General features: G+C 49.6%; 5 protein-coding genes across 5 annotated transcripts in view; 2 read left to right on the plus strand and 3 right to left on the minus strand.

The window, feature by feature from the left end:
* Positions 1–425: 425 nt before the first annotated feature.
* LOC131216259 (uncharacterized) lies at positions 426–2,122 on the minus strand. Its single transcript, XM_058210702.1, has 2 exons — positions 2,049–2,122; positions 426–1,987 (listed from the first exon to the last, which is right to left on the minus strand). Exons 1-2 carry the CDS (start codon positions 2,057–2,059, stop codon positions 706–708), a joined length of 1,293 nt encoding a protein of 430 aa, XP_058066685.1. The 5' UTR covers positions 2,060–2,122; the 3' UTR covers positions 426–705.
* Positions 2,123–5,631: 3,509 nt separating this feature from the next.
* On the minus strand, positions 5,632–6,622 carry LOC131215293 (trypsin-4-like). Its single transcript, XM_058209681.1, has 4 exons — positions 6,571–6,622; positions 6,316–6,496; positions 5,858–6,251; positions 5,632–5,778 (listed from the first exon to the last, which is right to left on the minus strand). Exons 1-4 carry the CDS (start codon positions 6,620–6,622, stop codon positions 5,632–5,634), a joined length of 774 nt encoding a protein of 257 aa, XP_058065664.1.
* Positions 6,623–13,768: 7,146 nt separating this feature from the next.
* Positions 13,769–19,003, minus strand: LOC131206374 (zinc finger CCCH domain-containing protein 18-like). Its single transcript, XM_058198912.1, has 6 exons — positions 18,892–19,003; positions 15,465–17,410; positions 14,871–15,396; positions 14,692–14,807; positions 14,389–14,608; positions 13,769–14,309 (listed from the first exon to the last, which is right to left on the minus strand). Exons 2-6 carry the CDS (start codon positions 17,358–17,360, stop codon positions 14,128–14,130), a joined length of 2,940 nt encoding a protein of 979 aa, XP_058054895.1. The 5' UTR covers positions 17,361–17,410; positions 18,892–19,003; the 3' UTR covers positions 13,769–14,127.
* Positions 19,004–19,533: 530 nt separating this feature from the next.
* LOC131206747 (phosphatidylinositol 4-kinase alpha) lies at positions 19,534–27,951 on the plus strand. The gene is made up of 13 exons (XM_058199421.1): positions 19,534–19,623; positions 19,728–19,941; positions 20,005–20,775; positions 20,842–21,048; positions 21,608–21,708; positions 21,780–21,942; positions 22,007–22,493; positions 23,134–23,362; positions 23,447–26,101; positions 26,180–26,300; positions 26,362–26,936; positions 27,005–27,251; positions 27,317–27,951. The coding sequence occupies exons 1-13, from the start codon at positions 19,534–19,536 to the stop codon at positions 27,700–27,702; spliced, it is 6,246 nt and encodes a 2,081-aa protein (XP_058055404.1). The 3' UTR covers positions 27,703–27,951.
* Positions 27,952–63,632: 35,681 nt separating this feature from the next.
* The window catches only part of LOC131206518 (uncharacterized), a 16,283-nt gene continuing 9,490 nt past the window's right edge, over positions 63,633–70,425 (plus strand). The window contains exon 1 of the mRNA XM_058199095.1: positions 63,633–63,750. Within this exon, the coding sequence (XP_058055078.1) occupies positions 63,633–63,750 (118 nt within the window). The remainder of the gene's footprint in view (positions 63,751–70,425) is intronic.

Genomic DNA, 70,425 nt, shown 5'->3' on the forward strand with positions numbered 1-70,425 from the left:
ACCTAAAATGCAAATACAACAACTAGACCCCGTAGTTATTGCTTTGTGCTTTCGCGGTGCGCTTTGTGCAATCACAATCGCGATCCTGCATTGGGCCGCTCTGGGCAGGGCAGGTCACCGGGAGAACAGAACACTGAAATTAGCATTTTTTTTGTATTTGATTGACGAGAAGGGATGGCGTTGGATGCGGTCCGCTTCATTGCCGCAGTTTCCATTACTTTTTCGTTTCGCGTCCCGCCACGTACGGAGATTGAATCTACCGGTAGACTGAGTTCAGTTACGTCGCGAACAGAAAAAAGCGCCAGTTCCTCCTGCGGCACGAACGATGAGTGATCTTGCAGGAAAACTGGAAACTGTTAGTTTCCGGTCGGACTTTTCGTGGTTGGTGTTAGTTCAAATTGGAATGAGGTAAATTTATTGCAGTAAACGATTTCTTAGCCGGTCAGGTTCGTCAATGACCTTCTATTTATAATAGTTAGTGCCTGCTTCGTGTCTACCTTCAGGCTTATGGCAATAATCGTTTTGGTAATAATCATTGAATGTAAGTAGTTAATAATGTACCCGACCCGAATGTATCGCCGTAATGATGTGCACGAAATAATACGGGAATCCCAGTACAGCATCAAAATGAAAGAGTTTTTAAATGCATTAAACGGTGACAGAATATGACCGCGACCGTCTAGATAACTCAAATACCTTAGAAATCTATGTGTAGCAAGATAGCACGCAAGGTAGCACTTCTACAAAATCGTGCAGATCATCCGATGGTGCCATCCTCATGCGTCTCCCGAAGAATAATTCTGCTGGCGATTTATTTCCCGGAATGTCCTGGTGCGGTGACGATCGGTACTGAACCAGCATATCTGTAACTGCTTTTTGCACATCTGCGAGGTCTACTGGGGCATCCATTACAGTTGTTCTAAGTTTGATTTTAAACTGTTCAATCCGGTTCGTTGACGGCCACATGTAGCACCGTCGATGTTTGATACCTTTTTCGGCGCAGTACGCTTTGAACATCTTGCTTTCAAACTGCGTACCATCGCAAGAGATTAGAACATCCGGCTGGCCAAGGCGTGCGAAAACCGTGTCCAAGCATTTAACAATAGAACCCGCCGTAAGATCGGATGTGTCCAACACCTCTGGCCAGAACGAGCACGAATCCATCAGGATGACGTGAAACAGGCCCTCAGTAACCGCAAAGGTTACATACACCTCCTGCCAGGGCGAAGTAGTCGCGGCCGTTTTGCGATGGGCGAATTTGTCGCTAAGGGTCACGAGATCCGTAACTGTGAGATTAAAGTTTGACTTATCAAGCTTTTCCGTCAACCACTTGCGTAACTCGGCATCCTCCTTCGATTGCAATCCGGACAGGAAAATCAGACACTTTAGCTGTTCCGTCGTAAGATCCGATGTTTCGGCATCGAAGCAAGCTCTGTTGATCCGCGCGAGGTAGCCATTGAGTGGTTCATCCTCCTTTTTGATCATTTGCAGAAATTGCAGACGCCGGGCGGTGCAGGACTTCGTCTTTCCGAACAGTGACATCAGCTTGCTGACCGTTTCCTTGAACGTAACTTCGACGAACAGCTTTGGTTCGATCGAATCCTTGTAGGTTTGGCAATTTGCCGCATTCAGTTTGCTAAGCAACAGCCGAACCTTGGCTCGGTCATCCAGATGGACCGCGTCCCCATCCTCGAAGACATCGCGGTTTTCGAAGAACCACTTATCGAAAGTGTCTTCCGAGGCGTCGTTGTACCTGAAGGAAGGTACGCTGTTTTCCAGCTTACTGAGGATGGAATTTTCGCGCCCTTTCTTCACGAACGGGGAAATGGTTAACTGTTCCAAGCACTTTGCCATCGTTTCCTGCTGATTCTGCATTGTCGCTAGTAACTTGGCAAGATCTTTGTTCCATTCTTTGTTATCCGGGCTAGTGACGGTATTGTTTGCACTCTTTGCGTCTTCAACCGGTTTTGTGGAGGTGGAGACGTACCTGCGGTTCAACGAATAAAACTATCAACGAGTTCTTAATCACAGTAAAGTTAGTTACTCACTTTGAGCCCATGATTAATGATAATTGTTTCCAGTGCGTTTCGTAAACAAAATGCTATGTGATCGTTTGATCATGTGAAAATTGACTTGGCGTCAGCGTTTCGCGCTCTTTTAAGCTGTCAAAATTGATTTACGTCAAACATCACGCCATAATGGACTTGCTATAAAATAAACGCAAAGCCAGTTCGAGGAAAGAAATGTGGAATCCATTTTATTAATAGAATAAAGGGCTTCCGGGTGACGAATCCAGCCGGCTTTCCTTCCCGCTTCTCGTTGGATACATATCGAAACTCGCACCAGCTGAATTTGGTTCGATTTTCTCCAAAACAGCCCGAATTATGCTCAATTTTTAGGTTACGTTTGTAAGGGAGCCCCCCCACAAAACTACGCTGCGAAAAATTTCACGCGTATTGGTTCAGTAGTTTTGGAGAACGCATTTTTGGCCCTGGGCGGAAAGATTGCATCAACAATACATAAGCGATATTTAAAAATAAGAATGAAAAAACAGATCGATTACCGAACGAACGAAACGAATTTATTGGAGAAATCAAATTTGGAAACATGATTAATTCATGGGAATGCTGCTCACTAAGCTGCTTAGTTCACGCTTAACTCCTAGGTCTCCGGTGTCGTTGTGCACTTATGTTCTCATTTGTCGCCCAAACATCAGTTCTGATGGTGTTTGATTGCCATGAGGCCTGGCCAACGGTGTCGATCTGTATGTTCGAACCAAATCAGCAACAGCTTTCTTGAGAAGTTCGTCGTAAACTTCGCTTTCGTCGGCACTTTGGGTACATTCACTGTCGCTTTCTTCGTCCGGTATCTGGTTCAGTATGGTGTTCTCTAAGCGATTGACGAAATTAACCATGAGCTTCGAACCCATCACTGTCCCATTTTCGCTATCGCATCGATGTTTAACACGATTGTGATGGCAGTACGATCTAAATGCGTTGCTCTGAAATTGCGTCATGCCGTTGGTGATCAGGACATCCGGATAGCCGAAGCGATCAACAATTTCCTCCAAAGCAAAAACTATGTCAACCGCTCTGATACCGTTGACTTTGATTACTTCTGGCCAATTGGAGTACGCATCCATCAAAACCACATAATATGAACCGTTAACTGCAGTGAATTGCAAATGCACCATGTGCCATGGCGCTCCTTCTTCGTTCTTCTTACGCTGCATGAAAGCATCGCACAAGCTCCCCATCTGGGCCAGATTGTTTACCTTGCGATCGAGCAAGTTCTTTTCCAACATCTGTCGCAGATCAGCATCAGCTTCCCATCGGAGTCCGGCAACAAACAAGAAGCACTTAAACTGCGCAGCGCTAAGCTCGGACATTTTGGCATCGTCAAAGGATTTGTCCACCCGGTTAAGGTAGCTCCTGACATCTTCCATTTCGCTTTTCCTCAGCTGCAGAACCTTCAGACGATTTTCATTCAGCGACATCATTGGGTTTCTCCGGGAAGCTAGAATCTTTGAGAAAATAGCAATAGTACAATATTTCTTCACACTTGTTTCAACTTTTTCAACTCACACGCTTATTTCAACCGCACCCGAAGCGTATGGTATCTACGATGTTCAGTTGGAAATGTTTCCTGGAACTACCTTTATTAGACAAAGCGTCAGCAAGTCAAAGTAACACAAAGGAATGAGCTATAAAATTGACAATTAGTTTCAATCAAAATTCAAAATTCCCGTTAGGTCTGATAGGTATTTGGTCTGTGTGTGAAATAAGTTCTTTCATTATTAATTCGATACAATATGTTAATCCGATATTAGATGATTGCTAATTACTGCATACCGTTGATACCGTTTTTATTTCATTATTCTTAAAAGAATGTATTGTTTATCAAAGCAGAGAAAATGAATTTAAACCTGATGAAACCATCATTCCAACGTTTTCCATACTTTCAAACTTTATTACCATGGAGTTAGGTACAGATAATTGTTGAATTTTTCTCGTACAATCAGATAATAACTTTGCATGGCTACAATCTTTTTCTGCGAGAGCGCCATTCACGTTAAAGCCTTTAACATAAAAACATTGTAGGTTAGAACTGAGTTCCACGGTGACCGCGGGTGTGAGAGAACAGATGCTTCTTTTCTCTTTGAATGCTTCCCGATGTGCCGATAACTTAAATAGAAATGTTGAACTCTTGCGTTTTTATTTTTGGTTCATCGAATCCTGCTTACGCTCGTGGCTCGAGGAAAAATTCTAGTTTCAGCACACAAAAGCCTTTTTGTGTTCGTCGTTTCGGGCGAGATTCAACATCGACAAACAAAAATTCTTCTGGCTTCCACCGAAACAGGTCCTGCGGCGGTCCAATGCTCACATTGGTAACTCCCAAACGTTTCGCTCTCCGCTGGCCCCTCTGCTAGTCCTGGTCGATCCATTTTTCAGGCTGGACATCGGCACGTGAAGGGGGTGGTCGGAGAATAGCTTTTTTCGTTTCTCCGGACTGCCAAAAGGCAACCAGAAAATTCCATACGACGTGCATTTGGAAAATCCCACCAGCTTTCCCACGCCGACCTGCAATCGGGACTATCGATACGCTTGGGAAACAGTGCTTTGAAATATTCAACGGAAACTGTTTTGGTACTCGGAACGGCATCAAACTCCCCCGAGGCACCACTGTTTGGTTCGGCCAGTGGACGGCTTCTTTTTAAAACCGTGTTTATGTTTTCTTATGTTATCCATGTTTTTTCCCTACACAACCGTTCTGCATTGCTTAGTGAATAAACGCTCGAGCTACGTGTGATTTTTTCGTTCATTTTTAAAACAAAGTTCGTAAATTGTTCGAAACTAAATTTTGTGTCTGTTTTTTCAACGGAAACCAACAGCTTTGGAGTTGATTCAATTAGCAAAATCCGGGTTGCCATTTCATTCTGACGTAAACCACAATGGTCTATGGCCAACTCCCGAGATGAATGAACGCGAACTGCAGAGCTGAAAACAACGCGATTCCATCCTGTTTTTCTATCCGGTGCCGTTGAAACGGTAACATTTCGAGTGAACGATGAATCGGATGTTATACTCCTCCAACAGCCATGTAGTCGGCCCACTCGAAATGGGAATTAGAAAACTTTAAAGTTAAGCTAAAGTTCACCGTACGAGGATGCTCCACAGCCAAACGTGGGTAAAAGAAAACTTGTGTGTTACTGAATGCTTTTGAGTACAGATAATGAGTGCTTCACCGTTTCATGAGTTGAAAATTAATTGGCCAGACTGCTGATTAGCAAAACAGCTAGAAACGGATCCGTGTTTTTCAAACATCATTCAAACCATGCTACTTACCTTTGTTCGTTTCCCTTTTCGCAAAATTGAAAACATTCTGTTTTATTATGGGCCAATTGAAAACACTATACGCATAATGGTAAATATGGAACTGTTTGTTTGTTTGTCTTCTGCACAATTATATACCCTTATTAAACTATGCAAATATATAATTACACTTGTTCCATTCTTATGCAGTCGATTTGCCACTGCACAATGCTGAGCTCGGTTTCTGATAGTTATCTCCGGTAGTATGTCATTGTTTATTCGTTCACCAGCTTCCGATTGTGGGGCCTTCAATTAAGTGCTAAACACCGGTCTGTCGTCGAATCCATTCACGACCCGCAGCAATGCTACTGTACACGCCGTACTTGTTCGGCTTGGCACATCCGATGGCCCACGATATGATGCCCGCCTGCTTACCACGACAGACGAGGGGACCTCCAGAATCTCCCTGAAAAAAGAATCAGTTGCTGCAGAAGTGTGCACACATTTTGCAGAATACCTTAAATCACTAACTACTGCAAGCTTACATCGCACGCATCTCTTAAGCCTTTCGCGTATCCGGCGCACATCATGCGGGCCGAAATCACATCGGTGGCAACGTACGCTTGACGGCAAAGTGGCTGCGAAACGATCGGCAGAACCACTCGGCGCAGCTGGGTCCTCGATTCCGGCCCCAGCGTGAGACCCCAGCCGAGCACCGTGCATTGTTCGGCGGGCGGAAACCGCTTCGTTCCGGCTGGCAATGGTAACACCACCGCCCGGTTGTACCTCTGTTTCAGCCGGAGCAATCCGAAGTCGTAGTCTCCGGTGTCGTAGGAGAAGTTTGCGTGCTTCACCAGCCGATCAACCCGATGCAGCTGGCCACCCCGCTGGTAGAACGACGAGTTGGCACGCACCATAGCGGTCTGTGGGGTTAGTTGGCTGTGGACGAAACCAGCAGATTAGAGATCCCTCTCGGAGTTCGCTACAGTGGCCGCAGCATTACTCCACACAGTGAGCGGCCGTCAGTACCCAGATGTCACTGATTAGCGTTCCGCCGCAGATATGGTTCTTCTCCAGCGTGGTCCACACCTGCACCGACACCATGTAAGGGTACCGAAAGATCTGTGTAGCCGTCCCGTTCACTATTCGGAACTCTAGCTCCGGAGTTGAAAAGCCTAGCGAACCTGCAGTGGCGGAAAGAATCCACGGGGTAGAGTGATGTGCTAGATCGTGTCACGAATGTTCGGGCGGACATTACGGAGCAGACATACGAAGCACACAATTACGGCAAATGTGTCTGCAACGGGCATGCTGGCGAGTAACTGAGAAATAAACTGATCCCTACAGCTAATCAGACCAGTGCTAATGGTCTCCAAAAATTGGTTACGTATCGCTCATTCAGTGCGCTACTGAGTGTGATTAATTTTTGATCGCATGAGCCAATTGGCACTCAACCGTAATCACTCTGTAGCAATTTAGATTAGTACAAGAAATATGTACCCCAAAGCTAAACCTGGACAGTGGCCCTGCGAAATGTTTGCAGTAGAATTGAAAAACTTTCGACCCAAAATTAAACTCCTAGAGTGGATAACAGATACGCTGTTGTTGTGTGACTCTGTTCTGCGTTTCTCACAGATACCTCGTTAGACTGGATTCGTAATATGTCTACAGTTCCGAAGAGTTTTATGAAAGCAACAGCAAACCGCACCGATTGATAATCGTTAGCAGACGAATGATGGCTAATGACGAAAAATACTGTGCATAGCTCCATAAAAGGCGTCTAAAGCAGTACAGCATATGACATATTTTAGCCCGAAAACCGATATAACACATCACACACGGAATACCGTACTTAATCTGTTTTCTCAACGCTCAACGACACTCAAAATAGTTTAGCAAAGGAGGCAATCGAAGCACGAATCCAAGCGTGCCTCGGCTCAAAACTCACGTAAAAACTCACGTAATTTGCCTTTCTAACACTGATTTTCATTTGCTAGCACCATGGACGACACCGTTACCTGTTCCCAGCTTGTTTTTGAAGCTTTCGGGACGCCCGAATCGGGAGTCATAAATTTTTCATCCCTTAGGGAACTCTTGCTAGCGATACTACGCAAAATAAATATCGAAAATGAATCCATCGAGGAAGTACTAAATGGACAGACTAAGGAAGTTAATCCAGATCCGGAGAGTCATCCGCAGGGAACCATACAGGAGGAACAACGTATAGAAGAGTCCGAAACATACCTGATCAATATCGAACAGGAATACGTGGAGGAAGTACCAAATGAGCAGCCTCACGAGGTTAATCCAGTTCCAGAGGGTAATCCGCAGGAACCCGTTCAGGAAGATCTTCATGAAACTCAACAGTGTTTTGAAGCGTCCGAAGCCTACCACCAAATCGTCGTAAAGTTGGGAGAACTCCAGGTCAAACTAGAAGAGTTAAACGATCAGCTGCAGAACCAACAACGGGTAAGCAACGCCATACTGCCCACGGCGTCACAGCTAGAGGAGTATCGCGGAAGTCGCACATCGTTGCTACATCCGGCCCACGAAAACGCCGTCGATTTTCTGACCCTCGTGGCACGAATGGACAAGATCGACGACACGGTCGGTAAGCTGACATCGTTTGCCACCGATACCGTGCTGGAATACGCGAGGATCGAAAAATCTGTTGTTCCGTTTCTGGAGGGTGGCGAGCTGGCCGTGATTCGGGCACAGCTGGATAATATGAACCAACAGCTGAAGGAACACATTCCCGACTTCCGTGTGCACTGCAAATCGTTGAGTAGTTTGCGAACACAGCGACCTTCGAAGCAGAGCGCCGAATCGGCCTCACCCATCGATTTCTATCAGCATTCGGTGCCGAGCTCGGTAAAGTCGCTGGTGCAACGGCGTAACACACTGCCACCTGATCCAGAACCGGCTGACCCGAACTCGGTGGAGAAGGAGCTAGAAACGATTCGATCGGTTCTGTTGAGTGTAATTAGCCGCCTTCCTCTGACGGAGACTAGTCAAATCTTACCACGACCGGATTCGAGCCCATCGCTAGAGACGGTAGCGGACAGCTTTCGAGTGCTGTGGCCGCGTGAGATCGAGGAACTACTCCAGTCGGACGGCGAGCGTATCGCAGCACTCGAAGCAAAGCAGGACGATCTCCGGAAGCAGCTGGAAGTGGTCACACAAAACAGTGACCTTCTGTCGGCGACACTCCAGGAGTTGAACGTGAAGCAGCAAACCCATCACGAGCTGGTGACTGATCAACATCAAAATTTACGTAAAGCACTACTTGAGAAGGGCCATCAAATTGAGGGTCGCTTGGCAGAGCTGCACGCGGAAGTGACCACCCATCTGGACCAGCTCGATCGGGAGGTGGAAAATCGAGTTGATTTTGAACATTTTCGCACACGCCTACCGCAGGAAACGTTCTTCGCCACCATCGGGCAGCTGCGCGGTCAGATCGACGGGCAGGTGGATCGGTTCTTTGCGGAACTGGCGGACCTCTGGACGCACCTGCACGAGCTCCACGCCAATCTGTTGGAGAGGTGCGAAAAAGACGAAGTGGAGCTGTTGGAAGCGTGCCTACGGAGGAAGATCACCTACACGCAGCTGATGGTGAACAAAATGAGGGCCGCCCTGAGGAGCACCGTTGAGGCGGCCGGAACGAAGCGCCAAATCCGACCGGGTACGATGGCTCACTGTGTATCCTGCAACCATGCGGCTGTGATGCAGACCCTGCAGGACTTGGTTCCGACGGGGAAAGACTTCTACACGGCGGACCTGCAACGAAACCGACGCATTAGGAAACTTAAGACACTGGCCAAGAATAGGCTCACACTTGATCGCACGGGAGTGCACTCGGCGATCCCCATAAAAGCAGGACCGGGCAATACGAAGAAGGCTAATATGGTCCAACCTAGTGAGCTGGTGTACCAAATTCACTGTACGTCCACGAGACCTTAGCTTTCGGAGAATCAAACTAAGCAGCGGAAGTTTAGCCCCTCTCGGCGTTTAATAGACATTGTTGGAAAATAAATTAACAATTGCGTTACGTCACTCCACACCGAAGTCGAAAGACTCAATCAAACTCAAGCGACGAACCCTCCGATCCGGTCCGAACGGTGCATCGCGGCTCGATTTCGGTTGCCAGACGCTTTGGGCTGGCACGTTTGTTGCGTTTGAAATTATGCAACTCTCCCAAAAGGTACCCCGGAGGTGCATTCGGATGCCCAAAACTGGTTTAACTGGTAGTCCTGGGATGTGCGTATATACGTTGTGGAAAAAAACATTTTTCTAGTTTTCTTCCATCGGGTGGTGGATCACGGTGGTCCGAGTGCTATCGGAAGAAATGTAAGAAATTCCTCGACCGCTTTTCTGTTGGCTAGTTGTCCGGTTTGCGCAGAAATGTCTCATGCTTCGGCCCGTTCGGTCCAGCGGCCCGTTCGGTCCAGCGGCCCGTTTAGGTCCGATGACAGTGATGAAATGCTGTTTACACTCCGTCCCACGGTCAACGTCTTTGGTCATTGCACAATTTGGCCATTGCAAGAGAATCGCTGGAGAAGGAGGGTAAATAATCGCCTCTAGAAATGGTTTGCCCACCACCACCAACGGATCATCGCGGATCCCTCTCCGAAGCTCCGCAGAGAGCCAGCTCCGTAGTGGCACGCCAGATCAGAAGACCGAAGACCTTGAATCGGCTTCGCGCCGAAGCCGATGGCGACGGTGTAAACATTTTTCCATTCCACGTGCGCCACGCGGTTTGACCTCCAGTAGGCCAGCCGAGGTGAACGTCTTGGCGGGGTGGTTGTTGTTGCTGGGTTTCGGCTTACCTTTCGAGCACCGTCTTGCATCACCGGTGCGCTTGGGGGTCTTGTAACTGTATTGCAGTTCTGCGGCCGCCACTCCACCAGTTCTTGCGACGATCGGGGCGCGCGTGCGGCTCACCGGAGGTGGTACACCGGGGGAGAAGGTAGTTCGGCAGCCGTTTGGCAACCGTAGGGGAAGTTACCTAGCACCTAGGCGAAGTGCTTGTTCTGCTTTGGCGGCTTTTCACGGATCAGAATAACCCCACCTCGGGCTGGCAGGTTTTTGCGCAGACAACGTAGAACGGCCCCACCACGGAACGTGACCACAAACTACCGGAGTGCCATTTCATTTGCGTCGTTGTTTCTTTTTGTGGAAACTGAAACACTTTGTAATTGAATTTAAACGATTGCACAGAGTTCGCTCTCACTTTCGTGAAATGCGTAAGTGAAAGTGAACGGAGCTACGAATTTGGAGAAAAACGACGAAACAAACCATATCTTGCCGCCACCTCCAAGCCTCCGTAGAGGGGTGCTAATAAGTGGCTCACACATAAACGTGTCCACCGTACCCCGCCAACAGCATGATCTAACTCTCCGGGCTTTTCGGTTGGTCGCTTGACCTGCCACAGATCCATCATCATAAATCGTGTGGCTTATCGCCTTGAACGGTCCGAAGGTTCGTCATCTGCTTTACGGTAGTTTCACGGAGTCCGGCTGCAGAACTGCGAACGGCGATCGACATCCCGATCGACTGTGAATTTCGACGGAGAGCTATTCGAGAGGTGAGATTGAGAAAATTTCGGTGAGAAAAATACAGTCGAGCCACGGTTGTCGATCGAAATAATTGGTTAAGTAATGGGTATATCGTAATACGAGACTTATTTGCTGTTGGCCATCGGCCGACTTCCGTGACCTAAGGTTGGTACAGACAGATATAAGAGGTAGTGTCTATAAATCAATTTAGAAACTTGCCTTTTTGGAGCGTTATATGCTTCGCTTTTCGGTTTGTTTCGACCGATGTTCGCATCGTGGATCCGCTCGAGGCTCGACTGTAAGGTGAGCCACCTATTCGGCCTGCTCGGTAGGGGCCCCAAGCCAGAGCGTGAGCATAGCGTCGTTGGGTTGCATCTCTCGCGGCATCTGGAGCCATGTGGAGGGGCCACGGCTTTACGCGTGCGAGCAGCGCACGATCGCTGATCTATGCGCGACCAGCAGTGTGGGTTCAGTCGTCGTCGCGCCGAAAAGCTTCGTAGTACACTCTACGCCGAGCCTGTTCCGAGGTTGCGAAGATTGCGCAAAGGCACAGCCGTTTCAGTTTCTGTGGTTCAAGCCCACACCTCGCTTGACGGTAGGGCGAGCAAGTTCCGACAGTGGTCCGAAGATGCAGCTTCTGAAGCGGAACCGAGCCGCCAACCCGAGCTGCGTCATTAGCATCCAGAGCGGCGTAGAGGAGGTGCAGGACGTAAAGGTGAGTGGTGGCTTGAGAGAGGCTCCCAGATAATCTAAGCGATGCTGTGTGGACAGCAAGGCAATGTATTGTGGTGGTGACTGATGAGATGATGAGATCGTGACCGGCAGTGCCCCACCGGTGCGATGTTTTAACATTCTGTGAAACCACCCTCTCCCGTATCTTGTTCGCAGGTGCACGAAGAGTGCGACTTTCTAGTGGATGTCCTGACCGGCAAGAGTTCCGTTTCGCCCGATTTTTGCTGCAAGGTGTTGTACATGATCCTGTGCACCTGCTTCACGACCGAATCGCGCCAGAAGCGCTCCCCGGCGGCGATCGAGCAGCGACACCAACCAACGACCTACCAGACCATCTGAGCCGCTCTTAAGCACGGCGCATCCAAAGTGTGAAGTGAAACTGCGATCATACAGGAAGAGAAACCTTTGCCCAATTACCGTGTGCGTTCCATTTGGTGGAACGTTTCAGTGAGCCCCAGAGTGTTTCCGTAATCGCGGTTGTGGAAGTGCCTCGAGTAAAAAGTAGTGCAATATGACCTTCTCTGGTCCAAAAAAATTATATTCGTCCGTTAAACAGCATGAGACGTCAACGCCGCCGAACTAGGATTAGTAGAGCTAAGAAATCCATTTGCCGGATGCCTGTGGAGACTTGTAGGACTTTACTGTTAAGCTATCGTGCGTCAGTCGGAATAAGTTGTTGTCATGCGGAACTAGCTCCGCCGTAGTCATAATCTGTAGCGCAGTTTTTTATCAGTGCTTTACTACTGAGCCCCAAATACAATGACGTACAAGAGCAGACCCTAACTACTTTAGGAATTTTTGTTTCATTCTCGAGCACACCACCCAGATTCAAAGGAGACAAATGTCGTCAGCATATCCGTTCTGGGTGGATCGTGCGGATCTCAAACTTAATCAGCTCGCCCATTGCGATTCGGTACCGGCATCCGACGTGGAGCACCGCGGGAATGTACGCAAAACCTGTCCGCCGTCGAACACGTTTGCCAAAATTTCGGTTTCCTTTTGCACTGTTCGAGTCTCGATCGAAACCAGTTTTCATCTTTCATTATCAAACCTTGACTTCTCGCGGTCAGCTCGTGGTCCAGCACATCTGGGCCAGGGTCCGATCGGTAACGGTCGTTGCAGGATGCGATGCTAACCTGCGGTTTGGGTGTGAGCACTAATCTACCAATGACTCAATTTCCTTCTTTATTCGACGGCAATTCATTACTTAACCCTGATCGATGGCAAACCAAAACCACCATTAAAACAAAGGGAACCCCGGTTGGCTAGAATAGTTTCATCGTAATGTATCGTTACCTGGGGAAATTGCATCCGATTAAAGCTTTCTTCTACAGTGCCGTTGACCGTGATTATAATCACCTACGAGGCTAACAGATTCTGGGATATGTAAATGACCCATACATTTTGCAGCATCTCCAGCTCGTCTTGGCGTTTTACTGTGAAGATATGGCACACATTGACATGGTGGCTGTTTTAAGCAGATTGAAAACTGCTGGCTGCTTGCCGATCGTCAAGAATGTTGCAGTCTCTTCGGAATGTGTTTCTCGAGATCGGTTCGGCATGAGGGCAACCGACTGACTATGTAATTAATCTTATGCTAAGGAGGTTATAGGCGGTAATCGACTCATCTATCAATTCAACACCAACAGTGTGCACGTTTTGAAGCAGAATAAAGTTGATGACAAAATAGGCGTGATTATGCAACGTTTAAAAAACATCCGCAGCGTTCAACGGTTATACAACGAGCGATCACAAAGCGTGATCGTTCACGGATTAGTATCTTCGAAAGACTGTTTCACATATTGAAGTAAGAGCTAAAATTTATTCATTTACTTGCGCCGAGGCCCCGGAACATGTTCCGAGCGCAAAGGCAAGCGTTACGGGTTGGAATGAATTCGAACCACAAACGACAACCAGAGTTTTTTTAATGAAAGTTGGCCAGCAACGAGACTACGAACACGGATAATCGTTCGTAGAACAACATAAGCCAATGATCGGAACAGGATATGATAGATGCCTTTTTTTGGACGGCTGTGGGCGGCAGAATAACCGGAGCATCTGTGATCTTTTCGGATTATGTTAATTGAATCATCTTCTAGCGCACGATCGCATAATGTGTGTGTCAGAGTGTTTAATTTGGATACGCATTTTAAAACACTCGTATTCGTTATCGCAACCCCTCGGTCCAGTTTGCTACTATATATTGTTGATTGGTTTTGTTGTTGGTTGAATATTCTATCCACTCTTGTCACAAAATAAAGAGAAAAATAAATCAATAAACTTAAAAAAGACAATCGCACTGCCTGCAAGTAGATCACCGACAGCAGATCTTTGAGCGTGAACCGGACCTGCTTCCGTTCCTCGACGCCCCAAATTGGCTTTCCTCTGAAGTGTGTAGAGATTGGAGAAAAAACCGATAAGATAAGCTACTTCACCACCTGCTTGGAATGGGTTCGGCTGTCGGATGATGATAATGTGTGTATGTATGCATTCGGGTGTGTGTGGGTTTGTGTACGGCTATGGACAATTTACGATATCTTCGTGCGCTTCCGAGCGATCGCTTCCTCGACGGCTCGCAGTTGCTTCAGCAACTCTTCGCGGCGTGATGATTTTTTCGATGCGGCCGCATTGGCCTTCTCCATCGCGGCACTCGACGGTGGAATAACCTGCGACCCACCGCCCTTACCACCTTCGGCAGCCTTTTTCGATTCTGTGGTGGGTGAACAAGCAAAAGATATTCACGTTCATCTTCGTGCCAGGCTTCGAAAGTTTGCAGCGAAAGAACCTACCTTTCTTGGACAAAGCGGATGGTGCTTTACCCGCTTTGCCGTCGGTTGCCGCCCCACGAACTTTGGCCGCTGACCGTGCCTTTCCACGCGAAGAGCTGTCCGAGCTGGAGGAGTACGAACTTTCCGAACCCGAATCGCTGGAATCGGAGGATCCGGAACCGGATGAACTGGCACTGCGTCGACGCCGTTTGTCGGTTGGTGCTTTGTGCATCGGTGGTGACTGCCGAAAGGAGACGGGAGCAAGCAAAATCGAGAAACGATATAATCGAACCAGGCATGAAGAAACGCACAACACAAACCAACCTTCTTGCGCTTCGAGCCGACGGCCTTCTCAACCACGACGCGCTTGTCAACGACGATCGGTGACGCGGTACGTTTCTCGAGCCGTTTTGCAGTAGTGGCCGGCGATGCTTTGCGAGCTTCAAAATGAAATACAATGGAGTAAGTATGCTGTCGAACGGTCCAAGGGATCCGTAACTTACCACGCCGTGGACTAACCGTGGGCGATCGTGTGCGGACCACTTTGCGCATGTGACCAGCGTGTCGATCGCTGTCCTTCGAGCGATGGCTGTCGTAGCGAGCCCGTCTCGTGGCGGCTGTCGTAGGGCTGGGTGAGCGACTCGAGTCGGAGCTTGAACCCGACCGGGTGCTGCTGCTGGAGCTGCTGTAGGAGGAGCTGTTGCTGTAGCTGCGCCGTTCGCGCCGACCAGCCCGCTTGTCTCGACCCGGCGACTTCGAGCGCATCCACGGGTCGTTCCACTCATCGGCTCGCTGCAGGATCACCTCACGCGTGGCACCCGCCCGTGGATTGCGCCGTTTCGAGATGTCTTCGTCCTCGTACTGGGGCATCCGGTGCGACGGGAGCTCGCGGTAGCGGTGTGTACGCCCAAAAACATCCTCCTCGAAAGGAGGTCCTCCACGGGCGAACTTTGAGGGCGGTGCAGCATACTCGTAACCAGCTGCAACCACCGCCGCCGCTGGCCGGGCTCCCGCGTACGTGGGTGATAGCTAGCAAAAGCGAAAGCCATGGGTAAGGAACGTGGGGCTCTTTGCGGCAAAAGCGAAATAAAACTTACATCTGACGGCGACGCACGGTCCCGTGTGTAGTAGTTGTCCTTCTCCAGCTCGTCCTGTGTCAGTGAGAGGTTCATCTTTTTGTCATCAAAGTCAATGTCCTGTTCCTTGCGTTTGTTTGCCTTGCGCATCATCTCCTTTGCCGTGCGCAATCCCCGTTCCCAAGCACTCTCGGGGATCGGTTCGACGGGAGGTCTAGCGGCCGCTGGAGCAGCAAGCACTCCACCTGCCGCATACGGTGGCATAACCGGGTGGTGCGCAGCCAGAGCATGGTGCAGTGCGGCCGAGGGACGCTCGTGCCGAAATTCGGAAGCGTACATGGGACCAGCGACCCCACCCAACGATGGATGGCCACCGAAAGCTCCCGGTTGATGTGTGACGGGTATCGGCCGCACCATATCGAACATTGTGTAGTTGCCTTTGTCGGTCACGCCCGGATGCAGAAACCGGCAACTCATGCCCCAGGTGCACTGGCCGCGTGTGTAGAACCTACAGACAGGCTTCGGTTCTGTTTCCTCCGGACGCTTTTCATCCTCATCGCTCACCTCGCCCTCTTCCAGCTCTTCGCCCTCCTCCAGCTCATCGTCCGGCACCTCCTTTTTGGGCACCTTTTCCTTTTCCTCATCGCGCACCGGATCGACCTTCCGTTGCGCTTCCTCCTTCGGTGGCTCGTTACACTCGCCCTCTTCGGCCTCGAAGTCGAGCGCATCTTCGTCGTTCTTTTTCTTGTCCGCCAGATTTGCCTCGGACAGAAGTGTGTCGTGAGTGCGCCCTCCTCCGCCACCGTTGGTGGTGGAATGCTTTTCCGCCTCCAGATTGCGCAATTGATTCTTCTTCTCCTCCAGCTTCTGGCGCAGATCGGTTATTTTCGGTTTCTCCTCTTCCGGTTGCCGTTCGATCTCTGCGGTCTGCGAAGCACCCAATCCGGCCATCACTGGTTCCTCATCATGGTACCCATCCTCGTTGCCGGTGCTGAGATCATCGTGTTGATCTCCGTCCCCATCCAAGCCAACGCTCCGGCGGTTGCCGTGATTACGCTTCTCACCGTCTTCTGGCCCACTATCGCGCTCTTCCTCTTCCTCGTCGTCTTCGGCACCGTCTTCCTCGGGGCCTTCGCGGGACTCCAGTTCGTTGTCACTCTCCAAGCTCACGTCGCTCAGATCTTCGTGGCTCATGTCGAGGGCACTATTCGTCGCTCCGGGTCCCGTACGGTCACCACCTCCTCCGTCGGTTTTCATCGGGCCCTCTTCCTCCTCTTTACCATCCCCGTCCGATTCAATTTCACAATCCGAGATCTCTTCGCCCTTAAGCTTCTCGCTCAGATTCGATGTGCTCGAGTTGCGCGACAACGATCGCTCCTCTTGCTGCTGCTGTTGCTGTTGCTGTTGCTGACGGTGGTGATGATCTTTGCTCGAGCTGTCGGATTGGTTTGACAGTGATCGCGAACGCTCGAAGCGACGGTGGTGGCCGCGGTGATCCTCACCGTCGGCTTCGGCCTCCGGTGACGGTGACCGTTGATCGTCGCCCTGCGAAAGGCTTGGCGAGTGCGATCGGCTAGACGCGGGCCGGTACGGGGGAGAGTTTGATTGCGACCGAGCTTCCTCCTCATCGTCGAAGTTGGCCGGTTTCGCACCGTCGTAAGTTAGACTGCCTGAGGTGTTGGAACGGGAACGCTGGCCGTGCTGAGAGCCAGCGGTTCCTTCGCCGTCGTCACGCCCACCAGTCTCAGCGTTGGATGATGGCGACGGAGAATGGGACGGTGAGCCGGACCCATCGGACTGCTCCTCATCATCGTCCTCCTCTTCCTCTTCCTCCTTCGTGGCGTGGCTTGGCGCTTGTTCCGAGTCGGCCGAACTGTTCGAAGCCGACGAGCCGGGCCGTGAGTCATCGCTGTCCATGTCGATTTTGCACCCCTCGCAGGGACCGTAACCGTTTCAATCGAAGCAAGCTGGAAATGCGCACGCGAGAGAGACAGTTAGTCCTTGTGGTTCACGCAGTCATGATCCGAAACGTGATCCCCAAGCAAGCCGTGAGGAACCATTTCTTTGGCACTTTCAACCATTGAGCCTTCCCCTGCAGAATGCGAGGTGAATCCCATTCCAAAGCAACCCCGGGGACGGAGAAGACAAAGATGCGCCCTCGTCCACCCGATGGTACACCACCTGCTCTCCTCCTGCTCGCCGCTGTGCTCACGCACAACCAAGGGTAAGGAATACTTACTACTCCCGGCCACCGGTCCGGCACTCTCGGAACCGGTGTGCCGCGTCCGCGCGCACCAACCGTCAACATGTTCCCCGTTTACGTTTTTTTTTTCGACACAACAACTACTACAACAACACCACAGGTGTGCGACGTCGCACGCCGAAAAACTCACGATTCGCGCTCGGTTCCACTGTCTCGGACAGGGATGTTTCGTGTTTTACTTTACTTATACTTTACTTTTGCACCTTGCACATTTCAACTAAAAGAACCCGGCTATTATTGGAGGGAAAGGGGACGCGCGTGGAAGGGAAGAACTGTTAAAGATGGAGCAATACTTTCAAACTTTTGCTTTTCCCGTTTTGCTGCAAAATAAAACTCAACATTACGGACTTGGGTGGCTTCGATCACTCTCTTCTCACCTTCGTGTAGCACGGATTTGGGAGGACCAATAAAATTCGACTCTTATGTTGAGCGTGTAGGGTTTCAACAATGTTTTCGTTGAAACGGTTGAAAACGCCAAGGTACCGGTACGTTTTACATGCGGGCCAAACCTGTCTTCCGAAAAACCGACTTTGTGACTGTTTTTTGTTTGTTTTGTACAACGACACTGCTTTACGGCGACACCGGAAGTTCACACATTTGTCATCCACTATCTGACGCCGGACACCCGGAAAAGGTTCTTATAGAGTGAATGGGCAACTAGCACTTTAGCATCCTGGCAAGTACCGTACAGTCCAGGATTGATTGGAGCGGGAAACAGCCTTCGATTACTTCACCATCACTCTTTTCACAAACGGGGCAAAACCGAAGCTCCAAAGGTCACCACCATCTTGGTTTTCTGCGAACATTGTCTCGACAGGAGGGGTACAGGAAAGCTCCGTTAAAACGCCACTTCGAACAACGTATTGTATTCCGCCGCTCTGTCCAGCGAACCGGCGAAACAGTCTCTGAGAAGAAAAGCCGCACTCACCGTTGAGTTTTTGGGAAATTAAGATTCCGGTTCGATTGAAAAAACAAAAATACGTACTAGAAGCTATAAATGCTTCCGTCAACGCGCAGACACAATCTCAGGGCACACGCACACACCGGCACGCACTGTATGACTCGTGAAACAATGGTTTGTTTGAACCGTTACGTTATGGACTGGTTTGGGTTTAGGTTAATGCTGTAAATTCTTTCGGCAAACTGGCAAAGGGTTCTGCGTTTGCTGCCCGTTGCGGTGCTTACCTTTCTTCTGGGTATGGGATGGCCACAGAGGGACTGTGTTGCTCTGGGCGGTCAATTGCGTGTGGTCACCTAATACGGCCCCGAAGCACCCCTATTTTCCGCTTCCCGTTTGCTAACCTCTGTGCCCAAGCTGGTTTGCTGTCGTTTGGCCGTCGCCGGGAAAATCGATAATACCGAGAACGAGCAGATTTTCCAGTAGATTTCTCCCGACAATCCACGCTTCGGAAAAAATGACCGAAAATGCATTCGGGCGAAGGCTTGTCCTCCGGTTTGACAGCTCGAGACGGACCGAAGACGTCAGATTCGCACGACAGCGGGGCACGCTCGAAACAGATTCACAAGGTGTGTAGATGCATGCGGTACGATACGCGATAAGTGGTGTGCTGTGATCAATAAGATTTCTCTATCGTGTTTTAATTATTTCATCATGTTTTTATGATTGTATCACGTTTTTTATTTAACAAATCTTGGTAGTCGCTAAATTGACGATCTCTTTCTTCGATTTCACTGATAACTAACGCGTTCTGTGACCGTGCTCCAGTTGCACGTCATTGTAACGATATAGCCCGAAAAAAGTAAATAAAATTCGAATCATCGACCGATCGGGGCTGCTGCTTGTTGTGCTGGGAAAAATCGCTCACTATGGTCGGAAACGAGCGATTTTCGTTCCAGAAAACCGTCCAGTGTTTGGCCCGGGTGTTGGCAATGATAAAACCGACACCGTGGGAAAAGGTAGCATCGTGTTTGCGTTGAAATAAATCGAGCCCCGCGCTGCTCGCCGCTGCGTGTTCTTACCCCGTTCTGGAATGGTTTTCTTTCTCTTATCTCGCCCACAGGTGCAAACGTTGTTCAAGTATTGTCCACAGGAGAATGCCGTGGGAGTGTTTTGTCTTGACTCACGGGCCCAGGATGCGGTCATTGCGCTCGGGTTGTACTTTCTCGAGAGTGGATATCAGTATTCGAAGGACATCATTCCTTACCTGCTGCGCCTAGCCAAAGCCCTGCCCAAGGCAGTCTGGATCGATGACGTCAAACCGAACAAAATCGATAGTGAGTTTTGTGGACGTTAACAGCCCAGGAGCGGTTTATCAGATGCTGCATTTATCGTTGCAGGAATACCGACGGCCGAAAAGTTTTGCTTTTGTCTCAACAGCTTGCTGTCCGATATAGCGGTAGGGTGTCCGGAACATCGTGATGAGATCATACTGAACCAAGTGGAAGTGCTGACGGTGCTCACGAACATGATTAAGGGCAGCAAAGAGAGTAGCACCCTCCCACCGATCATTCTCTGCAAGGCAAGCGTCCCGTTGCTTCTGGGACTGGGTCGCTCGATGGGTCGTTACGCGGTTGGTGAACCTCCGCTCCTGTGTCGATTGTTTCCGAAGGACGAAATATTGGTCGTGAAATCGTCAGAAACACCGCTCTCGGTTGCCGATGCAAAGGACAGCACCAGTGTCAGTCAGTTCCGCTCGATCATACCGCGATCGATGTCTGGCAGCCTGACGATTGATTCGACGATGGAAGCGGAAAAGTCTGCTACAAGCAGCCGCAAGAAGCAGCTCAGCTCCTTTTACTCCATACCGTACGACCCGACGACGTACTTTTTCGCAAAGTACGGTTCCAGCTTTAACCAGTTTCCAAACATGCGCTTCTGCGACTCGTTCGAGAAGCAAGATCGTCTCCAGTTCCCGATCAACCACCTACAGACGATCTTTGCACTGGCCAAGAAGTTGCTTACGAAGGAAACACTGGAGCACCTGGACGAGCAGGCAGGCGACATCTTTGCCCTGAACCAGATCAAACCGTACGGATACAAGAGCTTCTCGGAAACGATCACTTTGGTGATGGTGACACTGTTGCGGGAAATACTACAAAATCAAACAGGTAAAAGTGACGTTGAGCTTTGTATATTATAAACGGACAATAACTTACCCTCGCGACTGCCGATAGATTTACCGACACCGTTCACGAAGGACGTACAGGAGTTTGTGAAGGAACTGTTCATGATCGGTCAAACGGAGTTGCAGAGCAAACAGCATGACACGGCCGATCGTGTGCGGGATCCGTCCAACGTTGTCGTGAACAAGTACAAGATCAACGTGATGGCCAATGCAGCCTGCGTTGATCTGCTCGTGTGGGCAATCAGAGGCGAAACAGGTATGTTGGATAGGTTTGGACCCTCTTAAAGGACTGCGAAGGACACAAACATACACACGAGACTGATAGAGAGTAGCTAAACGCTGCACCACGATAACCAGTGAAGTGCCTGCACCCATCGTTTCGATCGTATTTCACCTTTGTTCTGATCGTTTTCATGGTTGCAGTGGACAACTTGTGCGATCTTCTAATACAGCTGCAAGAAAGTTTTGCGCTCACGATGGGCTTAGGTGATGGATGAGTTTGAGGTTTACTTATCGGTTTGGATCCGTTTTGGTTTGCATTTTCTGTTCGTTTTGCTTGTTTGGTTATTTTCCCACCTTTTTAACTGTGTCGCTTGGTTTACCATCGCCTCAAAGCGTTAATGTTTTGTACAAAGCAAAAAGAAATCAAAACACGCAAAACAATGCGCAAAAATTTGTGTATTTTGTTGCTTGTCCCGTTCATGAGCGATTTGATGCTTCGTCTTCCACTCCGGTACTCGAGGGAGACACCAATGCAAAGGCTTTGGGCTCCGCAGGATCCGTACTTATCCTTCTGGTTCTACGTTCGTTTGCAGAGGCCGACAAGCTGTGCAGTGGCCTGTATCAAAAGCTAGACTCGGTGCAGGGACACAAAATGGTGATGGATCATATGCCGTTGTTGATGGTGTGCTTGGAGGTAAGCAGCGAAAGACTCTGGTGCGTCGAGCATTTGATCGATGGTCGGGTTTTGTTTTTTTCCGAGTTTAGGGTTTAGGTAAGCTGGCGCAAAAGTTCCCCAACATTGCCGGAACGTCCATATCGTTTTTGCGCGATTTTTTGGTCAAACCCAGCCCCATTCTGGCGAAGCTGCACATGCAATCGCAGGCTCAATCGAAAAAGGAGAAGGAAAATGCCCCATTCCGTATAGTGGGTAAGTTGGCGTAAGCACTGCGCAAAATTCGTTTACTTCATTTTTGAACCGTCCACACTTTCAGTGCAAGGATCCGATTTTAAAGCATTCGATCATTCGACGAAACCGAAGGGGCTCACGAAATCCGCCCAGGAAGCGTTCGAAGCGTTGCGTGATGCGGCGATCGAAAATCTTAGTATAGCGCTGCGTGCTGCCCATGCGCTCGATCAGTACTGCGTCCCGGCGCTCGTGGCACAAGTTTCAAATCGGCTGTTTACGGTCGAGAAGCAGGAAAGTAAGGAAAGCCTCGTGTCACTCAACATCATCGTTATGCTGGGACACGTGGCGGTGGCACTGAAGGATACGCCGAAAACAACGAACAACATCCTGCAGTTTTTCATTCAACGCTTCTGCAAGGAACCATCGGAGCAGAACGTGCTGATCGTCGATCAGCTTGGCTGCATGATCATCTCCAAGTGTGAACCGCAGGTGTTTGAGGAGATCATGAAGATGTTCTCGCGCGTGACGGTGCAGGCAGCCTCGCTTGCTTACTCGACGAATCCGGAGCAAAGGTAAACTATATGGGGATGGGCGAACACTCACATCGTCGTTAATGACCAACAGCAGGATTTATCGATCGTTCATCATTCACAGTCTGCGGTAGATCACTAACGTATCTTAAAATGCGGTTAATAGCACTCTGTAACAATCATTCTCTTTCGATTGTACTAATTATTTAAACTCGAATAATATTCCAGCAAACATTATGAATCATTTTTGTGAGTGCCCCTTTCAAGAACCACCGTGTAATCTGATGTGCCACACTGCTTTTGTCGTTTGTTTTATAGTAACTCATTTATTTGTCTCATTTGTTTATTATTGTGCATTTTTGAGATTGAATTTTGGGATAGTTCGAACGATCGTGAGATGTTTTTCGTCCGTGTTTTTATGTTTTGTTTTTTGCCCAAAACTATCGGGTCGTTTTCGCGTTTTTCGCTGTCTCATCTGTGAAGCGTCCAGCCTCATCTAAATCGAAATTTTTTGGATTTTTTCTTCGCTTCTGCTTCTATTTTTCTTCCCCCTTTTCCGGACACCTCTGTCAATTCTGTCCCGTGTACGCGTGAATGGCGCGTGGTCCCTCGCTCTCTCTTTCTCTCTTTCTGCCTGTTTGCCTTCCCCTTTCTTCCCCTGTGCCGGTGTTTAACGGAACAGTGTTTACAGGAAATCCTATCACCACGTTTCGGACGCGGTGGTGAACGCGTTGGCCAACATTGCCGCCAACATACAGGGCGAGCTGGAGATGCTGGATCTGCTCGGAAAGTTGCTCGAACTGTTCGTCCAGATCGGCTTGGAAGCGGAACGGTCGTCGGACAACACGTCCGGGGCACAGAAGGCTAGCTCTAGTGCGGGCAACCTTGGAATGCTGATCCCGGTCATTGCAGTACGTATCGTGCCAACATGATCGTGGTTGAGGTCTGTCGTTATCATTCTGATGGCCATCTTCCCTTTTTACCTCTTTTTCCAGGTGCTCGTGCGACGCCTTCCGCCGATCAAGAACCCAAAGCAGCGGCTCCACAAGCTGTTCAAGGACTTTTGGCTATACTGTGTGGTGATGGGCTTCACTAACTCGCGGCTGTGGCCCTCGGACTGGTACCAGGGTGTGCAGCAGATTGCCGCCAAATCACCGCTCCTGATTTCACAAACGGCGCACCGTTCGGAGATGCGTGAGCTCAACTACACCTCGGCGATCCGATCCGGCAGCGTCAGCTTGATGGAGCTTCGCCAGCAGATACTACTGCTGCTCGATCACCCACCGGCCGACATTACCGCTTGCATCAACAAGCTCACGTTTGCACAGTGCGCGTATCTGCTGAGCGTTTACTGGCTGGAGATTCTGCGCGTGGAGAACGCGTGTGAGCCGAGCATCGAGCCGATCCTTAGCTACCTGTGCGATAATGCGCTCCTGAAGGACAAGTATGGGATGTGGCAGTGTGTCCGGTGCATCGGGGATCAGGTGTTTGAAAAGTTCCGCAGCGTGCTGCTGGCACAGGATGCGGTCCGCGAGAAGGTCCTCGAGTCGCAGGCGATGCTGCTGCTGGTGTACTTCAACCACATACATCCGCAGATACAGATGGTGGCGGATCAGTACCTGTCGCAGCTGGTCGACAAGTTTCCGCACTTGCTGTGGAACCGGAGGGTGCTCTGGTGCATGCTGGATGTATTGCAGCTGCTGGCGTTCTCGTTGACACTTAATCCGAACGAGGAGACACCAACCCTGCGCGTTGCTTCGACGCCGTATACCCTGCAGCTGATGGACAGCTTGCCGGCTCGGGAAAGCCGAGTGAAGGACTTTGCCGACCGATGCCAGGGGATAGTGAACGAGGCCATGAAGTGGGCCCCCAAGTCGACCCGTAGCCACCTGCAGGAGTACCCGAATCAGGTGCCGTCGACCGCCCTGTCCAACCACAGTGGGCTGGCGCTCGCCGTCGATTCCATTTTGCAACCTTGGGTTACCAATACAGCCGCAACGACTACCGGGACGAGTCGCAGGCCACAGTGCGTCAACAGTGACACGTCGAAGTTCGTATCGGTGCTACGCTTACGGAGCAAGTACGCGGGTGAAATTTCCGGAGTACTGTCGGTACTGGAAGACGAAGAAAAGCGCGGTCTGGCGGATCGGCTGGTGCGTGAGATTTGGGAAGCGTGCGAGGAGAAAAGTGACGCCCGGCATCGTGGAGCCCTGTGGCGTGCGACGGCCTACCTGATTCTTTGCTCCAGCGCCAACCGCAAGCTGCTCCATGCGATCTCGTCGTCGCAGGTTCTCCTGTTCACCGAATCGGCTATGGAAACGGCTGTCGAGTGCTGGCAATGGATTCTGACCGCGCGCCAGGATCTTGAGCTGTGCTTCATCCAGGAGATGGTGGCCGCCTGGCAGACGACGTTCGACAAGCGGATGGGCCTGTTTGCGCAGGAGAACGACGTGACCAGTCCGTTGGCAGCGTACGAGGGCTGCAAACTGGTGCCGAAGCCGATCGTCGTCGCACCGCACCAGATCTGGTTGCAGTTGCTGTCTGAGATGGTGGACACGGCCAAGTACTGCAATCGGGATAAAGTGGAGATGTTTTGCATGCTGCTGCACCGATGCCTGCCATTCAGTCGTGATTTCAAACAAAATCGTCACATCTCGACGGTGGGCTGCCGGTTTCGGTTGTTGCAGTGTGGCCTCTCGCTGCTTCAGGGGAACACAATTCCGAAATCGCTCGCCCGGAACATCCTGCGCGAGCGCATCTACGCCAACGCGCTCGATTACTTTTGCGGGCCGCCAATGTGCCCGAGTCAGCCGCGAGAGGCGCTACTCGAGGACATTGCGACGCTGCTCAAGTTTTGGCAGACGATGCGCAGCGAAAAGAAGCACCTGGTCGCGTCGGAGGTGAGCGATTATGAGCTGCACGTGGCGACATCGACGAACCTGTCCGTGCAGAAGGTATCGCTCGATGCGGTCTCCCTGGCCGGAAGTGAAGTGGCACGGTCCACGAGCAGCGGTAACGCCGGATGGTACAACACGATCCCGCACTCGACGTCGACGCTGTCGAAGCGCTCCGCACGGATCAAGCGGCCCCCGTACCCGAAGGATGCGTACGACAAGGATTACATGAAGAAGCGGAACCTCATCCTGGAGCTGCTGGCGGTGGAGATTGAGTACATGTCGATCTGGGCCAATCCACTGTCGTCGCCGGAGCTGCAAATTCCTGGCGAAGAATCGGTGGCCGAGTGGCGCGCCCGGCCACTGAAGCTCAACCTTTGGCGGGACTTTACGCGCCTTGCCTGGTCGTACAACCCCGCGTTGGCCATATTCTTACCCCAGCGCATACGGAACGCGGAAACGATCGAGGACGAGGTGACGCGTCTCGTCTGCTCGGACCCGATGGCGGCCGCACACATTCCGGAGGCGTTGAAGTACCTCGTGACGACGCGCACCGTACTGAACGAGTCGCCCGAGCTGGTCTACATGCTAACGTGGGCCCACGTCAATCCGATACAGGCCCTATCGTACTTTTCGCGCCAATATCCGTCCCATCCGTTGACGGCCCAGTACGCCGTGAAGACGCTCAGCTCCTACCCGGCCGAAGCGGTCCTACCGTACATTCCGCAGCTGGTGCAGGCACTCAGACACGACACGGTGAGCCAACAGAGCGAGGGTTCTTCTGCCGGTGTTGCGGAAAGTTGCTTCATGATCAGATTTTCCTCTCTTTTGCAGATGGGCTACGTAACGGAGCTGATCAAGCACATATCGAAACGGTCCCAGATTGTCGCCCACCAGCTAATATGGAACATGCAAACGAATATGTACATTGACGAGGAAATGCACCATCGCGACAGTAAGTGTACCTGCCCTTGCCATCTCGTCAGTATCACCAATATACTTCTTTTTGCATTCAGTGCTTTACGATGCCCTGGACGGATTGGCGCAAAACATCATTTCGTCCCTGTCCGGACCAGCGAAACGGTTCTACGAACGGGAGTTCGATTTCTTCGGTAAAATAACGGCCGTGAGCGGGGAGATCCGTTCCTTCCCGAAGGGACAGGCTCGCAAGAAGGCCTGTCTTGAGGCACTTAGCCGTATAAAGGTGCAGTCCGGATGCTATCTCCCCTCGAACCCGGAAGCGATGGTACTGGACATCGATTACAACAGTGGCACCCCGATGCAGAGTGCAGCGAAAGCGCCGTATTTGGCCCGGTTCCGTGTCCAGCGCTGTGGCATCATGGAGCTCGAAACGATGGCAATGGAGGTGTCGAACAGTAATGGCGGAATGGACCCACAACCAATCATCGACGGTCCGAGGCTCAATTCGCTCGGACCCGAAGCGTGGCAGGCGGCGATCTTCAAGGTGGGCGACGACGTGCGGCAGGACATGTTGGCCCTGCAGGTCATCTCGATCTTCAAGAACGTGTTCCAGCAGGTCGGGCTCGAGCTGTACCTTTTCCCGTACCGTGTCGTTGCCACAGCGCCCGGTGTAAGAGCGATTTCCGTCAGCAGCGTGTCGCACATTTTTCAACATACTTTCGATTTTTTACCCCCCAGTGTGGTGTCATCGAGTGCGTGCCGAACGCCAAATCACGCGACCAGCTCGGCCGGCAGACCGACTTTGGGTTGTATGAGTACTTCCTGCACCAGTATGGCGATGAAACGTCGAAAGAGTTCCAGTCGGCCCGCAGCAACTTCGTCAAATCGATGGCGGCCTACTCGGTGATCGGTTACCTGTTGCAAATCAAAGATCGGCACAACGGTAACATCATGATTGACAAGGATGGCCACATCATTCACATCGGTATGGTGTTCGCTTGCTACGATTGAGTTCTTGTTTTTTAAGCCTGTTTCTGTCGGATTTTCCAGATTTTGGCTTCATGTTTGAATCATCACCCGGTGGAAACATTGGCTTCGAGCCGGACCTGAAGCTAACGGACGAGATGGTGATGGTGATGGGTGGCAAGATGGAAGCGGCACCGTTCAAGTGGTTCTGCGATTTGTGCGTCCAGTCGTTCCTGGCCATCCGCCCGTACCAGGACGCGATCGTGACGCTCGTGTCGCTCATGCTCGACACTGGACTGCCGTGCTTCCGGGGCCAAACGATCACGCTGCTTAAGCAGCGCTTTGTGCCAACCAAGAACAGCAAGGAGGCGGCCGTACACATGCTGGGAGTGATACGTAATTCGTACCAAAACTTCCGGACCCGCACGTACGACATGATCCAGTTCTACCAGAATCAGATTCCGTATTAAGCGTGCAATTAGGTGTAACGGGTTTGGGGGTGCTTGTGGGGAATGTAAGCGTCAAACGTTACCAAAGGTAGAGGTGAAAACGACACAGAACGACGGGGTCCAACGACTATTGTGCGTGTGTTCTATTATCGTCCGTGTGTGCGTTCATTTGAATTAATTGTTGTTACTCTGTTTGTTGACAAGGCAAGGAAATAATCAACACCGTAACGGTAATAAAGGCAACTATTTATTGCGACATATCGAAACACATTGCTCAGACGTCTATTTCATTGCATCGTATTTACATTCCACTTGTGCTACTTCCCAATCCTAATTCCTAAGGCAGCTTTTTATTTAGTACGGATCAGGAGTCTATCAAATGGCCATTTTTGAAGGATGCATTTCCGGCTCACAGTTCGGAAGATTGAACCAAAAGTAGATTCTCTCTCTCTCTCTCTCTGTCTATCTCTGTATCGTTGCCGATCGGCTCACACATACACACATACTGCTCTCGGATGACTTCGGAAGTGAGAGAAGATTTGCTCAGATGAATGAAATTTCCACACGAGAGAGCGAAAGAGCACGAAATTGGGTTCCCAGCGCACTATGGGGGAAAGGCGCTCGTAAGTCAACTTATAAAACTGAGGGTTTTAGTTATTTAAGCCAAAAAAAGATAAGTTATCTATGACAAATCCGCATTTTTAGCCTTCCATGTTTTGTAGATTCCGAGAAATCATTTGCCAAAATCGAAAGAGTGATAAAAATTGTTCTCTAAAACCAACTTTTATCAGTTCAACGCGATCGTTTATTTATTTAGATAAACTAAATGTTCATTCGCGATTGTTCATGTGTTTAACCAAGTAGATAATACCGATTTAAGTTTGGATGAAGAAGTAGACTAATAAGTACTCTATCAAACGTACATGGGTTGGATACGTCGGATGTTAATAATTACTTGTTCCTAAATTCCTTCAAATACAATGGGTCAAACTTCCAGATCATTTCATACCATTTTTTACACTCATACCACATACCACACTTTAAATTTGGTGTAATGCAGATTGGCGTTTAAAAACCTTAAAATAATGAGAAAAGCTTATTCAATATATTTTTAATTAAAGTTGAATTTAATCAAAACACATGCAAATAAAACAAAAAAACGTTGAAAAAAGTCCATAGATTCTTCCTAAAATAAAAATTGGCCGCCTTGCTCATACAAATTCCCCACTGTGCAGCGCGAGGTTCATGCGGTTGCGAGTGCGATCATGCGATTATTGTGTTTTCAGTCGTTGTGCTCAGTTGTGTTTGTCGGCTCGAACAGTTCGGTTCTAAACTTTTATGCTTTGGTGCTCAGCAGGTGGCGAGTAAGGAGGCGCGGCCCAGAGAGTTTGGTGTTGTGAAGTGCGTGCGGTTCCGAGAACGCGGTGCGTTGGTATGTTAAGATTGTGTGTTCTGGTGGGCGTCGGAACACTGACTTTCCGACCAAGAGAATTTTGGTGAACAAAAACGTGGAAAACCTGGAAAACGGCGGAACGTGTAGCGCCTGAATGCGACCAGGGACAGAAGCGGAAATCAAAAAAGTGCATCCTCCAGTGTGTGCGATCATGACGAACGCGATGCAATCAACCGATTTGTAGGTTTTCGCATACATTTTCGCCCGTTCAGCACTCGGCAGTTGGTGCGGTTTGTTGCTTTTTCGTTCGGCCCCGTTTTCTTTTTACCCGTTGCCGGATACCGGGAACCAGCAGGGCGTGCAAGCGTTCCAATAATGCACCCAGCGCTAAAGCCAAGGAAATCTGTCTTGCCCTAGTCAGCGCGCTGCGTTTCGCTTCGCAAAGTGCAACCAAGTGGTGCAGCAGCTGAGGGCTGCAACCAGAGAGCGAGAGAGAGCGCGAGTGAGTGAGAGAGAGGGGCAATATAAGAAGATTATTTCTTCTTCTCCTTCAACAAACAACGCACACACCGCACAGCCAGTGTGTAGAACGGAATGTGAGAACGGAAAATGTAAGGGAAAAGGGATGTAAAAGTGTGATCGGGATATAGAAAACGGTGTTTGCCCTCTTGAATTTTGCCCTCGCAAGAACGAACGTCGCCCTGGAGACGGAGAAAAAACACAACACTGGCGACAGGGTGCCAGCCACGGGCTGCTGTGGTATATCTGTAAAGGAATGTCGTGACTAAGCGACCACTTGGCCTTAGGGGCCGATCAAAGGGTGTGTGCGCGCCCGGGAGATGCCTTGACGAGGGGCTAATTAAAGTGGGCCGGAACACTGGGCTCGCTTCGCCACCGGTAAGTAGAAACGACAACAAGCTACACCACCCATTCAGCGAGAGCTTTAATTACCCTTAAAGACGGAACCATGTTCTGGAGGCCGGTTTCTTGGCGAAAGAGAAGTGCTGTAATTTGTTGTTTAAAAGATGGTGCTGCGATGATGCTATCGCCCCGTTGATAAGGCGACCAAATTGCATGTTCGCCAAAGTGCCAAAACGGTGGGTTCTCGTGTACCCCCCTCGATTCGCAAATAAAGTGGGAAAATGTGAGCCTACTCCCAAGCCTAAACGAAACATCACACACCTCGTCCCCCAAAAGGGTACGGCGCATTTAAAGAGATGCCCGATTTTTTGGTCTGACACGCCCGACGCGCTGTGACCTTCGTGGGTATCGCGCAGTTTTTAACCACCTCGTGGGGGAAAAGCGCTGACTTTTTCGTTTCGTTCGAAAGGTTCGAATTATGTATGCACCACTCCGTGTAGATTTCATCGGCCATGAAATTCTCCCGGCCGCAGCAGCAGCAGCTGACGGAGTTTATTTATTTTGCAAACTCTTCGCCGACGCTCTTTGATCTGGCCATGCGATTCAATGGAAAACAAGCGGGTGCTTTTGTAGGGATCAAACACCACAACAAGGGACGGGCACGGACGCGGCTTGTCCGCTTCCGGAACTTTGTTTCCCGAAAATAAAAGGAAAAACAACATAAAAAGAGCATAATGAGCAAACGCGCACAGCATCCCCATCAGCGAGAGAGCGAGTTCTCACGTGCGCTCTGCTCTGCTCTCACCGTCACCACCGGATTCCTTCGTATTACACGCGCCCCGTATTTCGTAGTGTGCGTCCTCTCGCCGTGTGTGTTCAGTTCATCTGTTGGCAAAGTTCAAGGTCAGCGAGCGAGTGAGCGAGATGAGAAAGGAAGCACCGAAGAAATCCAGCATCTCCCGAGCGCCGGAAGTGCCCGAATTATTCCTAAATTATCCAAACTTTTGAGGATAGGCGCGTAGGTTTCACCTAGCAGCATTTCCTTCGGACGGGGATCTGCAGGATCGGCGGGTGGGTCCATTTGGGGGTCCTTAGGTCCAACTTCTAATACGCTAGGAAGATTCACACACGTGGCAAAAGCTCAACGATTTCCCAGCGCGCGCGAGGACTTCTCAGCCCATCGGCCTTTCGGCGCGTGACCTTTCTACGTTCTCGAATCGATATGGAGTTTTCCGAAGCTCTCTCTCTCTCTCACTCCAGCTCGGGGGAAAATCCCCGATGGCCATTGGAGTTCGAGATGGATACACTTTGTTACATTTGGTGCACTTTTCGGGCTTCACGTTGCCCGGGGGACCCTCGGGAGTGATGTTGTTTGGTTGGTGACCTTACGATGATTTGTTTGTGTAAGCAAATGCGATAATTGCTTAGCTGCTGTCCGTTCCCCTGCTATAGGCACGCAAGGTGTCCCCGGGTGACTCACTAAAGTGGGTCACGTTGTCGCTCGTCCTCCAGGCCAATACAGTGAAAGAAGTGCACCATTCCTAGAACAATAAACATTAAACATTGGCCGGGTGACCACTTGAACGGGACACACTGCGACGATTCTGATGGAGCATGCTGTTGACGCGTTTATTGGGTCTGTTGACGGACAGGTCGGATCCGGATTGGGACTCGAACTCGGACAGACAGACGGCACGGGAAGTGTGTCACTCAATCGCGCTGATTGATAGTATAACATATGCTGTTCGTCGTCGTCCGAGCCAAGTTCCCGGAGGCCATGGCGTTCTGTGGAACCGGCGATGTCTGGTGAATCATATTGTGCTCCGGCCCTTAAATGACCGGTCAGCGTCTTTGTCTCGCGCGATCGCTGCCTTCTTTTTGCTACACAAATCGCCGGAGACGAGCCGTCGAGACCTAAGCGTGGCCACCTCCCGAGATGGTGTTTATGCGGTCGTTTCGCCGCGGACCGATGACTCACTTTGGTAGTCGCTTCTTTTTATCGTGTTTTCATTTATTGTTGCCACATCGTAACATTGTGCCAAGTGATCTTAAAAATGATTGCAATGTGAATCACTATTGATTGTCATCAGTGCCACCGACGAGGTTGATTCGAGATTCAGCTGATTTGGGTGGCCGTGCAGCCCGTCACACTTGTCGCCAAAAGGCGATGGGAAGCATAAACGCATAACGGAGAGTGCATTGAAGCATTTCGAGGCCGCGAATAATTTAAATACTCGGAACGGAACGGTTTCCGTACCCTCTGACGCCAATGGCCAATTAACATATCCCAATAGAAATCACAACTTAATTCCCGCTCACGAACCCACGTAGTAACGCGCCAAGCCGCGGTCGGCTCTCATTAGCATTTCGCCGAGCTGATGTCGTTAGGGCAGCTCGCGAAACCATTGCGAAAACGTTATGTTGTTGCGTATTGCGTAGAATTGACACCGAAAATACCCGAAGCCGGAAACCATACTATGGTGTGCTCCACTTACCCCCCCAAAACCAACGACCAAGGACTTGTTTCTGCTTACGTAAATACCAGCACAATTCGCTCCTGTTCCCGAGTTGGGTTCGTACCGAAAAAAAAGCAGAAGAAACATAATCACTCGCCGTGTGCGTCTTGGGGCTGTTGGCTTAAGCAGGATGTAAGTAATTCGATACCCGGTAAGGGAGGCCCGATTACAACTCGAGCGTGATATCCTGCCGCCGGCTTGAATGGCGCGTAACAGGGCTCGTTCCGTTTTTTTTTTGGGGGGACCAGCAAAAAACTGTGCCCAAGAACATTTGATTTGGTGAAGGCTTCGTTTTTCTTCTGCACCTCGGTCTCGTTAACGTTTTTCACACGTCCCGGTGGGTTTAATTGAATTTTCCCGTAAAGCCTGCGAAATGACACAACACAGCTCGGCACGCACGCCCGCAGGAAAAATCGGGAAAACCTGCTTCTCGGAAACAGCTCGTAACACCGCAGCACCGAATGCTTTCTCGTTCTGTGTTCGGCGCCGGGTTTGATTATGCACACACTCGAAGAGTGTAGCGTTTCTTCGGAACTGACTAAGAGTAGCTCGTTAGCGAGCGTCCCCCCGGCGGATGGGTGGGGAAACTCTCCGGTGTGCTGCGCGTGGATGATTGTTTCCCGATGTCACTCGGATGTTTCGGAAAATTCGGCTGCTTTTCCGCGCGTTGGCGGTGGCCACCGTGACACGCGCCCTCTCCCGGGTTTACGAGGAGCAAAAATTGTGTATGTTCCGTGCGTTCGGTCCACTTGCCGTGCCGGGCACAGATGACTCATCCGCCGGTCAAGTGGTGCGTGAAATGAAACCAGAAACTCCACGGAGTGGTTTCGGTCGGGTTTCCGACGGTTGTGCGAATTGTGGCGCCGCCGACGTTCAGACATAACAACCATTTTTCCACCGCTGGGAGCAAAATTGCGAGGAAACATTGCGACACAGTCGCCGGCCCAGTTGGAGAGCGTTCTATCTATTTTTGCCTCCAACGATTGTTGGCAAATCATTTTTCATTTCGGGTTCGGGTTGTGAGCTCGAAAGTGTGTGCATGTTTGGCCGGAATGTTTATTATTCTGTCTGTAAAGAGTCTCCAAAATAATATGGGACCGTTGACATTTTGGGGACTTTTTCCGTTGTGAAAGTTGTGAAATTCTCATCGCTCAACTCTCATACTCATAAAGCTGAATTCCTAACCATTTTAAATTAACTAACAATAATTTATATTACTAGAACATAATATTTTTCGGGACTGCAATCTCTTATGCGGCGGCATTGGTTTACGTGATTTATTTTGTTGATCGATTTTCACAAATAAAGCATCAGACTTTATGGTCCGGGCGTTGCCACTAATCCTACAGCGAAACTGCATGTTTGTGTTCTTTTGGGAAGGTTAAAGCTTTAATAAAGTGTAATAAAGTCTTTCAATTATGCTTCTTATACCTTTTTGGGTTGATCAGCATCGAGAATAGGACACGAAGTGACCTTATCCATTGCTTTCGAGCTCTGCCATAATATAAGTGTCGAAATGGAAGCCTTTTCCCTTTCACTTTATAACATTATTTGTAAAGTTTCGTATCTTAAGATAAGGCTTCGTACAAAGTGGAAGTCATTCGTTCTGGGCAAGGGACAACGTTTTGGTCAGCAACAAATTGACGTAGAAGTTGATTTACTGCCAACAAACACATCAAAGAGTTCTCTACTTGTTTAACAAAAATGTAACAAAATAGACCATCGAATGTGAAACACTTTGAAGCCGTTTTTCGCGGTTCTCCGTACGACCCCTCAATCGGCGAAAGAAAACTGCGGTTGCCTCACCGTCTGTGGCTCCGCTTTCCACTTTTCATTCGGTCGATTCCTTTTCCGCGGCCGATGATTTATGGCCCGCTCGCTTCGGAGAATCCGCGAAAAACCCTTTTGCGGTGGGCGCGTGCACTTTATACCGATGGCCGAATGGAGCCGTGTTTACCTTTTCGCCGTTGTTTCGGTGGGTGAGTCGTTAGTGCTTCGGATGGGGAGGTTTGTTTTTACGACACATGCAATTCACCCACAACCCGAGCAAACCCACAGCTGGATCGAAAATGCCTTTGGTCGAACTTGGGCGGTGTTGGAACTTCGTTCCGCTTTTCGGGTCTCGGGTGACCCGATGCTGATTGACGACGATCGTGATGGCGTAGGTGAACTGTTGAAGCTGGCCTGGTGGCCACTAGAAAGTCATTGAGGGGGGTTTCGTGTGATGAGCCCCTTACACTCCGCCCGGGGAATCAAGGGCATACGTACCGAATGGAAATTGAGCCCTTTGGTGTCTCATTATTGGGGCCTTTTTTTCGGGCCCGGATAAAAGTTTTCCAACAAAATTAACGGCCGGCCAAGACCTCCAACAGCAGCGTGTTGAGTTGGGTGTGCCGCGAATGCCTGTTTACTCTGAGCTCGATACTCGATTGGCCGTTCGGATACTTTCCCGAAATCGAAAATCGGTGCCACGGAGGACGCCACTTTGCGGTGTGCCGTGGTTATGTTGCGGTTTGCGCTGTAGCATAGAAAGTGATCATAAACGGCGCCGCGCGGTCGTTCGAAGGTGTTCGAACCGGCGAATGGTCGGGTTTTCCATCGGGTATTGCTACCAGCGGGTAGCTCCCACTCGATCAATCTACTCCGTCGGGTCGGATCTCGGTAGTAGTTTGTCGTGATTTTCCTTTCATGTGGCCGTTTTTCTTTTCTCAAGTGGAATGCAAATTTAGGGCTGTCACGAGGGTTGAAATTTGAAAGTAAAAGCTGGTTAGAGCCGTGGTTTTTCGATCCGACGAATAGGTGGCCAATTTCCAATTTATCGTGTATTGGTGTTGAGCTGTTCTTAGGTTGTTTGCTTGACTAATATTCTGATTGATGAAGTCTAACTAAACATTTTTGAACAGAACCTTGCGAAAGTCGATAAAAAGCGTCAGCTAATGACTTAGTTTTATGACTCTAATATTAGACTGTGTACTTTACATGAGCCTTAAGAGTTCCTATTTGAAAAGCAAGGAATTATTTTGAAGGAATAGCTTGAATGTACATTTTCCGAATGCTGGGTTTTAATACACGCCTCTGATCCTCAGCTTGGACTACTTGCTTCCAACCGGAAATGGCGGCCCCTTTAGCCAGGAAAATTAACGTTTCCAAACGACTATGCAAATCTTCTCTTCGGCACTTTCTGCAAATATTCTCGCTGCAAGCCCCACCATTGGTGGGTTAAAATAATTGGGCAACCGCGGCGTCCAACCAATGGAAATCGATCGCCTACATCATCACGACCTGCACACCCTGGCGTGATGTGAAAATCGAGAAAACTAATCCCATTACTACATTCAATATCTAGCGAAGCTTTGGAGCTTACGCTTTTCCCGGTGTGCACTGGCGGCGGAATTTTCATGCACTTTATGTAAGACCATCGGGCCCGCCGGAGAGCGACAGCAAACATCTAACATATAACCAATCCGCCGCCAATCAATCGTGGCTCAATTTCCCTCCGCCTGCATCCGCGGCCCCGGCCCAAGCCGGGCGGATCAAGATCGGGCGGGATTTTTCCCGGCCAAAGGGTGCCGTCGGTCGTTACATAAATCACGCGGGCATGATCGTGATCGTCGTCCGTCGGTCGGCCCGGTTTTGTGTGCCAACTTTTTTTTTTTCCTTTTGTTGATATAGCTTCGCATAATCAGCCGCGCAATACAGGATTAGGCTGCGAAGTCTGGCTCTGGAAACTAATTATGGGAAAACAGTTCGGCCACGATCGGCTAGTGATCGAACGGCAAATTATTAAAATTCACTCACCAACCAGCTCGATGAGCTCATTTGGCGAACAGTTTTACATCCAGCAAGCGCTTCGAGCATCGGGAGCATCATCATCGGCTGGTTCGATTTAGTGACGCGGTGTCCGCATCTAATTCGGACAAAACGGGCGTGCGATCGCCGTTGATCGGCTGCGTTTAAGCGGGAGCGATTGCGCAAACGGTTTGCACGGTGTGCTGTAATAAACGTTTTTCGACCACTTTTGGGCCCAACGTAATGAAGCATCAGAGGCCCGGGGCCGGTCAGAAGATGAACGGAAGCCGAAAACGCCCGCCACCGCACGCTTCGGTCGAAAAAAGTGAAAAATAAAAACACATCCCACTCAGCCACACGGCGAGGGAAAAGAAAATCCTCCCAAAAACCGCAATCAGACTTTAATTAATTCGATTTTTATGTTGCATCGAAAAACTTTCCCAAACGGCGGCAGTAGGTGCGGGTCGACGGAACCTTAGGCGTGAGCAGGATTTGCGCGAGAAAAAAAAAACCGGTGGATCGGTAAAATAGATCCCCAGGAAATGGCTGAACGGATTGGCGGGCGGTGGTGTCATCCAACAGTACCGCCAGGCAGCGAAAGTGGATGCCGAAGCAGTGTTCGGTCCTGGACGATGAACGACGGCGTCCATCGTCCATCCGAGCCTAGGGAAATAGTTTTTCGATGGTTTTCGGACTGATTAACCGATGTGCGGTTGCGAAAAGTGTTATGAAATGTCGGGGGTTTACAACAAATTGGGAAGATCCTTGCCGAACGATTAGGCGGTTGATGTTTTGCATCTGGGGGATTTTGTCCGTATCGTATGCAAAACGCGGTCCAACTTTTTTGGCGAAAGCAATACATGTAAACTTCAAATATGTAAACGTCAGGCTTCGAACCGACATCGCTCGCATAGAAACCAATTTATCACAGACGGATGATCAACGGACGAGCCACATATTTTGAGATAATGAGCTTTACACATTTATTGATCAAACTTTTTCCACCCGTAACCAGAAGGTGAATATCACATAAATTTCGCAAAACTTATTTTCCGAATATTTGCTAAAACCACCTTGAAAGGCATCTGCCACTTTGACATAAAGTAGCGTATTTTATGTTCCAATATGGAGTATGTTCAAACCGAAATGGACAACATTTAACGTTCATATTTTATGCTCGTTAGCGTTAGCGTTGACGAAAGTGGTAGTCGATTAGTTAAAGTGCCTGGGAAGCGAACGCTAGCGAACGATGTCCTTCCCGAGTGGATGCAAGGACTCGGGCGCTTTGTCCGATAAGGTCGGTTGCGCGACGAGAGTGTGATAGAAGCACAGAGAGAGATGCAGAGAGAGAGAGAGAGAGAGAAAGCCTTCCTTTTTGTGCGAACGTGACATGGTTTGCATAGCAAAGTGGTGTCTGGGGGTCCCTATGGCCCGCAGCTGCAGTACCGATAAGGAGCAGTGGGCCGGCCGGCCAATGTGCACTTATGCAGCACTTATGCTGCTGCACACGGCCGGGAACAGGAACAGTAATGATGTGGTATCGATAGTGAGCGGAGGAAAAACAAGAACAAGAGCCCTAAATCACTCGCCGCCGCCGCCGGTTTGATAAGCAAAAGCTTCCGTACGGAGCTCGTTCGTGCTGACGGAGGCAACTAAACACAAATTAATGCAATCTAGTTAAAAGAAGAGAAACAAACTCGCACACACTCACGCTGGGGAGGAATATGTGTGGCCACGTTGTTTTTCGGCTTCCGGCTTCAGTGAGGAGGAACTTGGCGCATAAATTACTCCCCGAGGAACGGGCCTTTCTAGGTTATGCTCCTTCGCCATCGGGCGAGCCTAGCGCCTCACCATGCATCAGGGTGCATCTCCCCAAGCGGGAGGAATACCCTGGGAGGGGGGCTGCTACGGCAAACATACGCCACGCTCTGCGGTCGCTTCGTGCTGGATTATTGAAACATCGCGAGGGTTGCCGTGGTCGTTGCTCGGTGCACGCGAAGGTGCACATCCAGCTTTTCGGCTGCTGGAGATCTGGGTGGAGATGATAGACACCAACGGGTGGGGTGTTTTAAGGCCCGTGCTTCGTGATAATATCGCGAGAGATAGCGCGCCCACAAGTCACAAGGTGAGTTGCGTTGCGTGAAGCACCGCCGGGCGTTTTGTCGGAGGAGAAATGCTCTTCACAAGCACAGTAATTAGCCTACGGTCCTTTGCTGTGCTACTGTTTGGCGTGTTTATTTGAACAGCAAAGGTAAGTGTTTAGCAAACACGTTGTTACGACGGTCCCTAATGAGCGAGGGAAATCTATTAAACATTCGGACCCCATGGCGCTGTTGGTCTGCCAATTTGTAGCGTCAGACGATATGGCGTCAATGGTTGAAATGCGTGAAAAGTGTACTTACATCTCAGATCTTTTTTTTGTAAGTAAGTTTCAAATCCATTGCTCTGTCAGAGAAAGCCTTTTGACTGTCGTGTTTGAGTCCTACACAGGCCTATCGTTTTATTTAGTTATTCCAATAAAATTCTCATAATTTGCTATATAATCCCAATGAGGAAGTTTCAGAAGCTGATTTCCACATAACTTTTGTTATCCATTTATGATGTGATACAAATTTGTTTATAATAAAATTCCTGCCCCGCGAACAACTTGAGTGTTGTCAGATATTGACTTTGACTGTCCTCAGTGCTAGTTCCATCGTACCAATTCCTTTGTTTTAATTGATTGCAATTCTAACGACTCAACGGTTTAATTAAAATCCACCCGAACAGGCCTTCGATTTCGCATCCTGTTCTCCTCATCACTCCTCGTTAGCTTTCTTCGCTAGCTTAATCGAACCCCGATGTGTTTACATTTGGCACTAAAAAGCTGTGCGAAAGTGAAGCTAATTCAGTTTATGTAACAACCGGACCCACAAGACCCTGATGCTTTTTTCACTACTCATTACCGCCCCGACAACGACGTAGCCCAACTTTCAATTACCGAGCCCCCCGGTGGCGTCTGTCGAAGTGAAATTGATGCGCCCCTTAAAGTCAAGCGCCAGCTCCTTTCGTGGTGGCGACCGCGAAATGAAACTGCGAGTACGCGAGCACCAAGCAACAAGCAACAAGAGAAAGAAAAACAACATCTCACAAAATATGCTGATAAACCATAAACGCCCGCCGGCGGCGGCCCAGCGGAGAGCAATTTGGAGCGTTAGTCTAGCATCGGTTCGTGTTTTATGCGAGTTGGCTTCTTGTGCCGTTTCGGCCACAGAGATCGTGCCAAACGGGTGCTACTAAATCCCTTAAACACACCCACACGCGGCGGGTTTAATGAATTGCATTGTTTCGTCGGCACACCCTCCCAGCCGGCAGCCGGCATGATCGGGGGGGTGCATCGCGCATAATGGCGTGATGCAGCAGCAGCAGCATGATGTTGGGCCCCGGCAAATCAGGTGAAGCGAATCGCACGCCGGCGCGCGGAACACGGCGCGGGGCTTATGGGTTTCACTCGCGTGCCCGCCCGAGTAAGATGTTTCCACTTCAGCGCATCCCGGCGGACCCCCATTACCCGGCGGTTCCATCCCGCGAACGAACGTTATCGACAGCGTTAAATGGTGCAACACGTGCCTTCCGTTTCTATGTGCGGCCTGCAGCATAGCGGCGATTGGTTGCAGCACCGGGGCAGCATCATGACGCTCTGGAGTGTCGATGATGATCCTCTTTTCGCGTGAAGAGTCTGCTCAGAAGATTCGATATCTGTGACGCGGACGAGAAGAGTGCTCTCGATGGAAGGTGTCGAGGCTAATGGTTTCATCGATGACACTAATGGGACACCGGTGTTCTATCTATCTTCAGCCACACGCCGTTTTGAGTAGTTGATATGTTGTGGGGTCCTTATCGTAAAATTGGGAGGCCACAAGTCAGCGATGTGCCACCGAACAACCCATCGCGTGAAGATCTGGTTCCGAATCTGACTGGATTCAGTTCCGGTGGGTGACCGAAACACGCATAAGCACTTCCACATCGTGGACTCTTATCGCGCTCAACTACGTCGCATGCCGCCACCACTATCTAGAGTTCCCGTTTCGCATGCCACGGACGCGGAACTGGTAATAGGACCCCCTATCTCGCGCCTGCAACCGACACCGGTTGCTGACAACTTTATTAAGTGTAGTAATATGCAAAATGGACAGTTAGGACCCATTCCGTACAGCAAGACTCCGATATCTGGTTCGATTCCTATGCGCGGTCCAATCCGTGGAGACGCTGTAACTGACTTGTCCAGGGGCGATCGTGACAGACTCTCAGCAACTTCATTATACTGCTACTGGTACACGGTTATGGGTGCTTTTCTTCTAAATTTATCTTTCCGTCGTTAAAGTCCACGTTGGCTCAAGGCATGGCGATCGGATTGGTGGCGATCCAATTTATTCGTCTTTAATGCTAGAGATCTTTAGTTCCGCTTGCATCCACCGCCCGGCATAAGAAACTGTTTGCTTTTAATAAAACATTTTCTCCCACCAAAAACTACCGGTTCCCGGGGGTCTCCTGCTTGGGCTGCTTGGGCCGCTATATCTCCAGCCATCGGGCACCGTTGCTTTTTGGCCGTTTCTATCCGTGTCCGGGTGCCCGGTTTCGATGCATCCTTCACGACTGCAGACACCCAAACGAGCCCTGCCCTGGATCATCGAGCTGCCTATCAGGAGCGGGGAGGCAGCGGCGTGGCGTCGTAACGTAATACGGCAACGTAACATGTCTTCCCCCGGGACACGGCATGGAGGAAGTGCAGCACCAGAGCGAAAGATATTCAGCCAGCCAGCCAGCCAGCCAGCAGCAGCAGCGCCGGATCGGGGAGTGTGTTGCACTTCAACGGCCACGGAGCTAGGGCCACTAGCGCACTCCGATCCGATGGCGGAGCGGCAACGCGGAAGTGATTGTCATGATAATTGGCACGACGGACCGAGTCTGGCGGCCCTCGTGGTGGTCGCGACTTTGTTATGCTGCCCTATGCTGCTTTGCCGGCGAGATTTCGTTCCCATCGGCGGTTCGGTTCGGTTCGGTTCGGGGAGTGTCAGTGAACGGTGAATTGTCCGTCGGTGAGTGGCGGCCCATCGATGGGGCTCTTCTGATGGGCCGTGGATGGGTAAACATTTGTCCAACCGTGTCTAGGTGGTGTTCTAGGCAGCCCAAAAGTTGGGGCCCTTGTGGGGGCCCGTGGATCGATTGATTACGGTTTTTGCCACACCGGTCACACAATGGGAATTAATCAACTGCCCAGCTTTGGCGTTTATGTGGCCCCGAGTTTCGAGCTCAGCGTTTGTTTCCGTAACCTTGAAGGGTCTTGAGAAGTCTGTGTAACAACGTTCCCCGTTTTTGTGTCAATCGTCCATGGCACGGCCATTAGATGGAGTTCAGAACCCGCAACAGCTACCCTTTGGCTAGCCGTTCGGTTTGTTTACCTTTTTTGACGTTTGTTGATGCGGTGCGACACGTTGTGTTTCCGCGGGTCCAAAACATTCCTCCAGAGCTCCGCGTGCGTGTGATATTGATCGAATACAATATTTTCGATTTATGTTCTCCCGGTCAGGCTCAGTGGGGGGTAAGCTTCTCAACAACAACATCAACCGGGTGCCCCAAAGAACGGCTACACCTGTACGGGAAGTAGGGGTTTTAACAATATTAATATCATAAAGAGCCGAGCCGAGTACACGCTGTTCCGGTAGCGTCAGGCGGTTTGCGGTCCACTCGACCGAACCGCAACCGAAGGGAAATGGAGAAGCAGTGAAACCGGGAAATGGTGCAGTGCTGGCTGGCTGGCTTTTTTATTGATTCCTCCCATCGGGTGGGCACCAGCGCAACATAGCCCAACATCGACACCGTTCGGGTTTCGGGAGGTCGGACTTCTAACCCCTTGCTAGGCCGGCCTTCGACACCCTCGGACGCGCGCGCGCGCAGCCTTATTATGCTTACGGACGGGGGTTTGTTTACGATTCTGCTTCACCTAGGCAACCTCCAGGTTTGTTGGGGAGACCTCCAAGGGTTGGACTTTGGAGAGACCTCCCGCCGGTCGTACTGGAGCGTGTGACAGATATTCGTAGTACAGTTTCCCTGTGTTCTGTATACAGCACCAGAGAGCGAGAGAGGGAGAAGAAGAGAGCCAAAGAGTAGGCCCCTCGCTGGAACCAGTTTGGGTGGACAAGTTGGTCGGATGTTGGCAAAAACTAAAGCCTGCTTTCCTGCTGCAGGGCCCGGAGTGCCGTCGGGAGGATATGCTAATCGGCTGCCCCGCGGTGTACGGGCGATGCTCTGCAGCACATCACCTTTACTGCCTTTGATGGGTCTATATAAATCCAGTTCAATAACCTGTGGCCACGCCGCGGTGGGGCCAGATACTTTCTTATTAAACCCCGAACCACCCGACGGGCCAGAGTGACGGCCAGAAAACCGGTTGCTGGAGAGTACACCCAGCGCGCAGCGCAGTAATAGGAGCCGCGGGCCCTTGAAGGTGGCTGAAGTTGTGAAACCCTCGCACAAAGAAGACCATGCTAGAGATTGTGCACAGCCCCTCTATCTCTCCCTCTCTCCCCGTGGCCACAAACTTTTCGGCGGGGGGGCAACCAAAGAGAGCGGCAGATTCTCGGTTGCGGTTTGTTTCGGGCAACTCCGGGGCGACGGTTCCTCGACGAATCCGGTTTGCCCGCAACCCGTGGCCGTGTGACACCGCTCCGTAAACCGCCCACGTTCTCGACGGCGGCGGTGACCTACTTCGGGGTTACTGGGAACACAACACGGGCCCCTCCTTGAGAAGCCATCGCGGCCCCCCGAAGAGAATGGTTCGATTTCGCGTTCACGCGACCCGGTACCGGGATGACACGTTTAAACGGCTGTAACTGTCGAACGAACTTCATTTACACTAAATGAACACTTAATGGGGCTGTCGGAATGGAGTGGTTTGCACCGTTTGTCTCCCGGCCATTACGTTGGGCTGCTACTTGCCACTTGTTAGATGGCCCCGTGGGAAGCTGTGATGTCCAGCCAGCCACTGGACCACAATCAAGTTGGAAGGCTTCAAGACCCAGAACTGTGGGTGAGTGATCGTACTCGTACACGATCTGGACGTAAATTCTAAAATTCGATTGGACCACCTCTTAGGTCGGTTCCATTGTTTATTGGGGGCGACGACTCATCTCAAGACCCTGTTCGTGCCGAAAGCACGAATCCATTCAACAGTGTGGATTTGACGGCAAAACAATGTGACGCCGTATTATTACTAGCTGGACCTGGAGCCTATGACTAATGAGCTCGGTTGACCAACTCAACCGCTGACTCATCCACGCCCGACTCAGAACACTTGGCGGTTGCGGCAGTTGTTTGTTGCCATAACTACTACCGGCTAGCAAAGAGGCGAGTGCCACAACGGAATGCCAGCTCTCGGCCCACAAAGCCGTGAAGATGCCGCACTGAATCGGCGTCCGAGCGAAACCGAAACCATGACGCGGCGGCCCGCTGCACACAAGTCCGAGGCACCGATAGATTGCCGGCCATCTCCTCTGCGGCCGAGACCGCGGATCAAGGAATTCCCGTTCGCCCGCTGGTAGCGTTTCGCCAGTCGCCATTTTGTCCGTGATCACGCTTGGTCCGTGCGGAACCACCCTCCTTGCGTGATCTCCAGCTGATCAGAATCTAGCCCGGGGCCGGTTCTGTGCTCTGGGGACGAGAGTTGATTCGCACCGGTCTCTGCATGGGTTTTGGGCGATTCGAATTCTTCCCCCGTTTCCGGACGGGATGCAGTCGCTGTGTGTCCATCTCTTCCCGGCGGACCTGAGAAGGTGGCTCTCCGTTAGTTAGGGTTCCATTCGGTTGCGCCTGATGGAGGCGAGTTTCGTCTTGAAGCGCGAAGTAGTAGTTGGGTTCCGTTTGCCGATGATTTGGGTTATAGTTTGAGGTACATTGGAGGTACCTCACCAATACCGATGACCGCAGAAATGCTAGACGCTTTGTCGAGCGGTCGTTATCAGGTTGTCGATCACTGTTTACACAGATGGATGGTCCACTGTTTAGCTCGCGCGGATGGCCTGCCTACAACCCAAGACGTGGGCTGAACTGTGCTGTTCTCGGCTAGTGGAGCTTTTCCCTATCATTTCCAAGAATGCCCGACTCCATGCAAAAATCCCCTTTCTAAACAGAGAAAAAGAGCGGTTCCATTCTGTGGCTAATGTCTCACGCCCCCCTCTGGTTATCGATCAAGCCACGAAAATTCGCTATCAGCACGCGAATGAAATGGGCCTCGGGGCGAGGCATGGACCTGTGCCTCCGTGAGAGGGCAGTCCAGTGAAAACGGTCCACCCGTCCGCGGTGTTGGCGAGGAAAGTTGATGTTTTTGAAAATTTTCACTTCACCAACCGGGGCGTAGTTGGAATTTTCCTCCAATTCCAACGTCCCGGTGTAACAAGTGCCGCAGCTAGCTGGCGGTGTAAAACACACAAAACACAACACAAGCGCAATGTGCAACTCGCAGGGAGAAACGTACAGACCGAGAGAGAGAGACAGAGAGACAGAGAGTTACAGTTTTCCTTCCAATTGTAGTGATTTTCTTTTTTTTTTTCAAAACCAAAAACACGTCGTCGTCTCGTCTCGGACATAAAGTTGGAAAAGCTGGACGAATGGCCCCCCGAATGACTTGCGGAGCGCGCGCTCGGGTTAGTTATGAGTCGACAAAACTTCGACAAGTGTTTCATGGTCGAAGCGAAAATCGGGTTGATCGGTCATCAGCTACTTTACGCATGGCTTCCCGTGGCCGGGAGGGCTGGGCCGTCTGTAGACCGAGAGGTTCGCCAACTTGAACAGGTAAAGCGAAACCAACAACACGTGCCGAAAGACGAACGGGTTGGCCTCTGTCGGCCAAGGAGGTCGACCAAGAGCCTAGACAAAACACGGTTCGTCATTACTACGACGTAGTACACAATTTCTCCGTTTTATGTCGCGACTATCAACGCGCCCGCAGCCCGCGGACCAAAGTCAAACGTTTTCGAGAAACATTAAAACGGTGTGGCTAAAATGGAATGACTTTTGGGACTTTTGCCTTGACGATGCTGTTTACTCTGGTTATGGGATGAATTGTGGGGATTAGCGACACACCGAGCTCGAATGAAGCCTTTAGCCACAGCCCAAGCGAGTTCACTTGGAAGAAGTCTTGAAATAAAGAGGGAACGCGACTCTCACGGCATAATGAAATATGGCTCTTAAAGTTTTAGTGTTTGTTGAATGGCCAATGGGCCATCCATCGTGACAACTGTGAATTTCACTTGCGCGAAAAATACGACAAGGGTGATGAAAAAGTATAGAAACATATCCAGGTATTTGATGTTAGTGCAACCACATTCTTCAGGGATCATTCACTGGGGTTTGGCTTTCTGAAAGTGTTTTTATAATTTTCTTGTTACTATCGTTAATCGTTAAAATTATTGTCGTCACCATAAGATTTTGTTCAAATTGTTAATGTTTTAATAATAGTCCTAGCTGAATGCTGCCTCCTTTCCCGTAGATAACAATTTCAATTTTCGGGTTCATTCTACTCGTTGTATTGGTGGAAGAGACAGGTTTTTATGCTCCAAAATATGTCTGCAGAATGATGTGCTGGTCTTTTGCCGACGTAGACTCAATCGTTTCATGGGTTTTCACTTAAAATACTAAACTAATCGCACCCGGTCCAGTGACTCTAAACTCCAACTCTCCTCGGTCCAATGACTCTAAATAGTCTAATTGAAAATTTTCTAAATCGTTTTGTAACATTTTTATCAAATCGCTTGCCATCTATTCTAATCCTGCTCAAAAAGTTACAGTACCAGTGCCCATCCGCTGACTGCTTAGAACGATTTGTCATTCCCCCATTCTAAGTCGCCATCCTTCCCCAAACGGGGCGATGAGTTTTGTCCAACAAAACTTCTAATTGAGTTTTTATTTGCTTCTCTTTTGCAGACTTCACGGCGATGCGGCAGTGGACTCAAGGCTCAAGCCACCGTTTGTGACTCGTGACGGTAAAACGGTAAAAAATTCAACACGGAAACCATCGGAACTCTCTCGTGTGTTCCGAGCTGCGGCCACCCGTCATCTTTATCACGCGCCGCCCCCCCGAACATACACCGCGACCGCATTGTTGTGTTGTAATTGAATTTCAACCTCATCGTCGTCGTGATCCGCGCTTGTTAGCTGTCTCGCCAGTGATGGTGGCCAAACTTTCAGAAAACCGTATTACTGTCCGGCCAGGCGAGAAACGGAAAATCAGAAACCGGGCGGAAAGTGTGCGTCCTTCAGCCGTCGGTGTGTCAGACTCTTGAAACCCTAAGCCCACTGTCAGCTGTCCGGTGTGGCCGGTGGAAATCGTAGATCTATTTTCTCTGTCTCCACTGCCAGCCAGCCAGTCAGCCGTCACCGTAATCCGAAGGCTGCCTTGCGGCTACGTTTTCTGTCCTCGTTGCCAGAGCCTTCGTTGGTTGGCACTTGATGTTTCCCCAAACCGACAACGAAGACTTGAGTTTGAACTCCTCGAATACCGAATGCATCCCGCAAATTCCCGGACCGTTCCCGCAAAGAACCGCAACCGAAGAAGCAAACGATGTAGTTCCGTCGGGATTTTGCGGATGATGCTACGCCGGGTTTTTGGCCACCTCCGGGCCGGGCATTCTCCGGCTCCGGCGGGGTTTGTTTTCACTTAACGTTATCTTTCCGTTTGGCGCGCCGGTTCGGGCGCCGGTTCTGGGTTTTTCAGATTCAACCGCACAACACCTGGCCAGCAGCAGGAGCAATGGATGGACGATTCGACAGTGCGGTGCATTAAAGTATGTGCGGCCTGCGGAATGCGCGTATGGTGTTATAACGGCCAGTGACGGCCGGTGGTGCTCAGTGCGCGAGAAGCCGGTTCGATATCGAGGCCAACCGGGAGTTTCGGTCGATCGGATCGCGGGTCGCCGCGTGCCGGTACTCCACTCCACCTGTGCTGTGCGGTGGTGTGCGTGCCACTGAGGTGATTTGAGGTGTGAAAAAATAGAGAATCTAATGTAGCCGGCACACCGGCGGCCAGTGCCATGAAGGCAAGTGAAATGGGGAATGAAGCCAGTGGAAGGTTATGCTCGCAATGAGGTGGCGAATGCAGAACCACGCGAAATAGTGTGATTTTTTGTTGTGTTGTTTGCGGTTTGTTTGTGTTTTTGTGTGCGCGAGTGTGTGGTGCTTTAGCTTTATTTTAATTTCTGCGATCGATAAGAACCCTAGAACCCCGCAGGCCCGGGATTTGCCGAGGCCGTCGAATCATTTTCTCGTACAACCGGAGCGGAACTTCCACACAACCCGCCAAGGTAAGAAACGGCCAAGTTCTTAAGTCAACATTTGCTTTTGTTTTCCATCATTTTGCTGGCGGCTAAGAGCAGCTCTCGGTGCACCAGTTGGTTGGTGGGATGGTTCATTTGATTGAGAGGCAATTGAAGTTCTATTTTTGCACCACTGTCCATGACGCAACCTGATGCCACAACATGATGGTGCACCGGTAAAATGTGCGCGCTTCCAACAAATAAATTTTAGGCAAATTTGCATCATGCGAGAAAGGCGCTTAATTACGCTCTCGCTTTTCCCGATTGGGGGAATCAATTAAGAAAAATTCGATTATCCAACGCCGGGCGGTGGCCGACGTTTGGGGTGTGCATCCGACGAGAAAATTAACCAATAAACGTTTATTATATCATCCTTTTTTTGATAACGCTCGTTCCATACTAAATTTTATGCGTATGCGGCCAGCCTTTTCTTGGTTGTTATTAAATCACTTATTCGTAAACGAAACGCTACCGAACGCCGCGATATCTGGACTCTTTCTCTTCTCATCAACAGTTGGCAGATTTGTGGGCCAAACGTGGATGTAACTTCTTACGACAGTGCTTAAAAAAATTGCCACATACGATGCAATTTTGCTACGGACCATGTTGGATATCAATGATCCGACCTCTGTCCATTCTTTAAAAAATACGGCTTTACTAGTGACATTATTGGAGGTGCTAGAAATCTGCTTGTTTTGTGGGGAAACCCAGAATACACTGGCAATGTCCGGTGCTCAGGATGCAAATGGAATTAAGAGTTGGGAAAGCTATTTCGGCCTAGAAGCTTTCAGAAAAAAAATATATTTAATTTTTCTATCGATGAGCGATGAACGTTCGGACGCTTAACTCAATTAACACGGACGCAATTCCGATTGCGATCCGATTGCTGGAACGACTCCATTTCCTGCCCATGTTTCGAAGCACAAAATGGCCACGGGTGTGGTTCTTGATGCAATCAACCATCAACCTGTGAGCGAGCACCCTCAAAGCAATAGATGAGGTGCTCGCGGAGTCCCGGCCAGCAAACAATCGAACGCATTGTGGCCAATTGTTGCAAACGATTCGATGTGCGGTTTTGAACGTATTTATGTAAGGTTTTTTTTGCAGCGCCCCGTTGTCGTGCTGGGCCCTGGCTGGCCCATTGTGTGCACTTCCCGGTCCGTCCAGCCCGGACCCCGGGAGAGCATCATCCACCGGCGTAACCGGGGTTTGCTTTTGAGGTGCGGTTATGTACAATGCTCTCCACCACGCTGATTGATGATGTGGTGAGCCCCCGGGGGGAACGACTGTTCTTGTTCGAGTGGCAGCCTTCAAAACCGTGCGGGGATGGCTTTGGGAGCGGATATGATAATAGTCCATTGGATTCGCGGTCCGGGGCGGAAGGCGAGCCAAGAGATGGTGGAGAAGTTATTGAAGCTGATCAGCACCAATTTGACGGCATCGTGGCTACGGCCATCGCTGATCAGCTTCATCGCTCGAAGGTTGCCGTACTCGATGGGCTCAATTAGGACCTTCGTTTGGCTCGGGTGTTCTCGATGCTGGATGGTTGTTTCCGATGGTCGGGGGGAAACCGTGATTGAGTCATCGACAGTCGGAAGTCGGGTTTCAAGTGGAGTCAACTTGACTGGCACACAAATTAAAAGTCAATATTGATCAACAACATTGACTGGCAAGATTCGTCCACCGAAACTTTAGATGTAATCTGTACACCGTTGTCTAATGAATAATGTAGCACATAGTGGGCTAAATCGACTCCAGCAAGCAGCTTCCATAATCTTAGTCAACTCATAAAGGCCTTTGATAATTTTATCAAGATATAGGTAATCATCCAGTTTTAGTCGTGGTGGATGTAAATTCCTCTCCACTTTAATGAACTCATTTTGCAAATCTTGAAAGTTGAACAAATTGTAGAAAATGTTGTTGAGACACCACTACTCTCTTACGTTGAGCAATGAAATACCTTCCGTAGGGTTAATCGAAGCCAAGCCCCGTAGTTCCCCTGTTGAGGTCTAAGAATGGCTGGAATAGGTACAGCGTAATGCGTAATGCGTAATTTATCACTTAATTGTGTCTAAGCTCTTTTTGACTTGTGTCACCAAATATGTGTGTAGATAAAAAAGGGGTGTCACTAAACGATATCGCTGCATTACGCACATAAATGATCGTTTAATGATTTAAATGATCGGCTGCCACTTACTAAAAGTCCCCTTTTGGCCAACACTCCCAATATTCGTATGTCGGCCGAGGTTTTCATTAATTTCGTAAGACAAAATTATAATTCTCCATAATTCATCTCCGCGGTCAGCTGAAAAAAAGGCTGACCGGTTTGTATCAGCTTTTTTGGCAAGCTATCAACATTGTAGTTTCTACTTCTATGAAGAAAGGTGAACCTTTGAAGCGAAGGTATTCTGAAGGTGGTGCTGCGGTCCTATGCAAATCTAAACCAAAATCGTTCACACCACTCAAGGACACACAATCGTCGCATTTGCCACATTCTCCTGGAGGTGAGCCATTTTTGCAATGGCAAAATGGGTTGGCTCTGGCCACTTGAGGCCACGAATCCTGGAGCACCCTGGGGTGGGGACGGCGTATAAACCGAGAATCGAGAAACCCTCCCCCCCAAAAACCAGGTCAAACCCCTAGCACCCGGGCGGCCTTTGTGGTGGGCATTTTCCAATGCAACTTTTCAACACCGCTGCCGTTGACGGACAGTCGTCGTCGTCGTCGCCGTTCGTCCGAGGTCGCTTCGTTTCGAGAGTGGACTCATCCATTCACTCTTCCGGTGACCGAGGGGGCTGCCGAGGGGAGGCATTTCGATGCAACTGATGAAAGCAGAGCCCCGCACAGACGGGCGCCGTTGATGCAACTGCAGCCGGTGACCCAGACTTGGCCGCCGAGGGAGCTGAAGGTGAGCTTGTTATGTTTTGCGTTTTGCGAAACCATCTCCCGCGCTGTGCTAATTTGCAAAGCTAATGAAGAAAATATCATCATCGTCGTCGTTTTTCTTCTTGCTTTGTTTACATAATGTTGCCTGAAGCACCTGGAGCCTCAAGGACGGCCGCGATGTGGGTGTTTGATTTCGGGAGTCTTTCCCTGCAATAATTTATGTGAATGGATTTTATTCACTCAATTACTGTGCCACTTGACCCGTAAAGAGCGTAAGCCAGCTTTCCGAGTGTCTCCCAGATGGAACACAGATGGAAGGAATGGTGGCAATTTATGTTGCTTCGCGTCGGAACGGCAGCACCACGCGGCTTAATTATGCACCTCCTCATATGCGCCGACCGCAACCAGGCTATGGCTATTTTGCACCTGGGCCCCACCGACCGAGGTCCAACTGGCAAACTGTGTGTGTCGCAGACGGTTCATTAAAATGTTTCTCACTTGCCTTGAATTTTTGAGCATTCTGCGTATCTGTTTGGCCTTTCCGGAGCAGATAATGTGGAACAGTCGGGAGGAGAGGGGCCAGCAACGTGCCGGTGGCTGGCCGGCGTGTAGCCGTTACCATCATTACGCGAATGCTCCTCTTGATGCCATTGTGCTCGTCTTGGCCCGGGCCCGAAGCCGAAACACTTCTCCCGCACGCAAAGTGCAACTCCTGGCACCTATTTACATATTGTTACGTGTGCTCAGAATGCACAGCAAGCAACAAGCGTCCCGTTTTTTTTTCTCCCCGTGCCAAGAATTCAAAATGGCGTTTTTGTTTGTGTCGCGCCACTTCCATAATGACACTCTCGCAGTCCAGCCTGCGGGCCTAATGTAGGTTAAATTCCAATTCCTCCGCATGGATGGAGACTTAAGAATTTGCTCCTGCTCCGAAGCGCAGCTCCCAGCTACTGGCCTGGAGTTTCAGGACACTTCAGTATGTTTTGTGCGCTTTTCTATTTTATTCTTTTGCACGTGGACATCCTTTTAAAACAAGCCATTAACATCATTGGATAACCTCGTTTTAGAGCGGTGATTTTCAGCTTTCAGCAATGTTTAAGAATTCAGTTTGTTTGTTTTATGTTTCTTTCTGTTGAAAACTGTCAGCTACTGAGTTGTTTTGTATCGCTTTGGCTATTTATCAGATTTTAGTGAGACTTGCTATTGTTGGTGATGGTTTTTTTGTTTTGACTCCATTTTACTTGTTGTGTTTTTCCGTGTTGGTTTGTTGGTTTCCCCAAGTTTTGTTTGCCGTAATTGCTCCACATTTATTTATTGTTCGATCAACAGTGATCGAGCGCGCATTACCCTTTGGGGAGTTAATCTCGGCTTGGTGCATCCAACCAACAATTATGTTCATTAAAACCTATCTACCTTAATCGACGGGAAAGTCAATAGTGATAATCAACAATACAGAAAGAGAGAGAGGGAGAGAGAGAGATAGGAAGCGAGTTGGACTCCGAGTGCCCACACGCATACACACTAGTAGATTTTCAGTGCCAGTGGGCCACTGGAGAACACCCAAGCCATGAGCAGACAATCGGAGCTGCTCTCGGCAAAGGTTACAAGACCTTATGATGCTGCTGCGCCGTGGGGCCCTAATTTACATTTTCTCACGGAACACATTTACTTTGTCCATTATCAACACTCCACCTCCACATCAACATAACGCATAACGGGCGGACTGCAAGCTCGGTGTTTATGCTCATTTTTCCCGTCACGTCACTCCGGCGAACGGTGCGTCTGTGGGAAGAACATAAGCCGAGAACTTTGTCCAAGCCTCTGTGGGTGGTGCCAATGCTCATGCTTCGATTATGCAACCGGTTGTCCGCAGCGTTGCGAGTTTGCAAAAAACCTGCACACAAGCACACATACCACCCTACCGCACGTCATTGACGTGGACGGACGAAGTGACAGAGAGCAATTATTCGATCATTATTTTCCACTTCGCCGGTGCCAATCCAATGCGCACACTTCACTTGATGGTTTCCTTATGCCCCGCTGGCCGCTATGCTTTGCGGATTCGATGCCGGCCATTAATGCACACACTCATACAAAGGGTTGACCGGCTTTAGCTGTGGGTGAGCGCAAGGTTACGCTGCCGTCAGCCCCGCCTCTTCAGGCTCATGGAAAAATCGGATGCTTGCGCCAACTGCGCTTCACCGTCTTCAAGGTCGTGCCAGTTCGAGCATCGGAGTTACCAGCGTCGGGTCAAGAATTCATAAGACACCAACAACACCACGCGAACGGGTACGATGTTGACGTTGGCTCCCCACAAAACCCGATCGAACCGTGTTTGTTGCTCCGCATGCTGGGTTTCCGGTTCACGGCCTGCGGTTCTGTGTTTAAGTTCTTCACTCGCTTCAGAGATTTCTCTGGTTCGCCTCAAGGCAGGTTGCACACGGTTTGCCGATTTTTCACAAAAAATTACAACATTATCCGTGTTTAATAGAATCGTTCAATCGCCCATTTAACGCTGGATTTTTCTTGAGCCGAAAAAGGAATGAGGCTTTTCCAATGCTACCCACCCAATTACAAATCTCTATTTTCTCCGTAAGCCCATTGATGGGCCCCCGGGGGCTCAGGGGGGTCAACATTCCACCTTCAGTCGACCATCTAGCCCTGGCTTTCGTTTCGTGAAATTGAACCGAATTAAAGACCACCTCGGGGTTTATTCTGGTGGAACTGCTCTCGACTCGCCGCCATGACAGTCGAATTTTCGGGCGTTCCGGCTCAGCGCGAGATACGAATCCGGATGGGGGCAATCGGCGGCAGAACGTGAGGTCTCTCCTTCTCCTCTCTCTCTCTCTCTCTCTCTCTGGTGTGCCGGAGACCGGAACGCACCGTTTGGTCCGTTCCCAATGCCCAGGTAAATGGTCCGATCCGGAAGTGAGTCGCCAAAAAGCAAAAAGTGCTCGAACTTGGGCCGGAAAAGGTTCGTACTTTTTTGTGGATATGTTGCTAGGCCAGAATGGACGCTCGAATGTGCCGAGTAAATGGAACTGTCAAATAGCGAGCGGAATGACTTTCGATTTTCCCATACGTAGCGTGGAACCGAGGGCAACAAGTGGGTGTGTGCATTCTGAGAGGATGTGGGTGCAGCACGGACTGTGCCTCCCGGGGCCGGCCCAAGCCAGTGAAGCTTGTAGAGTGGCCGCGGTTGACCAAACTGCCATTATCTTTATTTCAGTTAGAGTGGATAGCTGTATTTTGACAATTTCGAGGGTCACTTATGGGCAATCGAATGAAAGTGCAGTAAAAATGTTTGTTAAAAAAATAGCGAAACTTAACGAAAGCTTAGCAAAACTGAATACATATTACTATTATTACTATAATAAATAAATTTTTAGTTTAAACTAATTTATTTCCAATCGTTCGCATTCCCAATGACGTGTTTCGCGAGCGTTTATGCTGCCTGAGCTGAGCCTCCACCATTAATCGTGTCCATTACGTGGATCGATCGGCCCGAACATTAGAACACCACCCATTACATTGTCCCATACTGAAACGATCACATCTCAAAAAGCCACCCGGCCACATTAGCCGGATGTTGGGCCCGAAAATTGGCCGTCAGCGACCGACCGACCGGCGCCGCGATTTCCTTCACCAACTCACCCAACCCGTAACGCAGTCGATCTTCATCACCGGTTCGGTGGTGGATCGCTCCGTTAATGGCCGATCGTCACGAAAGCAGCGCACAACGTGTGAGGTGCGCTCATTACGCTGTATCTTAATCTGGCTCGGAATATCTCGAACCCTTCGGTGCCCGATGAGCCGATTACCGATTCGGCCACCGCCGGGTCGGGTCTTGTATGGGCGAAATTTCACGGCTTTCTTCACGCGCCGATCGGCGACGGGTGGGCTCCGTTTCGATGCTTGATGCTCCCTTATGCGCGGACCAACGGGTCCTGTGGCCGCCCGCCGGAATTAGTGTGGCATTTTTCACTTTCTTCCGACCGAGATAGCGGTGGCTGCGGCTACGGCGATGCATTATTGCACCGGTCCGGACGGGAAATGGAACTGCTGTGCGCCACCTCGGAATTCGGGCCGAGGAAAGTTATGATAATGTGCGTGTGTGGTGCGGTGCCTTAATCCAGATAACAAATCATTAAATTAAACTTGATTTGTTCGCCTTTCCGGTGGGCCGCCCGCCGGAGTCGGTGGGTGTGCCGCGCCGGGGCTGCGGGAGGTATCTGATATTATTATTTGTGGTTGAAATGGAACAACACGCCGCGATTTCTAATGTAAACACTTGGTTCGCGCCGCGCGTCTGTGGTGCGGCTAGCGCACACACTTTCTTATCGAGATTGGCGCGCAAAACACGCGCATACATAAGACGTTCTCCCTTTTTGTTCCCGATCCGGATGGGATGATGAAGAATGGTTGGCAATTTAGTTTCGGCTCCAAAGAGTCTTCACTTTTTCCATCGTCTGCTCCGTTAATTGGGTACGCCAAAGGTCAGGATGCCTTGCCACAGTGATGGTGGTGGGGCCCTTGCTCGTGGCGGGTTGCAGATACTAACAACGGACACGAACAGTGAGTGAGAAATGGCCAGGGAAAACTTGCTGTTGCTCGGTGACGTGGCTTTCAAAGTCAATACGTAACGAATGACATTTGACATAATTTAGTGGTCCCCTTTTTATGGGTTCTGGTTGCCTCGAGTTTTGTTTCTGTCGCAACAAGGCATTTGGGAAGGTCCAAAAAGAATAAGAAAGTGCCACGGGAACTACTTGAAAGGGAAGGTGAATTACAAAAATTGGTGCTTCTAGAAATAGTAGTTAAATGACAGAAAGTAAATGAAACTAAACAGAAAAGCGAACTAACTAATAATGATGCAACAATATTCTACTCAAGTTGAGAAAAGGAAAATGGAATATTTGAAAATAAATAGTAACAGTAAATACGATAAGTAAATAGTAAACACAACTTGAGTGAGTGAGTGAGTGAGCCAAATACATAACGAAAATAACTGTAAAAAAGAATCTAACAATATGGATGAGAAGGTTAAGAGAATCGTAAAACAGAAATAGATACACCAAATTATGTATACCTTGCACCAGCTAAAAGAGCTAAATAGACAAAATAGACAATCCCAACATAATGTAGTTAAACTAACAAGTTAAAAAAAAACTAAATCACACCACTCCACCAAGAACTCAACCCTGCTCCTACTCAATTATTAGATGCCCCTTTTGTGGTTCAGATATAGCATAAATTCCCCAGAACCTTATAATTAGCCCTTAACGTGCTTTACCCTCCCAAGGGCCTAACTGTTTGCGTTAGTGAGATCTCAATGAGCCTTCGCCTTCCTTCGGCTGGTAAGCTTTCACCATGCGCCTCAGCCCATCGGACGAGGGGTCCAACGCGGGAGATGGTCTCCCCAGACACTTTAGACTCTCGCCCGGCATCCTTCACCCTTCTTCCCTTGGACCACGAAGGCCATCAACCGGTCAGTTGCGCCGGCACGATGTAATCGTGTGCGCCGGTTGGAAGGAAGCGGGCAGCGGACGTCGGGCTCGACGGCCACCGCCGGACTCTCTGGGACTCTCTTTAATTGGCGCCATCTGGTGGCGTACTCTTCCGTTTCGATGCGTTTCTACGACCGACCGCGTGCGCCACACAGTGACAGGCACGGGGAGGCGGGCAGCTCGGAATCGGTCACGTCCATAATCCTGCGTGGCGAAGCGTGGCCGTTGGAGGCTCCGGGTGGCGGCGGGGTGGTTCCACCGTTCCGGGGCGATGTTGATCGGATCTGTATCAAAGTTCAGCCGTTTACGAAAGACAGAGCCAGAGAGAGAGAGTGAGAGAGAGCGAAGTGGTCTCACAAAGTGAAAGCCTAACGCAGTCGAGTTAGAGATCGATCGATCGCGAAACGTCGAAGCATAAGTCATAGCATAGGCCGGTCGCGGCTTGCGACGGTGACGGGGCTCTCTTGCCGGAGCTTTATTAATTGACCTAATTCAATCAACCAATCTTCGTTTCGCGCTGCGGGTCAACATGCGATCTTCGCCCGATTGGTGCGTCCCGAATGCTGTTGCCGTTCATCAGCGAGATCAGGCAAAACAAAGAGAGGAACATGATACCACGTCCACCACGACACACCGATGGAGAAGTTTTGGGATCGGGTCCTGCTGGACTCCAGCCTCACCACCGGACCCACAGGAGGTCTACGCGCGTCACCAGCAGACGGTGTAATTTAGCTGTTCGTTTGAAGAACAACTTTTCTGGGTCACGACGCCGATGCTAGGGGAGCGCGGCAGCACGGCCAAGGAAAATGGGAGGACAAAACGGTGTCCGAATGACATCATTTAAGACTAAAACTGGTTTGCGCAGCCCAGCGCAACGCAGCGCATTTCTTTCTTTTTTTTGTTATCAACGAGTGAACGGAGGTCGGCTGTTTTCTTCTTAATTCCTTTCGCCCGAGGGTCCAGCCAAACACCGTTCTTGGGGTGAAGTTTGCGAAGGAAAGCAGCACCAACTTGTACGCTTGTTCCGTTGCCCATTCTGAGCTTTCTTATGAGCTCTTATTCATTATAACATGCGAATATTACCATTAAAGCTCTGGGCAATTCATTTGCTCGATGTGATTCATTTGTTCATTGCAAAACTTTACTTCATTCAGTTCTTTATCATTATCTTTTTTCATTAGTTCTTTAATTTTAATGTTCCATATAAGGGTTCTTTATTAGTCTCAAGCATATTGTTGACACTTTCGCATTTTTTTCATTAGTTAGCATTACTGTTTTCTTGTTTTTGTCCTTTTTTGCCACATTCTTTAGTTAATGTTTGCAGCTCTCTATTGCAATTAATTTTTGATTTTGGTTGTACCTGTTAAATTTTTCATTTCATTTTCATTTGCCTCGAATCGGTTGAACTATTTCATACAAATCTTGTCTGTTTTCCTCACACTTTTCCACAGTTCGGTTCGGTGAAGTAGTGAAGTCAGTTTTCGCCATTGCTGTTGCACATCTAGCACATAATTGAATTGTGCGGGAATTGTTTCGTTTTCGTTTCGGCGCATGAGAAGGCGATTCATTTTCTCCTTTCGATCGTAAGGTTATGGGTGTTCGTGTTGCCTAAAAGCTCCAAAAGTGCTGAAAAGCAGAGCAACGATGCTCATTAGCTGCGGCCCGGAGAAGATGTAAGTCCGGAGTTTGGCGCACCCACACGATTGGTGGCCACACACCACAGCGCCGAATGTGGCCCCGTGGGCCTTGTTTGCCAATCGCGCCGTTTCGATTTCGTGGATCGTGGCGTTTTTGGCACGAAATCGAAACTCGACACACACATGGACGGACGCGCGGCTGTATGGGTAATGCGATTCACAAAGTGCGAGGAATTCATAATTCGCGCGGGACGAGCGCAATCAACCGAGCAAACGGTGCGATCTCTGCTGCTGCTGCTGCTGCTGCTGCGGTCGATCTTGTTGCGCGGCTGATTGGGTTGCGCCAAGAGCCTCCGGTTCGGCGGAGGGTGATCAGTGTGGACCAGCTGTACCATACCTCAACCAGCGTTGGCAGTTGGCTCAAGGCTTAACGAGGCGACGTCGTGCCGCCGGCCGCGTCACGGTCGCGTTTGTGAATTCAATTTGCTTTCGTTTGGCGAAACCGGCGCTCGGCCACAGCATCCAGCGGCATGTCGAAAGGTATCGATTTTCGTTTTTGGTGCTCCCAATTTTGCGCTGTGTGCCTCAAATCTGGTTTGGGCGGCACTGTCTGTGTCTGGGTGTGTTATTTTTTTCATTCACTCACTCCGGCTGGTTCCGGAGTTAATTGGCGAGTTGGTTGGTCACCGGGTTTTTTATTACTTCATGATGCACTTCTTTTATTTCAATTACCCCCAAAATGTAACATAAGTGTGTAAACACACTGTTTGTTAATGATTAATGTTTGTTTTGTGTTTCGAAAACCGTTTATTTTGCCCCTGGTATTACACACAGTGCGACCAGTAAATTACTACACTGAGGTTTTGCCATCTCAAGGAAGATGCTTAGATTTTTGATACGTGGCCAGTACTAATTAGGTTTTGTCAATTAAACGCTTGTTCGAATGTTGACTCATTCGAAAAGCTTTTGAAAAACGCTGCAACGGAATGAAATTTCATTGAACGAATTAGTAAAATTGACCATCAGTGAAATGCTGAAGCAACTGAACTGAAGCTGAACGCAACGAAATCGAACTACATGTGGAACATGGATCACTGACAAAGAGAAATGAATTCAATGTGAGTGTTCATGGCCAAAGGCGGAAAGTGATCCTCCGTAAACGACTTCAATGCCTGGATTGCCGGCAAAGAAGGGTATGTTGTGTGTGAATAAGAATTCAGTTAATTCGGTCCTCTTGGCAATCAAGAGTAAGTGATCAGAACTTAAGAGATGGCTATACACATTTTTAAGGGCTCGTCGAATTTTTTTTTTTAAGTTGGGTTGGGAAGATGGAATGCAAAACTCTTCACATAATAACGGCATACATAATAATATGTAAATGAGTTAAAACATTATTTCGTTTAACACTTCAAAACTACTTCAAAAACCGTGGCTTCTTTTAAAATTCGATCCAATATGACCTGACTATATTGGATCGAATTGAAAAGAAGTCGATCGATTCCTCCTAATTCTTTATTATTGAAAAGAGTTGCTCTGCTTATGACTCATTTATCTTTTCAGTCTTTGGATGATCTAAACTGATGGTGGTTTAATGTTAGCAGCATGGTTTAGTATTCGCTACATAGTTCCTCTTCCGATGCCTGGACTTCCGAACAAGGAATGAAAAGCTGTATACAGCTATATTTGGGTTTGGTTAAGTTCACGATCAGTTTACACGTCCTTAGGCTTGCTATCATGAAGTTCGTTACTCGATGTGCTCACGAAGCCTCTCGTTATCGAAATACTATAAGTTCAGCATCGATATGCATTCGTTGCACCGTTCAGAAAGTCTTCTATAAAATTCTCATTCCTGAAAGGGGCTTAAGTTTTGTTTTTTCCCCACACTGAATAACTCTCCACGTTGTCGATGTGTCCGGGTGTTTCAGTGTTAACTTCGGGTCGCCCGCCAAACCGTACTTTCTCAGCCCCATGCACGTCATCCGGCACCAGTTTATTGGTCGTTCGACATTTGCAAACGGCTTTTTAAACCGTTCCTACGGCTTCCCGGTTCGGGTTTGGTCGGGTCGGCCACTAGAGACAGACTTCACCGACACACCTTACCACGCGGGCGTCTGTAAGGCGCCAACGGATCGGAGGTTGTGGTGCCTCCAGCTCGGCCACCCGACAGTCTCGTAGCCTGTGAATCATGTTACACTGCACTGCGGGCGCGCACCGTGCACAGACCGCGAAGGTTGCTCCCACAGCAGACACACGCGGAAGGTCCTCCTGCGGTGATTAGGCTGCCCAGCTGCCCGGGGTACACACCCCGTTAATGGTGCTAAATCTTCATCGGATCGCCGCCGCTGCGGGAGGCAATGGCGCGAACCGAGCTGCACCGTTTGCGCCGGAGCAGGCGTTTGCGTAATCATATTTTTTCCTATGCTTCAGACCCCAGAAGCTTTTAACCAATTTCATCCAGCGGCCCAACGGCGGCCAGCCCCAGTGGCGGACGGCAGGATTTTTCTCTATCGCGCTCCTCTCATTAACATTTTGCTTACACCTGCACCACCGAGGAGGCTAACGGGCACCCAGAGTTTGTTTGCCCTTTTTCGGCGGTGCCCGTAGTTGCAAATGGGATTAGCGTGCTTTCATCGCACCTGCCTCGCTTAATCCTGGCCGGCCCCGTGTGTGAGGAGTGTGTGTCTATAATCAAAATGAAGCAAACCAGTCGTCGGTGTGGCACTAGCACTTTCGATTTTAATACATATTTTTCCACGTGCGAAGGCCACGTTGGCCTGGCCGGTGGCGGAGTAGAAATCAGGAAGTGAGTAGTTTCTTTGCAAAGGTCCTTTTGCTGGTTTGTTGGCCGGCAATGAATTAATAGTTAATTAATTAGTTTCAATTTTTACAAGTTTTAATTGTTGACTTTTCTACTTGTTGATTTTAAAAGTACTTCATCTTATTTAAATCATTAGACTTTGTTTGTGTTGTTTTTGCTTCAACGAACTGTGGCTGTTAGTTTCAATAGTATTTAACTTCATTTGAAGTAAACCTTTTCTTCTTTAACTTAATTTCTAATATTCAACCATTAATGTACGGTTTGTTAGCAAAAAATAACTCCCTATTCAACGTTACACAATCCAATCCAGCTACTAGCTCTCCCCTTTGGCGTTACTCGCCAGAATAGGTTGCAGTGGCTACCAAGCCCCAGAGGGCTTACGGGGACTCTATCCGCCGTCCGCAGGAAGTGAAGGTTAATTTAATTTTTGCCCTCCACCACCGGCCGCAGGACGTTATGGAATGAATTCGCGAAACCAGCCACAAGGTGCCAGATGCCATTCAGTGCGTTGGGTAGGATTTGCTGGGTGATAAATTGCGCACTACTGCACCCGGCATGCCGGCAGGCCTTTAGGTGGTGTCAGCAGGATCAGTAACAACCCAGGTGCGCCGCACATGATTCTGCTGCAACAGCGGCAGCAACGTCATCAAATCATGCCCACCGATGCTCGGGGCACGGACTGTTGTAGGGCTTTCGCACCCTCCGACCATTCTGGGGCGCCATTTCGCGAAAGGTCAACCCTCAGCGCCCTTCAGTGTGGGACCTCTAATGCCCGCGGCAAATTGATTTGCAGAAATAACACCCGGCCCTAGCCACAACGGTTTGCCCGTGGTAAATGGCATCCCCACCCGGTTGGGTGTTAGTTGGGTAGTCTATAAATAAATTGGAGGTAGTTCCGATGCCGCAGAAGGCTCAAAACGGGAAATCCCATCCACGTGTTGGGTCGCAGCCGGACTGCACTTTGTGGCGGGTTAAAAGTCCCAATTGGTTCCCAATGTCTGCCGAATGACGCAGTACACACCAATGATCTAGGTTACGTAAATGTTGCTCTTTTACATCAGCCATGTCGGAATCGACCTTCTTGGGTGGGTTTTTAATGTCCCAATGTATTGAAGTGTCAAAAATTTATTCTTTCTCCTTCGTTATTCTTTTTAAAGTTGTGTTTTCGCTCCACCCTACGTTCCCCTACAGGCTTAGATATGTTTTTCGAAGCATATCCTTTATGTTGTATAATTCTAAAACCAAACCAATCAGAGAATCAAAACATGTGCATAGTGAACAACGGATAAACCCTCTGCTACCCACTAGAGCATTTATTTCAAACGATCCGCAATTAACGATCGGTCGAGGTGGGCCGTTTCGAGCGATTATCGTTTAAAAGTGGTACAATTTTGCATTACGGTGCATCATCGGTGGGTTTGCCATTTTCGAATCATTGCCTGTTAAGCTTCAGCCGACCGCGTAGAGGCGGATTTAGCTGGCATCCATCCCAGCACAGATTGTGGCACGTTTAACACGCGAAACGTGCGATTTATGAAAAGTGATACCTCTCCGGCTCCGACTCGTCTCAACTTCCGCTTCCATCCGCCTCCGCCACCATCCCGCACTACCATCAACTGTTGCTGATGCTTTAAATTGGTGATGAGTTGACTGCTGCTACGCTGAGAGAAAGAGAAGGGGGGGTGGGCGCCACAGAGATATCGGTCGGCCTGTCTGCCACCCATCAGAGGAGGAGGCCACATACATACACAAACACCCACAAGCGATAAAACGGTAGTGTGCGTGAAACGACAACAATGAGCGAGAGAAACAATGAAGAAAAAATGGCAAACCAGTAATGCCTGCGCGGGGCGCGATCGGACGTGGTCTTCGCGGAGCGGAACTGGAGCAGAAAATATCGTTATCCACCGAGCGACGCCACACGCGCCAAGCTTGAACTGCTTTCCCAACAGCGCCGGTGGCCGGTATATCCAGTGTGTCAACCGCGAGTTATTGTGCAGCCCATCATCCTTCCAGCGCTTGTCGCTTGGGACACAATGTTGGCCGAATCCGACTAATTTGCTGCTATCTTTTCTTATCTACTTTCAGGTAACCCCTTAATGTTCGGCTCGACGTGAAAAGGTGCAAAAGGCTAGTCTAAGCACAGAGCCACACACTGTGGATACACTCAAAAGGACGCTAATGCGATAAGACACTCCTTTTCTTCTTTTGTTCGAACGCTTATGCGTGTTATCTCCAACAACGCCGCACTCCCATTACTTCCTAATTTCCCAATTGGCCCAATCGTACTAACCCGTTTACCGTATCTGTATTCACTCTTTCTCTCTAATCCTATCTTTACATGCTTCTGTGTCTAAACCCCCTATGCGTGAGTACCCCTGTTAAACATATCTGCTGAGTTCGTTTCTCTTTCTCTCTCTGTCTTTCAACACGTTATCGTTACCATGTTATTTCCCTAAATCTTGTTTAATGTTCACTCTAAATTGTTTCTGTCATCGCTATTTATTTTGAGTTTACTTTGTGCTTTGCTTCTTTGAAATGTTTTGTTTTCCGTTTCCTTACTTTGTTTCACTTACTAAAATTACTCCATTACAATTCGTACATTCTATTTGCAAATTGAAATAATATTTATTATGTTGTCTTCGAAGACTATGTTGCTTGTTGTTAATCAAAGGTTTGTTTCGTGTTTATTTCAATGTAAAATTTCAAAACAATAGTACTAAACTCAGTCAGTGGTCTGAATCTCTCGCACAACAAACAAAGAAACATATCAACCAAGCATTGCAAGGTTCTGTGCTTTGTCGCCGTCGTAAGCCGCAACCGGCACATTCCTTCCCATATCAATCAAATGCTGCATCTCCGGCTTCGCCCGGAACTGTCAACAGAACCTTGCCGTGCAATCAGACGATGACCGGCCGTAGAGTAGACCTTCCGTTTCGACTCGACGGCAGATTCCTTCAAAATTAACCTTATCAATCAAGCAACGGACGGGGCATGCATGCGCTATGCTTCCTCGTTCTCGGTTGGTGGCGACGGAGCACCAGCGCCCGTCAGAAGGGTTGACGTTTTGAGAAGCAAGGGCTTGCCCCCGGGGGGTGATGGTTCATTGTTGAACGGCGTATATTAACCGGCTTTATCGTCTTTTGTTCCCTTTCGTTCTTTTATGCGCCCTCGCGTGCCCTTTCCGTTCCACCAGATGTCGGCAGGATTGATGTCGTGTGTGCGCGAAAACTCGCCACCACTAGAGAACACCAGTGGCGTCGCGGTACAAGTGCAAGACATACCGATCACGATCACCACGCCGGAAACAGCAGGTAAGCATTGTTTTTTGCCCCACTATTTACTCGATTGTTTCGCATGTACTCAGCGATCGCTGCAGCGTTACGCGTTCGCCTTGGTAACGCGCGCGTAACGCTTAAAGCTCAAACCGTTGCTGCCAATCGCTTGCCTACATTTAGGCGCCCGCCGTGTAAGAAGCGTGAGCTTTCGGTAGATGAAAATTTCAAACATTTAAAACATTACGATTTTTTCTCAAATTCAATTTAAATTGCGTGCTTTTCTAAACGTAGCTTTAATTTTTTGGGTTTACGTTGTTCATGGTTCCAATGAAAAGTAATCTTCGGTCGAATCGTTAGACTTCCGTTCTGACGCACGGCGCGAGCAATACGCGTGACGAAACGTGCGCCAACGAAGCTTTCGTGAGTCACGGGTACACACGGCGGCCGAGGCCTCCTTTTCGTTACCTCGGGCTTTCCTCACCGCGCGATCCGAGCCGGGGGTGCCGTTGTGGTAATCCGATACCACGCTTCCACGCAAACGCGTGCAGGCGCGTGAGGCAAGAAAGGAGCAACAAAAACGTGCACTAAAGTTTTATCACGTGCCGCGTTCGCGCGCAACTAGAGCAAGGTTTCAATTGGAAGGCCCAAAAATTTAAAACCAACTCCGAACTAACGATTAAAAGCCAATTGCGGGCCCGCGTGAAGCGAGGCAAAAGTCAAGCAGTCAAGACCGGGGCGTTCACATTTAGGTGGCAAGCGAACCGCGAGATGCTAAACGGGTGTCTTCGGTGCGTTTTTCTTTCTTTGGTTGTTGGTTGGCCACCAAACTAACCTCAACGGTGCCCTGGTGCCCTGATCGATGTAACGGGTTGCTCCCGGGCGGGAGATCGTTACGATAGACGCTCCTTTCTTCGCGCGTTCCGCCCAGCTTTCCGCTTTTTGTTTTGCCTCATTGTGAGATGATGTAGTTTGTTTCGTTGTTAGCATTTTGTTCCCCTTTCTAGCCGGTGATATGTCTTTTCTGACACCCCTGACGTCAGGGTACGCCACGGGGAGCCAAGATGCGCGGTGTGCAAAGAGAAGGGAACCGTTCGGAGGCCGCTCGAAAAGAGAAACGGGACCGAACTGTGTGGTGGGCTTTGCCCAAGATCGCCAAACTTTATTGAAGCGTTGGAGTTGCATCGGCGATGTCGCGAGAGCAAGTTGCTACATTAGTTGCGAACAAGTCGGCAACCGGAGGATGATGATCGGTCGCCGATGCGCGCCACATCCGGTCCGTGGGTGCGTGTTGTCATCGTCTCATGATCTTTCCGCGGGCGCATGTGCAGTATCGGATTATGTCAGCAAGCCGACGAAGCGGAGGCACATAATGGCCGTCGATAAGCGGGCCCGCGGAACCGGAAGTACGGTCCATCAGTTGTCTCTGCGTGCGGAGCTGATCATCAAAACGACGCCGGTCATTACTTTCTTCTGCGCTGCGCTGGTAATCTTCGACCGGTGCTGCTGCTGCTGCTGCTGCTGATCCCTGGCCATTAACATCGGCGAGTGTGCACGTCACAAGCGGTGAACCCGGGGTCCAACATCCGCGGACCGTGTTGAAGTAACTGGCTGGGGCATAAAAAGGTGTGAACGTCCGCCAAAAATTTGCGTAAAAAGTGAGAAGCGTTTTCCACGCCGATGGAGAAAAGCACACATACACAGGCAAATGAGGCATCATTATGGGCGATGGCCTAATGGTCAGGGGGGAGGCCTTTTTCTGGGGTCTCCATCACTCACTTTTCTTTGCCCGCCACGCTTGCTTTTAATTTGGACATCTTTAACCCGCGTGGAGGCCCGCCGTGGGACGATGGCGATTTTGGAGCGCCCGTGGTCGATGGCCATTTTCCTGGCCCAGAGCCTGTCTGCCTGCGTACTTTCTTATCAATCAAGCGGCCAGGTAGCTGGCTGGATAAAAGAAGTCTGACAAGATGATTTGAAAGCACAGTCGTAGTGTGTGTGGCTATCGTTATGACTGCTTCCGGCGCGCGCATAAGCCGCCGACCTTTTTTGCGTCCTCTCGCTTGGATTGGCCATTTTCCTCGCTTTTCAGTGAATGCGAAATTTGATGGGTGATGGGCGAGAACCGATTCGTGAAGGTACTCCGCTCCTAGCTACGTTTTTTTTACGGATGAATCTCAATCCGTCGGGGTCAACGGTGAAGGACTTCACTTTTTTGGCAGCATTTTCCGTTAATGCCCCGCCGGCGCTGAGTGCGCCTTTCGGTGCATGTCAATGCACTGCCGTGTGGGGCGGCACTTTGGCACGTGATGGAGAAAGTGCACCCGGCACCCGGCAGCGTCTCTTATTCTTATATTGTTCGCCTTCGGCCGTGAGGCGGGCAGGCTTTAATTTGGTTTGCTTTGTAGAGCGTGGCAATTGATTTTTGATCCCAGAAATGCAACGAAATCACAAACAAAGTAACGGAGAAACAATTAGTGGGGCGCCATTAACTTTATTCAAAATCGATCAAATTTTGCCGGCAATCCGGGAGAAAGGCAACGGATTTGAGATGGATACTAGGAGGCTACCGGCCTTGGCGGCCGGGCTTTTAATGTTGACAGTCTTCGAAGGAAATTCGCAAAATTTATCGTAAAATTTTTAATAAAGAAAATACAAAGTGTATTCAGTCAATTTGTTGAAAGCATAGTACTGACTCTAATCAATGGAAAAGTTTGATTTTATCACCTATTAAAGATTCCAAATAAAATGTAAATCGATCGATAAAAATTTAAGGCTAGGATATGGTAAGCTAGATAGCTGAATGCCAACATCATAAGCTTACCGAAGCATTGTTCAGGTAATAAAATGCTTGCATATTTTGGTTTAAAAGGATTTTATTAACTCAATGGAGACTTGATACTTGATATGTTTGCTCTGAATGAAATGTATGGCTCATCCAATCTCGTCTTGGTTTAAACATTGGTCGGAATTCGAAATAGTAGTAAATTTGACTTTAATTGAAGACCGACCAATTGAAGATGTAATAAATACATCGAGTAGCTGAAAACGCATCAAACGCAATTCCTAGACACTTAAGGGTATGACGTTACAAATGAAACGAAAACAAATTTCAAACGAAAACTAATAAATGAACATTAATTAATGAACGCAACAAAGTTAAGAAGTGAAGGCAGCAAGGAAGCCTAGATATACGGACACTGAAACCCGAGCTGTGTCATCCCAATATCCATCTGATTCCAGTTCCAAGGTTTTTTGTTTGTTTGTTTTTGTTCAAGGCAAGAAGCAAAAGAGGTTGAAGGAATGGGATTTATTTTTATTTTGAAAGCAAAATCAAAATTTTTTTTTATTAGCTCGGAAATGAATTCCGAGACTTTAAACTAAGAGGAATTCTTGTGTTCCTATCACATAAAACATGACTACCAAGTAGAAACAATTTATAGAAATCAGTAAAAGTAAAACTTTCAACAACTACTTATTGATCTTAGCTGACTTATGCGGATGTGAATTTTGGCCGTTAACTAGAAAACGCTTTAAATTGATTTGAAGAAAGCTCCAGCGATAGGAGTGTCCAGTGCCCAACTCAACCGTTTCCCCAATTGAAATCAGAGCTCTAGAAAACAATCGGTATGAAGAGGTGGGTTGGTCGCGCCTTATTTCCAAACGCGCCCAGACTGTGTCCTCGCCCCAGGAAACGGTGTTGATTAGATTATCTGCGATCGGAATCAACGTCGGGCCGGCGATGTCGGCGATGCATCTTTCGTTCACGGAACGCCTCGGTTATTTACTCGTCCAAACGTATTGCGTTTTAAGTCCCGTACTCGTCCGGAACGGAGGTGTGAGAATGTTTGTGGCCAAACAGATGACCTCACCTTCGCGCCACCGACGCCGCCGTTGTTGTGATTGTGATTAGTCTATTGGCAGCCAAGAACCGAACATCGTCCCACACACGCATACACCCGTTGTCTGAGGGGGCGCCGCGCACGGCCCGGAAAGCTCTCCGCGAGCGTTGTGACCCGTGAGGCGCGCACTACTACCACCCCGCTATGCTCGCTGCGGACCGAATTCGCGGCACGCCGCGAGCTCATTGCCGTTCGGTTGCTCGCTATCGTCGGACGTGGAGCCGTCGTCGTCGCGCGTTAAGAGGAAATTCATCTCCCAGGATAGTAGTGCTCTCCCACGTTGACATCTAGCCTCAAGGCTGCGTAAGTGTCCTGATTGGGTGAGATGAGGAATTAAGGAATGAAGGGTTGTGGAAAGAGTGCACAGTTTGCCAGATATCCTCAATTTCGGTGCGTGCGTGCGTGGTTCGATTTCGTTTTTCTTTCCAACCGAGCGTGACGAGGCGTTGGCGTTGTTCTCCACGAGCCCGTGGTGTGTTTCGAGTCGCTCGAATAAAGGGTTGTTAGAGTGATCGGTGCCCAACCGGTTGGATGTTGCAGAAACACCACCGTTATTACGGCCTGAAGCAAGTGAAACCCCGCGCGAAGGGAAACTTCCCTTTTTGGGAAGCGGCGCGGATGCGGTTGTTAAGCGCGGAAGAATCGGTGGAGCGGTTTGGCGCCCATTTATTATGGGGTGATTTTATCACCATCAGTGGCCGGGGTCACGGCTCACGGAGGCATCGGTGTGGATACGGTGGAACTGTGGAGAAAACCCTGACATCTAGATGAGTGAGTGATGGTCGAAGCTCGCTCAATGTGGCCACCCGAAATGCGTAGATCGGAAGTGCTACGGTTCGGATCTCGCTGTGAGCAAGTGGAGAATAACAACAGTGATCAACTTCTCTTATGATTTGGACATAGGCTACTGACCCCCTGTGTTAATAGTGTGTGTTTATGATCGTGTGTTTGTGGTCTTCCGGAGAGAGAGAAGGTCAAATGTAACGCCCGCAAAGCACAGACCGCGGCGCTCGTTAGTTTGTTGTGATGCTGCCATATATACCATCTGTGGAGATCGTGTCGAGATTGATTAATCAGCTGACGAGGGAATTGGGTTCCCATCCAGCTTGTGCATGACCCGGACAGTGTGAGGTGGTTACGTTGCAAATCGAATCTGCCCCAGAGGAGACTCTGGGGTGTCTAGGGTCCCAATCCAACCTTCATCTAGATGTGCTTTCCCTTCCATTTTTTTTTCTGCTAGCCACTCATTAACGCACGAACGTTAGTTATTCTTTTTTTTTTGTCGTTGTTCCGTGTTGGCCTCAGCAAAACTGCCACTTTTCTGACCCATTCCGGAGTTCACGGGATCGAATGGGAATGGGACAGCAAAACAAAAAAAAAAGCACAACACGGAAGGGAAAAGGTTACCCGACAAGATAAATGGAAAAGCCGCTTGTCGTGTCGCATGCCCCCCTCGGCGGGGACGGGAAAATGTGAAAACACAGCGGAGCAGTGCGTACTGAGCGGTGTGCGCTCTCGGGGCACGTGGAAAGTGTGTCATCCGCTGGGAATTCGCGCTTCGGCCACACGCGGATGATAATGATGTGAAAAGTTCCCAAAAGCCACGGGCAAAAGCTCGAGCTCGAGCGATTGATGACAAGCGCAAGCGCCCGAGAGTGAGACCCAGATCAAGTGTTGGTGGTGAACAGAACAGAAAGTACAGCACAAATTAACATTTCGGACTATAAATGGCGCACTTTTAGTACCCGCGCTTCCAGTGCTTCCGCTGGTCGGAGGAATAAAGGGGAGCACTAGGCACCACTTGGGTAAACGAATTCCGGCCAACAAATGATCTCGACAACCTTCTTGGCTCGCGCCACCGATACATATCTCTGTGGGGCTGCCCAATAGAAAGGCCCAATGGCCGACCAAGGAATGGGATTTCTGGTGAACAGTGGCATTGTTCGGCTTGGCGCCCCTTGCGTTGTGATAAGATAACCCACAAAAACAACAACTTCGCCCGGCTCTCGACTTGACCCGGAAAAAGCGGAAAACTCTCCCAACCACACCGAACTGAAACCGAAACGGTTTGGCAAACCGATCCGATTGATTGCCTGATGGGCATCGGAGATGATGGGCGGCTACGGCCAGCCACACTGAGCGTCGAGAAGCACCAAAGGTTAGCGACTGCGAAAAGCGACCTAAGAGAAGTTGCGATTTTTCACCGCTTTTCACCGCACCCACCGCGGGCAACCCGGTTTTATCAAAATCTGGGTTTACGTGCCCGAAACGGGTCCGCGCGGGGTCCACCATAAAAGCCCCGGGTGGCTACCGACGAGGAAAACCTCCCCAAATTTGGAGGCGGCCGATGATCGACGGAAAATTGCCGTTGCATTCGTCCGTGTTGTGTGTGTTGTTGCTGGCAAATCGTTTCGAGGTCAGTTCGAATTTTCCACACAGACAGACACAAGCCGACCCGTTGCCTGGGTTGCACGCCAGGGTGAAGAGATAAGAGCCTTCAAGGTCGAACGAGCCTTCACCTTAAACTCCGCCAAGAGGTCTCCGTCTGCTGCGTCTGCCGGTGGGGTTTGGACCCATCATCATCGCGGTTGGACTTTTGGCTTTTCGCCCGCCGTCCGATCTGAAGCCCCAGATCGTTCGGTTGGCTGAGCCCACCGCGAACCCAGTAATTACGTTAATGTCTTTATTAGGCGGCATAAAAGCCGGGGATAAGGTGCAACTCTTCGGGGCTGGCGATGATGATGGCCCCTTAGAGATGAGATCGAGGGAAATGTCGGAAAATGAGTTTTTGATGCTGCTAAATTAAATTTAT

Source organism: Anopheles bellator, chromosome 1, assembly GCF_943735745.2.
Source record: "Anopheles bellator chromosome 1, idAnoBellAS_SP24_06.2, whole genome shotgun sequence".
Taxonomy (NCBI): Eukaryota; Metazoa; Arthropoda; class Insecta; order Diptera; family Culicidae; genus Anopheles; species Anopheles bellator.

Coding starts and splice junctions, on each gene's coding strand:
- LOC131215293 (XM_058209681.1), bottom strand. CDS start 6,622: ATGCCCGTTGCAGACACATTTGCCGTAATTGTGTGCTTCGTATGTCTG. Junction 6,252..6,315: donor ACGGCCGCTCACTGTGTGGA/GTAATGCTGCGG, acceptor TTTCGTCCACAG/CCAACTAACCCCACAGACCG. Junction 5,779..5,857: donor GCTTAAGAGATGCGTGCGAT/GTAAGCTTGCAG, acceptor TTCTTTTTTCAG/GGAGATTCTGGAGGTCCCCT.
- LOC131206747 (XM_058199421.1), top strand. CDS start 19,534: ATGGTCGGAAACGAGCGATTTTCGTTCCAGAAAACCGTCCAGTGTTTG. Junction 19,624..19,727: donor AACCGACACCGTGGGAAAAG/GTAGCATCGTGT, acceptor TCTCGCCCACAG/GTGCAAACGTTGTTCAAGTA. Junction 20,776..20,841: donor AATACTACAAAATCAAACAG/GTAAAAGTGACG, acceptor GACTGCCGATAG/ATTTACCGACACCGTTCACG.
- LOC131206374 (XM_058198912.1), bottom strand. CDS start 17,360: ATGGACAGCGATGACTCACGGCCCGGCTCGTCGGCTTCGAACAGTTCG. Junction 14,808..14,870: donor CACGGTTAGTCCACGGCGTG/GTAAGTTACGGA, acceptor TTCATTTTGAAG/CTCGCAAAGCATCGCCGGCC. Junction 14,310..14,388: donor ATCCGCTTTGTCCAAGAAAG/GTAGGTTCTTTC, acceptor CACCCACCACAG/AATCGAAAAAGGCTGCCGAA.